Below are 72,089 nucleotides of genomic sequence, written 5' to 3'. Positions count from 1 at the left end.
ATAAGATAGAATATAAAAAGATGAGATGCTTGTTTTTGTTTTTTGTTTTTAAGAAAACAAGCAGTTAGTAAATTAATAGAGTGCAAGAATAAAATATTTTTATTTTAAAGAATAGAATTAGAATAGAGAGTTCTAGAGTTCGAGGGTCAAATAAAGATGGAAGAGATGTGTTTTAGCTGATTCTTGAAGATGGGTAAGGACTCCACCAGGAGGGAACAGTTAGTTTTTCTCGATTGCTAACACACTATAACTGATTAATTTGGCCCAATTTTCCAAACTATTCATACAGTTCTCGAAACAAAGACATGTTTTCCAAAACTTTGAACACATTTCACCTGTTTTCACACACGCTCCAATTTGCTCAGTGTTCTGCAAAACTCTACACAAGAACGGCATCATTTTGCACAGGTTTAGCCATGTTCTCATTCAGAAAACATAAGTACACTATATAATTAACTCAAGCATCACAAAATGAACTCAAACAGTGCCCATTTATCCATATGTGAACTAGGGGTTGAACGACTTGATTTTTTTAAAGTCGACTTTTATATGATTAAAGTCGTGTCGAAGTCGACTAGTCGCTGATGACGTCATTAATGAACAAATAAGCCTGAACCTGGAGCTGTGACTCAAACACCTTGTGCACAGCTATGGCATATGACACCGCTGCCCACATGGCTAATGCTCCTATAACAGCTCATTTTTATCAGTTCTTTTGTCCTGTTTGGAAACGAAGTGTAAATGTGGAAGTCCTTCTAAGATTTTCTTATCCTGTTGCACCCTCTATAGGACCAGCGACTAGTCGACGTCAAGCTTAAAGTGTCATGACAGAGCATTGAAGTTGACTAGTCGATTAGTCGGGGCAACCCCTAGTGTGAACAATAAGTAGCACAATTGATGACACACAGGTCAGAATCTCAGGATGATATTCACAGGAGTACAAGTGATTATGTGTTTTGGGAAATTAATCCTGGTAGTGGGAAACAGAGGAATAGGAGGAGAAAATAAAAATGAAGGGGATGAGGTCAAAGGTCATTTGTTCCTGATGAAATACAAAGCACTATAGTTGACGATGTGCTTCTGCATGCACTGACCATGAGGGAAGTTGGCCTACAGGCTCATCTACAGGGTTTCGATACTACTTATACAATATAATTACAGTACATAGCAGCAGTACTTCAGATGAGACAACTTTCATTATTCTATGTACAGTAAATACTGTAGCACATGTTGTACACCCTCAAACTCATTACTGTTGAACTGATTTGTAGCCAAGTAGTACTTACATGTACTCTATTTGTGAAGAAATGAGAGACGACTGTCTAGGCAAGGAAGAGAAGTCTTTTGTCAGAAGACTAAGAAACTACTATAACAAATAAAGATACTAACCAATACTATAATGCAAATTGGCAGAGGATGAATAAATGAATTTATTTATTTATTTACAGTACCTGAGCGTATATTCTTATGTGCATTTACTGTTTATTCATTTGTTTGGTCTTTTGAACTTTTCTCTTGTAGTGCATTTCATCTACTGTAAGATCTAAGAGCAATAGGCCAGCCTGGACAGAACAAGAGCTTGAACAAGGAGTTGTGAAGCATGTTCCGAAAGAAAGGGCCTGATGATCTTGATGTTGAATAAAGAAAATCTGCAAGACCGGACAGTTTTAGCAATGTGGTCTGAGAAAGTCGGCTGATCCTTCATCCAGCATGAAATGTCTGTTAGACAAGCTGAGATGCGAGTAGTCGGATCATCAGGATGGAATGAGAGGTAGAGTTGAGTGTCATCAGCATAGCAGTGATATGAAAAGCCATGTTTCTGCATGACAGAACCTAGTGATGCCATGTAGGCAGAGAAGAAAAGTGGTCCAAGAACTGAGCCCTGAGGCACCCCAGTAGTTAGATGTTGCAACTTGGACACCTCACCTCTCCAAGATACCTTGAAGGACCTATCAGAGAGGTAGGACTCAAACCACTGGAGTACGGTTCCTGAGATGCCCTTTACCGATAGGGTTCACAGGAGGATCTGGTGGTTGACTGTATCAAAAGCAGTGGACAGATCCAGCAAGATAAGTATTGAAGACTTGGAATCCGCTTTTGCCAGTCTTAGGGCTTCAGCAACTGAGAGCAAGGCAGTCTCGGTTGAATGTCCACTTCTGAAACCGGACTGGCTGCTGTCCAGGAGGTTGTTCTGTGTGAGAAAGACAGAGATTTAGTTGAACGCAGCTCGTTCAAGTGTTTTAGCAATGAAAGGAAGACTGGAAACCGGTCTGTAGTTCTCTAAAAGAGATGAGTTAGGAGTTAGTGTAGTGGGGTTATACGAGCCTGTCTAAATGCTGAGGGAAAAACTCCAGTGTGAAGGGATGTGTTAACGATGTGAGTGAATGGAGAAATGGCTTGAAGGAGATGAGATGGAATAGGATCAAGCGGACAAGTAGTAGGATGATTAGAAAGGATGAGTTTGGAGACTTCTGCCTCAGAGAGTGAAGAGAAGGATGTGAACGAGACTGTATGTTTCCTTCTAAGATGTGTGTATCACACACACACACATTCACACACAACTGTGTTTACTGTCTTAATTCATGTGAGCGATTCATCTCACTCTGAGGAAATGATTGTTGGTTTTGATAATCTTTCATCATAATATGATAACTTCAGATGGGCAACTGCACAAATACTACACAAATAGACAGTGTGTGTGTGGTCAAATGACTGAATAGAATATGAAACAAGAAGCTGAGGAATCTGTTTCCTGCTGTGCCACAGGAGCTCCTGGTGAAGGCAGAACAGGAAGTACAGGTCCATCTGGTCGCCCCGGTAACCCCGGCAGTCCCGGCAGACCCGGGATTCCAGGACCAGTTGGTCCGCCCGGCCCACCTGGATACTGCGACCAGAACGCCTGCCTCGGGTACAACGTGGGAGGTGAGTGTGTGTGTGTGCGCGTGTGTGTGTGTGTGTACTAACCCTCACTGCTGTCCTTAATGCGCTTCATAAGGCTCGTAATGTTATGCTCGTGATGATGATGTCTCTGTGCATGTGCTGCATGAGACAACATGAACTCTCACCCTAGATGTTCAGACTGGAATTACATGCATAAGACTGCATGACTGAAATAAAACTGATTATTAAACTGACTGTGACACGAACTTACGAGAACTGCTGTTTCTGACACTCATAGTGAAACAGGCTGAACATCTAACGCGTGATTGGTGATGTGTGTCTGTGGGGGCGGGGCAGTGGGTGTGGCCTGGGCATCAGCGAATGCTGTTGTTTGGGCTGGGCGATATGGAAAAAAATAAAATCTCTTTTTTTTTTTTTTTTTACATTTGACCGATTCTCGATTTTTATACGATATCTAACTAGTCAACTTGAAAATGTAACTACAACATGATTCAAGTAACTTTTTCTTTATTAATCCTCTAGCTAAAGAAAATTATATTCCAAGTGTTCCACACATGAAGTGTAAATGTTAAACAAATCACTTGTTAAATATTTTTACAGAAAAGATGCATGAACTACAACTAATCTTGTGCATCTTGTACAAACTTGCCTTATAATATTATATGTTCGGAAATAGTACAAGGAAAATGCTTTAAAAAAATTCTCAAAAACCAAAAGTAATTCAAAATGACTGAAAGTTAACTATTATTAACAATAAATATTCTGTAAAAATATTTAACAGCAGCTTTCAGTCTGTCACCATGAAGCAACCATGAAATATCAGGCTTTTTATTCGCTTGCACTGCTTTTCTATGTAAACATGGATGCGTTTGACTGCTGCGCTCACGTCTCTTGCAGCGTCTCATGCACGAAAAGGCATTCTAAAAACACGGCGCTCAGGTTCACGCCCATCTTCTTGCATGTTTGACCTATTCCACTGCTGCGTCGCATCTTTATCAACACAAAAGCTCATTCTGTGTGAATGGTGCCTTGCGATATGAGCGCGTCACATGTGAGCGGTTAATCACATGCAACGGAATGCGGTTGGATCATTCTTTTCTTTTTAGGCTACTGTTGTCGCTGGCATATTGTCAGTGTCTAATCCTAACGTTTGGTAATATTTCTAATCAAAATCGTGATTCCTTGATTTATAAAAAAATAAAATCATGGCAAAACATTAAATTTGAATGAATTGCTAAAATCTTTGGGGGTGGGGCAGTGGGTGTGTCCTGGGCATCAGTGAATGGTGTTGTATATTTTGGGGCGGGGGCATGGGTGTGGCCTATGCATCAGTGAATGGTGCTGTATCTTTGGGGGCGGGGCAGTGGGTGTGTTCAGGGCGTCAATGAATGGTGTTGTATCTTTGGGGGCGGGGCAGTGTGTGTGGCCTATGCATCAGTAAATAGGTGTGTTCGATTCGAAGCGGCGCTGAGCAGAATGATCAGTGTATGACATCAAAGTACAGCGAGAGTGATTCGAAAGCATAAGGATCCATCTGCTCTCCTCTCGCTCTCGCGGTACTTTGATGTTATACATTGATCATTCTGCGCAGCGCCGCTTTAAGTCGAACACTCCTAATGTATCTTTGGGGGCGGGGCAGTGGGTGTGGCCTGGGCTGCTTGTGCATCAGTAACCTGTGTCTCTCTCGTGCTGCTTGTGCGCTGTGTTTGCGGCTCAGAGCCGGGCGTCGATGCTGACCTCACTGACACAGATGTTCCTGTAGTTCAACTGCCGCCCAGCTCCTACCAGCCATACGGCCCCGAGGCCGAGGCCGAGGACGACGACCCCTACGGCTCCTACACCTCCTACTACCAGCCCAACTACCCCGCGCCGCGGCCCGTGCAGCCCGACGACCCCGTCATAGAGGAGGAAGTGGAGGAGCTGCGCTCGCCTGGCATGCAGCGGCACACGCGCAGACGCTAAACGCTCCAAACGCATCGCTGCTGACGGCACAGAGAAACTCAGAAGACAAGTGTGATAGTGAGATATAAACTCAGAATGGCCAGGATTGTGAGATGAAAGTCGTTTTTATTCTGTACCGGGAATAAACTCCCATAGAAATCCATTGGTTTAAACACTAAGTGTGTGCGAGTTATTATAGGACAGCGATGATTATGATTGGACTCTGCTTATTCGTGCTTATACGTGCAATTAAAGATGATTTCTAATTGTTGACCAGATTAAATTAATCTTATTTACATGCATATCAAATACATTTCATAACAAAAGCATTTGACATTTTAAAAGGCTGTCCTGTTTATGCTGTTCAGCACAGTGTTTGTCTGCGACCGTTAGATCTGACTCTGTGTCTGACTGAATTAATGTTCATTTCTGTTTGTTTTTTAGGAGATATTCAATATTTGAGATGCATTCACAGTGAGGAATATGTGCTTTGTTGTAGTTATTTAGGTGATTTAAGTTTCTAAAGAAAGCAGCTGCAGGTGAGTTTTGTCTGAATGATGAACAGATTCGTTCTGATTGAATCAGTTCATTTACTTGAATCGTTTCTTTCCATCAGTCTGATTCAGATGCAGATCCAGCGGTGTGTTTGCGTCGCTCACTGCATGGGGTTTGATGCTTGAAATATAGCTGTTATTGGTATGATTACATATAAATCAATAAGATTGAGTGTCATTCTTATTTAGAGAAAAGCAGTCAGTGGAAAATATGCCAAGATTTTTCTTTTATTGTACTTTTTTTACACATTTGAATACATTACAGAGAGTTAAGCTTAGGAAAACAGTTTTAGGTTATTTCAGCACTCAAGTACTAAGGAGAATATTTCATATTAAACAGTTATTGTCAGTATATAAATATATTTTGATCTGTATGGAAGCTGCTCTTTCTGTTCTGAATCTGCCTGTATAAACGACTGACGGTCTAACTGTGAGATCAGATGTTCATAAGCTCTGATTCTCTGATCTGTTCAGCTCAAAGTGCCTCTTTATGTTGGCTGATTTTGTAGGAATATATATATATATATGTGCTGCTTGTCTGTAATAAGACTAGTCCAGGCTTTCAATCATGTGTTTCTTCTGCAGTTCTCTGCTGTTCCTCATCTGTATCTCACTTTCTCAAGCCGTTGTTGTTTTATCTTCAAAGTTATTTATTTTATCAAGTATTTCTGTATTTTCTTCAGTATTCAGCATGTTTTGATCTATCTTGTTAAACCATTGTTTACAGTCATTTCATATGTGACGTGTTTCTAGGTTTGATGTAATGCTATATTGTGACGATCAGATGAATTATCATGCAGTATTTGTGTGGTTGTGAGAATGTCAGCCTTGCTGTCAAAGGATTTAATAAAAAATATATTTAAAAAAACAACTGAAATGTGTTTGCTGAAAACTGTGTGTGTGTGTGTGAGAGAGAGAGAGATTGTGTGCGTGTGTGCATGAGAGATTGTCAAGTGAAGTCACGTTTATTTATATATATATTTATATAGCGCTTTTAATAATACAGATTGTATCAAAGCACTTAACAGTATCAAGCTGGAGGATAGAGTGTCAGTAATGAATAATAATAAGATTAAACACTTAATTTTCAGTTAAAGGCATTTCATTATTGAGTTCAGAGATGTCATTGTCTAGCTCAGTTTAGTTTAAATAGTATCTGTGAAATCAAATTGACCATAATCGCTAGAAATTAAGTGTCCCCAACTGAGCAAGCCAGAGGCGACAGCGGCAAGGAACCAGAACTCCATCGGTGACAGATTGTGTGTATATATGTGTGTGTGTGTGTGAGAGAGAGAGAGAGATTGTGTGTGTGTGTGCAGAGCCGGTCCTCCCTATAAGCCAACTAAGCGGCGGCTTAGGGCCCTGCCCCCACTAGTGGTCCCGAGTCATTACGTTACAAAGAGCACTCCTGTCACTAGCCAAGTTTCCATTAAGTTTTTGAGCTTGTTTTTGAGCTTGTTATCAACAAAAAGAATATGCGTAAAAAACTGTGAAATTTGCTGTTTTCCTTTATTTTACTTTAATAACTTTATTGTGAGTGTACACACATTAAAATAAACAAACATTTAGAATAGTTTTGAATATGGTCTTGCACAGTGGCGGCTGGTGAAAAATATTTTAGGTGGGGCTGTTTGTGCGGGGGGGGGGGGTCTGGGGGCTCCTCCCCCCGAAAAATGTTAATTTCATAGATGTGATTTCCTGCATTCTGGTGCATTTTAGGCCACCCATGTCCCTTGCTTATACCAATAAAATAACTCAAACCAGTCAATACCAATGGTCTAAAAAGACAATATTATTTGAACTGCCATGTAGAAATCAACAGTTTCACAGGTAATGATAATGAACAAGTTGCATGTTTATTATGCTCCGTGTCCAGATAGAAAAAGTGCAAACGCATAACGATAAATTATTATAGGAAATACAACAATCTATTTCTTTAATCAATCCCCAGCTGTAGACTACATATCTTTAAAGTTCACTGTAGACAAATTGGATAATGGATAACAGTCTGTGTTGATACTAGAGAAAGAGAGAAGGCTCTCAAAGAAAGGCTGGGACAACATTCCTGAAGAACACCAAGTATGAGAAGAAAAATTATTTTAACATTTTAACTAGTATGAAACACAGTAATCCAGCTCAGAACTTCGAAACAAAAAAAGCAAAGCAAACACAGTTACAGTCCTATTGAGATCACTATTTTAATGGCAAATGTGTGTGAACCGTGGTGTGACTGTGAGTGAGAGAGAGAGACTGAGTGAGTAAGAGACTGACGGCATAAAAATGAATACGCTATATTCACTCAAAATTGTGGCAACAGATTACAAGCAATATTATTAAATACATTTAACAAATTAGAATTGAGTAATCATTAATCTAATTAATTCCTTAAAAGTTAACCATTTAAAATCAGTAAAATTTACAAAAAATGTTTTTAAACAAAAATATCTGAATTAAGAATTCTTTCTTTTTTTTTTATTTACATTAATGCTACTGGACGTCGCCGGCGCTTCCATACTGCACTCGCACTCCTCTGAGGTAAATGTCCCGCAGCAGGTGCACTGCTCTAATCTTGGTACTAGGGGCGATATTTTCAGAGCCCCCAAACCATACAATTCGACGACGATGATTGGCAAAATATAAACTTTTTTGCATAGCAACAGGGGAACCATTGGCTTAAATTCCAGCACTGTAGGGCTGAGCGAACTGGCGCCCAGGGAAGACAGCCTATTGGCTACTACTACACCAACATGAAGTGAATGCAAATATCATTCTGGAGAGTTCTAAACACAATTCTAAAGTAAAACCATTAATAGCATGTCATTAACACAGATCATTTTTCAAAATGAGAGATTATTAAAAACTTCTTATTATTAAATAAAAAAATAAATAAAAATAAAAAACTGGCAAGGAGGTCGGCGCCCCAGCGCCCTCTATGGGCGAGCCGCTGCTGGTCTTGCACTTATATGACCTCAAATGAAGGAGTAGGCCATTGCAAGTTGTTTCCACTTTTATAAGGGGGGGGGGGTCAAGTGATCACGGTGCCTCCTGCAGTTAAGCATTACTAACTCGACAATGCAGCTTGTTCATTGTCATAATTATATACAGTTCAGAGGTCGCGTTAATCGAAAATTCTCGGAAATAGACAGATTTTTTTTTTTAGCAGTGACGGAAAAATCTGAAGGCCGTCCGTCACTTTGGCAGATTACACTGAGGGTGATCTATTGTAATTTATAACTGTAATTCCTAGGCCTGTCCAGTTGGTGGCGAGTGTGCTCCAGTGAGGCAGCAGAGTGCGCGATTGTCTCCAGAACAAAAATAAAAGTCTTTTGCTATGCCTTTGACTACGCACAGGCGAATATTAGTAAAGCGAATCGCTTGATCTGAGGTGTCTACAGCGATCTATCATGCCACATTAAAGAGCACCAAAATGGTATTTATTGCTTGAATTTCCTAATAAAATGGACAGAATTTGAAATCTGAGACTGCATTTCATATCAAAAGTAACAACGCACAAAGCTTAACCTATTGCCTACTGTGCATTCATCAAATGAAAACAGCATCGATTGATTGATTGGGAGTTAAGAAACGATATTGGTTCATAAAAATAAGAACAGATTAATCGTTTTTTTTTTACCAAGCGCTAGCATTTGTTCTTTTTAGTGTCCTCCGCTGTCACTGCGGTGTTGAACATGAAAAGTGACGTAGTCTCTGTTCATCTGTTCTCTTCATAAATAAAACGTGAACAAAAATAAAGCAATTAAATGGGTTATTATAATTAAAATATGAAAATTAAAATGACGGGTAATAATAGATTATGACAGAATTTTTACGACCCTGTCCGTCAAAATTAAAGTCTAACGCAACCTCTGATACAGTCAGCCAAACATATTGGAAAAACATGCTATTTTATTTCCCCTTATTTCAGAACAAATCCTTTAAATTTAACGGTAGAACAGTAGGCTACTCAGAACACAACAAGAATAAAAATATAAGAAGCCACTAACAAGCCAAAATTAATTCATTTAAAATGTTGTAGGCTACTTATCATTCCAATATCCACGTAAAACAAGATCTTCAGAACAAATTGAATAAATTTTAACTTGCAACATAGCCTACTAAAGGAACATCAAATTAAGTTATGTATTTTTGAGAGGTAACTTGTCAATTTAATAATATGAATATGATTTATGCGCTTTTGAACTGGGAAACAGTGCTTTAACATGAGCAACATGAATGAACAAGGATGCTGCCTATAGGCTTATTCTGTCAACACATTTTAATGAGCTCATTTCAAATTTGATGCCTGCTGCAGGTCTCAAAATAGTTGGGACGGGGGCATGTTTACCATGATGTAGAATCTCCTCTTCTTTTCAAAACAGTTTGAAGACCATCGAGGTTATGAGTTTCTGGAGTTTTGGTGTTGTAATATTGTCCCATTCTTGCCTGATATAGGTTTCCAGCTGCTGAAGAGTTTGTGGTCATCTTTTACGTATTTTTTGTTTAATGATGCACCAAATGTTCTCTAAAGGTAAAAGATCTGGACTGCAGGCAGACCAATTCAGCACCCGGACTCTTCTACTACGAAGCCATGCTGTTGTAATAGCTGCAGTATGTAGTTTTGCATTGACCTGCTGAAATAGACGTCATCTGGAACCTTTATATACCTTTCAGCATTCATAGTGCCTTCCAAAACATGCAAGCTGCCTATACCGTATGCACTTATGCACCCCCATACCATCAGAGATGCTGGCTTTTGAACTGAATGCTGATAACACGCTAGAAGGTCTCCCTCCTCTTTAGCCCAGAGGACACGGTGTCCATGATTTCCAACAAGAATGTCAAATTTGGACTCGTCTGACCATTGAACACTTTTCCACTTTGAAACAGTCCATTTGAAATGAGCCTTGGCCCACAGGACACGATGGCGCTTCTGGACCATGTTCACATATGGCTTCATTTTTGCATGATAGAGCTTTAGTTGGCATCTGCAGATGGCACGGCGGATTGTGTTTACAGACAGTGGTTTCTGGAAGTATTCCTGGGCCCATTTAGTAATGTCAATGACAGAATCATGCCGATGAGTGATGCAGTGTCGTCTTCGGTCTTTGGCATTGTCCCTTATGCACAGAGATTTCTCCAGTTTCTCTGAATCTTTTTATGATGTTATGCACTTTAGATTGAGATTTGCAAAGCCTTTGATATTTGATATATCTTTTTACACACTCTTTCACAGATTGGAGAGCCTCTCCCCATCTTTACTTCTAAGAGACTCTGCCTCTCTAAGACATCCCTTTTATAGCTAATCATGTTACAGACCTGATGTCAATTAACTTAATTAGTTGCTAGATGTTCTCCCAGCTGAATACTTTCAAAATTTCTTGCTTTTTCAGCTCTTCGTTGCCCCCGTGCCAACTTATTTGAGACCTGTAGCAGGCATCAAATTTGAAATGAGCTCATTTAGTGGATAAAAGTGTAAAATTTTTCCGTTTAAACATTTGTTACGTTCTCTATGTTCTACTGTGAATAAAATATTGGTTTGAAAATATGTGATTTGAAAGTCTTTTAGTTTTCATTTTATTCAAATTTTAAAAAATGTCCCAACATTTCCGGAATTCGAGTTGTAGAATTTATGAGCTAAAGTTAAACGGAAAAAGATTGTGTTGACACATGAAAAATTTTATCGATAAATGGGATTTCCATCAGCTATATCATCTATATACAAATTTTGAAGCGCTATATTTTTTTCCGCCAAAAAATCCATGGATGGAAATCTGGCTACTGTTATACAGTACATGGCCTTTGCCTCAATGCCTGCCTGGTTGCCCCCACCTGCCCCTTCCCTGGACTTTGATTTATTTTGGAAATTGGACCTCGAAAATGAAATGACTCTATCCTTCAGGCACAGAAAACCTGACCTGCTCATTAGAGTTAGATGAGGGCGAGGGATTTTCTGCAGAGGACATTTTTTGAACTCCGCAGAACCGCTGGTTTGTCTCTCTGTGCCACCAAGGAGACCGCCCGTGCCATTGGGTGGTCTATGGCAGCCCTGGTGGCGGCGGAGAGGCATCTTTGGTTGAACCTGTCGGATATTAAAGACCGTGACAGGGTCTTCCTTTTGGACGCCCCGCTGTCGCCTTCCGGCCTCTTCGGTGATGCTGTTGACTCCGTTGTCGACGGACACCGGGAGGCAGGCGGCAGCGTTCCAGCGGTTTTCTCCGTCGCCGCTCTCTAGCTCACAGGGCTGCTGGGCGAGAGCAGCCCTTGCCACGTGAGGCGCAGTAAGAGAGCGTTGCCGCCCATGCACCTCCGCGCAAGCGGGGTGGTAAGAGGGGTGCGCGGTCGAAGACCTCCCAGCCTAAGCAGAATCTGCGGACCATGCTTCAGGCGAAGAGGTCTTCGGCCAAGAAGCCCTGATGGTGATCGACGATTGAATGAATGAATGAATGAATGAATGATGCATTTATATAGCGCTTTTATTGTGTATTGCTGTACACCCAAAGCGATTGGTTGATTTTCGCTCAATCAGAGCAGAGGGCGGCTCAACATCGAGATGTTGTTCTCGCCCATATGAAAGTGCTGGGGTTAAGACTGAACGCCAAGAAAAGTGTTCTTTCTCCATTACAGAGAACCACTTATCTTGGTGTGGTGTGGGATTCGACCACGATGCAGGCACGTATGTCCCCTGCTTGGATCGAGTCGATCCTCACGGAGGTCGGGAGAGTACAAGAAGGCCAGTCACTCACTGTAAAGCAGTTTCAGAGACTGCTGGGTCTGATGGCAGCTGCGTCCAACGTGTTACCTATTGGCCTGCTGTACATGAGACCCCTACAGTGGTGGCTCAAGACCAAGGGGTTCTCCCCCAGGGGAAACCTGCTTCGCATGATCAAGGTCACGTGGCCGTGCTTACGTGCCTTGGACACATGGAGACAACCTTGGTTCTTGTTCCAGGGCCCGGTGCTGGGAGCTCCGTGTCGCCGCATAACGCTAGCAACGGACACATCCCTCACCGGTTGGGGAGCGGTCATGAGTGGCCGCCCTGCCCACGGTCTGTGGAGAGGTCATCATCTCGCCTGGCACATCAACAGGCTCGAGATGCTGGCTGTGTTTCAGGCTCTGAAATACTTTCTCCCAGACCTAAGAGGTTGCCATGTGTTAGTTCGCACCGACAACACATCGGTGGTCTCTTATATCAACCACCAAGGAGGTCTGCGGTCGCGCCCCCTGTACAGGCTGGCGCACCAGATCCTTGTGTGGGCTATGAGGCCGAGCTCTCCTTGTTGGTCGAGCTGGCATTGCTCCCCTCAAACTTTGAGGGTCACCTTTGAGCATGCCGCTCCCTTCTGAGCGTCTGAGTTCCCTCTCATGCTGAGAGTTAAGTTCTCCGCTCTCCAGAGCCATCCTCCAATCCAGAGCTCCCTCTACGAGGAGACTGTATCCCTCTACGAGGAGACACTTCACTTCATGGTGCGGAGATCGCCAGCTCGACCCAGTTAACTGCCCGGTTGGTATAGTGCTTGACTTCCTGCAGGCTCGACTCTCCGCAGAGTGAACCCACTCCACATTGAAGGTTTATGTGGCGCGATCTCGGCCTACCACACCCCTCTTGGTGGGCAGTTAGTGGGCAGACACCCCCTAGTTACACGTTTCCTCCGTGGTGCACTGAGGCTAAGGCCTCCAGCACACCACAGCCTGTCGTGCTGCAGACATTTAGTCCTCCTCCCTTTCGGGAGCCTGACCAGCAAAAGCTAAATCGTATGTGTCCAGTGCAAGCATTGGACGCATGCGTCCGCTGAGCTGCCATGTGGAGAAGGGCGGACCAGTTGCTTGTCTGCTACGGTCCCCCTAAGAGAGGTCTTCCTGCTTCCAAGCAGACCCTCAGTCGGTGGATTGTCGATGCCATTGAGATGGCCTATGAGTCTTCTGACCTCCCCTCGCCGATGGGAGTCAAGGCTCATTCCACGAGGAGTGTGGCGGCCTCTAAGGCCTTTCTCGCAGTTGTCCCTATCCAGGACATCTGCAACGCTGCGGGATGGTCTACACTCCTGACCTTTGTCAGGTTTTATGGCCTGGACATGCGAGCCACTCCAGGCTCTTCCATTCTCTCGCCCTAGCTGTGCTCCGTATGGATACATGCAGGGCAGGGACTTGGAAGTCTGGTGCCGTGGGTGTCTCTTTCCCCAAAGTGTCTCCTGACGCAGCTCGAGTTCCTGAAGAGGATTGTCTTAGGTTACGTGTGTAACCCCAGTTCCTCGAAGGAACGAGACGCTGCGTCGCGAGGCCACAATTCCAGCATCCCTGCCAGCGCTTGCTTCATTCTAGAAGCTGACGCCGGTTTCACCGCACGTGCTTTTATACCAGCTGGTCATTACGTCACCTCGCCCGTGACGTCCCTCCCATCCATTGGACAGATTTCATTGGTATTCAGAGCCGGTCACGCTGAAGGCGTTCCCCAAAGCGTCTCCTGACGCAGCGTCTCGTTCCTTCGAGGAATTGGGGTTACATACATTACGTTCTCCTGTAGAAATAAAATACACAGTTTGTTTCGCAGTTTCATACACAGTCCATGTTTCTTTTTTAAATAATGATTGCTAAACATTTTTGAATTGTTGACGAACCCAATAAATTAGGCGATTTCCACTGAAAAACTGTCTGAAAATATACATGGTTTACTGGATAAGGTTTTGAAAAGACTATTTTTAGTCTACATATCGGTATCATACTCAAAAAAAAATTAAGCAGGATACAGAAAAAGAGAACAGAGTCAAAGGCATTTTGCAAATATTATATAAATTTTTATTTAAGCTTTGACAAAAGACCCATAAAATCTGAAGCTCCTACCTTTACACAAATGTCTTCTACAAATGTCCTCTGGTGTTTTCATGGGAGCGAGCAAATAAAACACAGTATCTGATAACAAACGTGGTTTTGGTCCCACAGAGTTGTACAGGTTTATGGTCAGAATACAAAAGCACAGCAGCTCAGCACAAGAGAAGGCAACTGAGTTTCTTCAAGCCAGTTTCAATGTAAATGAAGACCTACATCTTCTGACTCCAAAGTGCAACTGAGCATACGAAGAGGAACCTGCGGGAAAAACACTTTAATCAGCATAAAAAATACAGTCCTTATTAATAAAATCAAATCTAGTCCTTTATTATTTCTAAATGATATTACAGAAGACAGCAAGTGCTTGTCATTCATTGTCATTCAGAAAGATTTACATGCTTTCAGCTGTTTGATAGGTATAATATATATATATATATATATATATATAGATCCAGTATATTTAATAGTTTGATCAGTTATAGCATCTCTACTCAGTTCTCCAGCCCTGCTCGTGTGTAAATATGAAAGCTGCACATGCGCAGATCCTCCAGCAGAAGGCAGCAGCTCAGGCAGGGTTTCTATATAATACAGATTCGAAGCAGCTTCACGGTCATAAACAGGGTTACAACAGTGTTAATGCTGTACAATTCATCAGATATGCAGCAGTCATTATTCAGATCAAGTTTTGCTCTCATCTGTTGGTGTCAGCGGAGTTGTATCTGAATGTATATTTTTAGTCCATTTGATTTCTCAGTATATTGACCTTCATTAGGTGAAGGTAATCTAGCTCACCGTTAAACCTGATGTTGTGTCTTCCTCAGGCATTCATGTAGGTCAATTAAGCTTAGAATATTTTGACCCTCTAAATCAATGAAAGTGAAGGGGTTCTCTTGCAGGAGTTCTGAAGGTTCTGTTGTTCCAGTGATTCCTGATCAATCCTCCTCTCCTCCTTCAGATGAATCTGACCAAACTACAACACCAGCCAAACGTTTCTGAACTGGAAGATTGTTTAGGTTTTTGAAAGAAGTCTCTTCTGCTCACCAACCCTGCATTTATTTAATCCAAAATACAACAAAAACTGTAAGATTGTGAAATATTTTTTATTTAAAACAGCTGTTTTCTATGTGAATATCTGTTAAACTGTAATGTATTTCTGTGATCTGCAGCTGTATTTTCAGCATCATTACTCCAGTCTTCAGTGTCACATGATCTTCAGAAATCATAATAATATACTGATTTACTGCTCATGAAACGTATTGTTGAAAACATTATAAATGTCTTTAACATCACTTTTGATCAATTTAAAGCATCCTTGTTATATAGAAGTGTTAACCCATTTAATCCCACTGCAGTGACCATAAAAAAGGTTTTCATTTATAAAGCTCTTATATCTTTGAGCGACATCTCTGTTTGTGGCACTCTAATTAACACTCTTCACACAGAGCACAGACAGAGCCCATGTATTATTAACCGTGTGTGTGTGTGTGAGTGAGTGAGTGTGTGAGAGAGAGGGAGTCTGTGTGTGTTTATGAGAGAGAGCGAGAAAGTTTGTGTGAGTGAGAGTGTGTGTGTGCGTGTGCGCGTGTGCGTGCGTGTGTGTGTGTGCGCGCGCGCGCGCTGGAGAGTATTTATAGCTCGCGTTCATTGACGCATAAACTCTGAATGAAAGCGCCGCGCGTCTCTGACGTACCGGATCATGTGTCGGTTACCGTAGATTTCCCGTGCTCGACTTTTTCCTCCGTTCTGGTCTTCGCTCCGGTGTTGATCCGAGCGCCGCTGTGTCTTCAGAAGGTGAGGTCTTGCGTTTTAACCCGTTATTACTGCGAATGACCGAAAAAAAGTTTGTGGTGGAAGCGGAGCGCGGAACTCGTGCTTCTCGCGCCGTTAGCCGCGCTCTCCGTGCGTTCCCTGCCGGGCCTGGACTCGACCCACACCGGCGGCGGAGAGCGGATGTGTCCCGGTGTCCCGCTCCGCTCTGTTTGATCGCTCCGGGTGTGTTTAGACTGTGTTTGACAGGAAAGAGCGTTCGTGATGAAGCTGTGTTCAGAAAACACCCGACTGAGTGAATGACCTCATCATCATCATCATCATCATCATCTCGAGTATATTACTGTAAGGTGATGTTCAGCTCGTCTCAACACAAAACGTTTTAAAACTTTTCACAGCCTCGTATTTTGGTTGCAATACGTTTTAAAAACGTTTCAGAAACCGCACATGGGAAAAAAATGCAAATAAAAACATTAGAAACGTTGTGAAAATGCCGTCTTGCTAATTAATAGTTGAAGTAATGTAAATATCACGTTTGTTTACTATGAAAACATCCAGATCAAACTGCAACTTTTGCGAAACGTTTTATTTAGATGTTAAGCTAACATAATATGCATATTAGATTAAGACGTTATGTTTATCAGGTAAATAGGACACTTCTTTGGCATTAATGTCCTACTGTGTGTGTGTGTGTGTGTGTGTGTGTGTGTGTGTCTGCAGCACAAAAGCAGTCATCAGTAGCACAGGTATATTTATAGCAATAGCCAAAATATAACCTCAAAATTATATATATTTGTACATTTCCTACCATAAATATATCAAAACTTCATTTTTGATTAGTAATATGCATTGCTAAGAACTTCATTTGAACAACTTTAAAGGAGATTTTCTCAATATTTAGATTTTTTTGCTCCCTCAGATTCCAGATTTTCTAATAGTTGTATCTCAGACAAATATTGTCCTATCATAACAAACCATACATCAATGGAGATTGAGAAAATGGACCCTTATGCCTGGTTTTGTGGTCCAGGGTCACATATATTGATAGATGAGTGTGGAAAGAGGCTGGATCAGCTGTTGTTGTGTATATAATACACCTGCACACACTTGTTTATTGTGCACCTGTGCTGTTAAAGATTCGTGATTCACCGCGTCTCTGTTTCTGTCGTGATGCTGAGTAAATCTCATTCTGCCCGATCACGGGTTTCCAAGGTAACCGCTGTTTCACTTCTGTAGATCACATGATCAGGTGCTGAGGACTTCAGCACACACATCACACAAACATGAGAAAAATTAATAAATGATGTCTAAGAGAAAATCAAGCCTATTTAGGAGTACCATGATTTTTTTCATGTCCCAACAAATATAACCATTACATACAAATACAATGTAACTGACTAGCATCTTGTTTTATTTACAGTGAGTTTGAGTTTAGGTTCCAATAGATCTTCTTTATGCATAAAGATTTGTGAGATGTGTTCCTCTCGTCTGTCTCCACAGGAATCTGCTGAGACGATGCTGAGACGCTCTCCGTCGGTGAGGTTCGTCCTGTCCGGGAAGTTCACAAACCCCCGGTAGGCCTGCTCTCACTGCTTTATTTTGATTGGATGATGCCTGGGAAATGATAATGCAATCAAAGCTGCAGTGCTGGACCAGAATCAAGAACCAGCATGAATCTGAAGGAAAAAATTATAGTTTTCATAAAGAAAATGCAGCCCGTTTTAGGAGCAATAAGATATTTTTCTGTTTTCATGACCCCAAATTAAATATATATTCTGAATTTACTGTATCTGACTTCTGCATTCATGTTCTCATGTGATTGTAATTTTACAGTGTTTTCAGAATAAAAATCTGACCAAGTCAAGAAATTACAAAAAATATAAATTCATAATTAGTTTGTGAGGCAGAAATGAGTGAACGTGTGGGACTTCAGATTCATTACAGGTACATAGCAAGTTTATTGAAATAGCACATTTCAGACACAAAGGTAATTCAAAGTGCTGATTAAAAATTGTATTACACTAATGAAAAACTAATGAGAAGGAGAAATTATAGTTGCGATAATTAGGGAAAAATTCACAAAGCATTGCAGAAAGAAAAGCTTCTTTATGCAAAATACTTTATTATTTGATTTTGAGATGAAATCCGATTCACCCATGTGTATTTATAGTTTAATTATTGTTATTGTGCTTAGTGGAGATGCACATAAATCAAATTATTTCTATAAAAACATGAGCAGTATAGAACAGTAGAAGATAAGCGTGTGCTTTCGTCTCTCCGCATCTCTTTATTCTTCGAGGAGGCGTTTGAAGGCGAGTCAATATTGAGTTTGGCTGTGGACAGAATTCCTGAGCTGGAGTCAATCTGATTGGATGAGCAGGTGGGGGCGGGGCTCGGCGCTGCCCTCCTATTGGCTGTGTCTGGTGACTGTCACCTTTACACTTGCTCCTCGCAGCGAGACAGAAACTGTGTGTGTGTGTGTGTGTGTGTGTGTGAGTGAGTGTGTGTGTGTGTGTGTGTGTGTGTGTGTGTGAGACTGTAGAGAAAGACAATCGACTGGCTGAGATTTTTCTGATGCAGGATGGAGGAATTTCAATTAAACATCCGTCTCTCAGAAAGATAGCGTTTTATTCAGAAATCTGACTTTAAGATGATTTATCATTGCTAGTTTTGCAGGAACAGGAAGAATCCTTCCTCTCAAAAGATGAAAAGTCACTGAAAAGCCTCTCACTTTATAAATCTAACACACATTACCCTTCATTCAAACTCTCATGTATCTGTTAAACACAGAGCGATGCGATGATTTACAAACGAGCTTTACCTGTACATTTGTGCGTTTAGCAGACGCTTTTATTCAAAGCAGCTGAGGGATGCAACAAAGCGCTTCATCCTCAGGAGACCGAAACATGAGAAGCCATGAAATACAAAGTTCCCAAATTAGAGGAACAGGAGAGAGCTGTCCGTGCCTCAAACAGCAGCTTTCAGGACGCTCTGTCATTGATTCTCATCTCTGCAGATGAAAAGCACCCCAAATCAAGAGACGCAACAAAACCAACTCATTATCTGATAGGCCCAGTCCTTAAAGGGGTCGTGACACAGATTGTTTTTATTATTATTTTAATATGTTCCTTGAGGTTTACTTATATCAATAAAGTTTTTTGCACAAATAAATATGTGGAAAAAGTATTATTTTCAACCCTCATTCTGAGCCCATGTCTAAAAGGAGCCGTTTTCTGAGCTTGATTAAATAAATGCTTTGTTTGTAATGAGAAGGATGTTAAACTGAAACTTGCAGGATGTTTTAATGGTACAAAGACCTCGTATATGCCAAAAGATCAAGGCAAATTTGATGTCATGACCCTTTTAATTTAATGTGAAATAATTTCCAATCAGTCATTTCTAAATGTTTGCATTGCATATTTCAGTCTCATTCCCACTGCATTTCAATATGTTCGACAGAATATATCAAGATTTCACATTTGGTTGGTGCAGTGATATTTGGTGATTATTTTCTCACTGATCTTCATCTCCAAACATTCTGATTGTGTTGAATAGTCAGTGCACATTAATATGTAGTGTTTCGAATGCATCTGTAACATCATTTTGAGTCTGAAGCAGTTTTTCTTGAGAACGAACGGCACGTTTCCCTCCTCACACTCGTTTCTGTTCTTTCTTTTGTTATCTTGCTCCAGCTTTTGTCTGGACTCAGAGGACACTGAGTGAAAGCGGATCCGGGCTCAGAACGGCCCAGAATACAAGCTTTGGGATGATATTAATCATCGTTTCAGATAAAAGCGTTGGCTTAATGTAAAGCTTACGGTTGGTCATGTGATCAGAGCTCATTAAACAATCTTAACATTTAATTTGTGCCAGATGGTTTATCACATTATATCACTGGGCAGTAGAAGTCTGGAGGAAGTATGTTTACACACACAAGGAATGTGACTTGAGCTTCCAGTGCAGAAGAAAGTACAGACATACTGCAGACATACATACAATTACACAGTAGAGATGGAATATAATGCTAATATAAGAAAAACTGAAAATTAAATAATGCATTATACAGTGAGGGAAAAAATTATTTGATCCCCTGCTGATGTACATTTGCCCGCTGACAAAGAAATGATCAGTCTATAATTTTAATGGTAGGTTTATTTGAACAGCATGGCTTAAAGTTCTCCGGCACCGTGCCGGGTCTCCGGCGTTTCGCTGCGAAAAAAAAAAAATCCTGCATTTAAAAAAAAAAAACTTGTGTATCACTTTCGAGTTCATGAGTTCACATACCAATGGTGTGAGAGGAGCACAGCCTTCACTCTCAACCAAACTAACATTACTAGCCAATCAGAATGTTTTGCTCTTATGAACACGAGATGAGCATAATAGTATCCATTAGCAGAGTCGCAGCCCTGATGAATGGAGAAGCCAAAGATTCAAATTTAATGGATTTAAACGTAGTTTAATCATGCTGTAAAGTGAAACATCATCCGGCTGTTGGCGCCCTCTGCAGGTATTTGTTATAATACATAATTTACTTAAAGGGGTCATCGGAAACAAAATTCACTTTTCAAGTTGTTTGAACATAAATGTGTGTTGGAAGTGTGTGTACACAACCACCCTATAATGATAAATCCACCCAGTGTTTTTTTTAAATCCCTATTTTAAAATCCTCTTTCTGAAATCGGGCTGTTCTGAGATTCCTGTCAGAATGACGTAGTTCTGTACAGGCCCCTCCCACGATAGTTGATTGACAGGACCTTACCTTAGACCCGCCCTGAGTGAACTGAGAGTCTCCGATTAAGTGATTGAGGTGTTTTGTTGTTGGATGTAATAATGAACATAGCAGTCGTCATTTACTCCCAACATCTGAGCCGCTGAAGACGCAGAGGATTAACGTTACTTTCGCTTTGAAGTGAATGCGCCAAACCCCGATCTACATAAATGCATCTATGTTTGCTGGAATCATTCGTGATCCAGCTTCATCTACAGAAGAAGTGAGTATAAAGGTCTTTTCACACCGAGCGTGACGCGAAATAAGCGAGGACAATCACCCGCGAATCACCCTGCTTTCACACCGAGCGCAAAACGAATGTTCGCCTTAAGTAAACAGTACTGCTTGTCACTCCACGGAAGAGAAGGGCGGGGTCAGCAGAGCTCATTAGCATTTAAAGCAACATGGACTAGAACAGCGTGCTGAAAACAGAGCTGATTTTGACAGGGTAAAGAAGGGCGTTTTTTTTTTTACACTACCTTTGAGAAATTTTAACCAAAGTATGTTATAGACTTTTCATTAAGACCCTAAAGAATCATATCAACTTGTGGAAAATGGGCATCCGATGACCCCTTGAAGTTGGTTAAGTTCATATTATGTATAGGCATATTACATTACGTATGTGTTTTAACTGCATGTGTGTGTGTGTATATATATATATATATATATATATATATATATATATACATACATACATACAGTGGGTACGGAAAGTATTCAGACCCCCTTACATTTTTCACTCTTTGTTATATTGCAGCCATTTGCTAAAATCATTTAAGTTAATTTTGTTTCCTCATTAATGTACACACAGCACCCCATATTGACAGAAAAACACAGAATTGTTGACATTTTTGCAGATTTATTAAAAAAGAAAAACTGAAATATCACATGGTCCTAAGTATTCAGACCCTTTGCTCAGTATTTAGTAGAAGCACCCTTTTGATCTAATACAGCCATGAGTCTTTTTGGGAAAGATGCATCAAGTTTTTCACACCTGGATTTGGGGATCCTCTGCCATTCCTCCTTGCAGATCCTCTCCAGTTCTGTCAGGTTGGATGGTAAACGTTGGTGGACAGCCATTTTTAGGTTTCTCCAGAGATGCTCAATTGGGTTTAAGTCAGGGCTCTGGCTGGGCCATTCAAGAACAGTCACAGAGTTGTTGTGAAGCCACTCCATTATTTTAGCTGTGTGCTTAGGGTCATTGTCTTGTTGGAAGGTAAACCTTCGGCCCAGTCTGAGGTCCTGAGCACTCTGGAGAAGGTTTTCCCTGTATTTGGCCGCATTCATATTTCCCTCGATTGCAACCAGTCGTCCTGTCCCTGCAGCTGAAAAACACCCCCACAGCATGATGCTGCCACCACCATGCTTCACTGTTGGGACTGTATTGGACAGGTGATGAGCAGTGCCTGGTTTTCTCCACACATACCGCTTAGAATTAAGGCCAAAAAGTTCTATCTTGGTCTCATCAGACCAGAGAATCTTATTTCTCACCGTCTTGTGGTCCTTCAGGTGTTTTTTTGTGTCTTGCACTGAGGACAGGCTTCTGTCGGGCCACTCTGCCATAAAGCCCCGACTGGTGGAGGGCTGCAGTGATGGTTGACTTTCTACAACTCTCTCCCATCTCCCGACTGCATCTCTGGAGGTCAGCCACAGTGATCTTTGGGTTCTTCTTTACCTCTCTCACCAAGGCTCTTCTCCCCCGATAGCTCAGTTTGGCTGGACGGCCAGCTCTAGGAAGGGTTCTGGTCGTCCCAAACGTCTTCTATTTAAGGATTATGGAGGCCACTGTGCTCTTAGGAACCTTAAGTACAGCAGAAATTTTTTTGTAACCTTGGCCAGATCTGTGCCTTGCCACAATTGTGTCTCTGAGCTCTTCAGGCAGTTCCTTTGACCTCATGATTCTCATTTGCTCTGACATGCACTGTGAGCTGTAAGGTCTTATATAGACAGGTGTGTGGCTTTCCTAATCAAGTCCAGTCAGTATAATCAAACACAGCTGGACTCAAATGAAGGCGTAGAACCATCTCAAGGATGATCCGAAGAAATGGACAGCACCTGAGCTAAATATATGAGTGTCACAGCAAAGGGTCTGAATACTTAGGACCATGTGATATTTCAGTTTTTGTTTTTTAATAAATCTGCAAAAATGTCAACAATTCTGTGTTTTTCTGTCAATATGGGGTGCTGTGTGTACATTAATGAGGAGAAAAATGAACTTAAATGATTTTAGCAAATGGCTGCAATATAACAAAGAGTGAAAAATGTAAGGGGGTCTGAATACTTTCCGTACCCACTGTGTATATATATATATATATATATATATATATATATATATATATATATATATATATATATATATATATATATATATACAGATTACTCAATTGTCAAACTAATCAGTAGATTACTTGATTACCAAAATAATCATTAGTCACAGCCCTCAATTAGTTCAAATATTTCTAAATACAACTGCATTGTTTTACTTTTTGTAATTAAAAGACAAATATTTTGTCATTGAAAATTTCTTAAAAATAGTGTTAAAATATTGTCTCGTTCTAGTGAACCAAGTATCTGTATTTTGTCTCATCTCATGAGCTAAGTGTATTGTCACACCCCTAGTGTCGATAAGCAGTGGTATAGCTCATAATTTTCCAAGCTTTCATTCTTCAGGTCATCCATATATTCAAGAGAGAAAAAAATCAGTTTGAATAAGGAAAGCAATAACTTTGCCATAGTATCCTTTCAAATGTTAAAGTTACCACAGTTATTGCATGCTTTGCATGTGCTGCCCCCCCAACCAGAAAATGATTTTTTTTTTTTTTTTTTTTTGCTTTAACCCCTGAAACAGTGAGAGTCAGAATAACAACAACAACAACAACAACAAAAATCCAGAAAAACACATTTCAAAAAAAGTTATAAATTGAAATAAGTATTTGACCCCTCGTAAAACATGACTTAGTACTTGGTGGCAAAACCCTTGTTGGCAATCACAGAGGTCAGATGTTTCTTGTAGTTGGCCTGCAGGTTTGCACACATCTCAGGAGAGATTTTGTCCCACTCCTCTTTGCAGATCCTCTCCAAGTCATTAAGGTTTCGAGGCTGACGTTTGGCAACTCGAACCTTCAGCTCCCTCCACAGATTTTCTATGGGATGAAGGTCTGGAAACTGGCTAGGCCACTCCAGGACCTTAATGTGCTTCTTCTTGAGCCACTCCTTTGTTGCCTTGGCCGTGTGTTTTGGGTCATTCTGGCTGGCTTCAATGCCCTGGCCCTGAAGGTACATGGCCCCGTCCTTCGTCCCTTTGATGCAGTGTAGTTGTCCTGTCCCCTTAGCAGAAAAACACCCCCAAAGCATAATGTTTCCACCTCCATGTTTGACGGTGGGGATGGTGTTCTTGGGGTCAGGCAGCATTCCTCCTCCTCCAAACACGGCGAGTTGAGTTGATGCCAAAGAGCTGGATTTTGGTCTCAACTGACGACAACACTTTCACCCAGTTCTCCTCTGAATCATTGGCTAGCTTCAGACGGGCTGTACATGTGCTTTCTTGAGCAGGGGGAGCTTGCGGATTTCAGTGCTTCATGGCATAGTGTGTTGCCAATTGTTTTCTTGGTGACTATGGTCCCAGCTGCCTTGAGATCATTGACAAGATCCTCCCGTGTAGTTCTGGGCTGATTCCTCAGCGTTCTCATGATCATTGAAACTCCATGAAGTGAGATCTTGCATGGAGGCCCAGACCGACGGAGATTGACAGTTATTTTGTGTTTCTTCCATTTGTGAATATTCTCAACAACTGTTGTCACCTTCTCACCAAGCTGCTTGACGATGGTCTTGTAGCCCATTCCAGGCTTGTGTAGGTTTACAGTCTTGTCCCTGACATCCTTGGACAGCTCTTTGGTCTTGGCCATGGTGGAGAGTTTGGAATCTGATTGATTGATTGCTTCTGTGGACAGGTGTCTTTTATACAGGTAACAAGCTGAGACTCCCTTTAAGAAAATAATCTCAGCTCCTTATCTGTAGAAAAGACACCTGGGAGACAGAAATAATTTCTGTGCCAGTGGGCAAATGTACAAAATCAGCAGGGGATCAAATAATTTTTTCCCCCACTGTATACAGGAGTGAAAATATAAAAAAAAATTAAATTGCTTAAATGAATGTAGAGATACGTTATTTACAATTGTGAAGTTTGCAAATGTACCCATCTATCTATCTATCTATGAATGAGGCCTAAAGTATATTTTGATGAAAATAAGCATGCTAAATTTCTCAATTCTGATGCTGCAAGAGAAGCAAACTAATACTAGAAAAGATCACAAACAAGAGGACAAATACAAAGTCAATCTTAGTATTCAGCTAATAATCTGCTGCAGAAAGTGAATAAAGTAATTAAATGTTCAACAGTTATTACATTTAAAGCAGGATTATTATGGTTAAATAAACCTAACAAAAAAAAAAAGATTTTCATTAAAATATAAAATCGAATCTAATTTCAAGTATGACTGAAATCAGGAGACTTTTCAGGACATTGACCCATGCCCCCACTTTTCAAAACGCTTATAAATCACACTGAGTGAGGTTTTTGGGGGAAAGTAGAAATGCACAGTTTCCTGTGAGGGGTAAGTTTAGGTGTAGGGTAGGTGTAGGGCAGTGGGCATTTCTTTAAGACTGCAAGAGAAGCTCCGCTTCCCCTATAATGTCTAAAAATTAATGGTCAAATATGTACTATTGTATTAATATTTTATTGACTAAAAATGCGTTAGAACACGTTCATCTCGAAGACGAATTCGTTCAGAATCAGCTACATATAGTAGGTGACTCGATTTCCTTCTCATATATTCCCGTAGCATCAGTGTATTTCTGTTGAAGACTAGCGTTCATTGACTTCAGTCGAGCTGCTTTGAACAGTTTTTATCAGTGCCTCGAAACTAGACGGTCATTGGATAAATGCTGCGATTGTGTCCCGCCCCCGGACGCTCAGCGTCTCTGGAGGTGAATGGAGGAGTGGGCGGGGCTGGACGCCAGGCTTCTGTGTGATGATTGGAGGATCTGTCGAAAGACTGCATCTCCTTTTGATTGACAGTGATTTTGTACAATAAGAAGTCGCTGATGCTATTCGAGCTCAGTCCCATCGCGGATTTTGCAAGTGTAGTTGAAAGACAAAATGCTGCAACCTATTTCTTGGTATTTGCTTGGCGAAATGGCCAGTTTTGATCATAACAGGAGAAATCTGGGTGATTGTTTGGTGTTCCTGAACACACCGGTGCTGTCTTGTATTTCTTTATGACGCCAAACGAACTAAAAATACTCCACAAGCTTTGATCGTACAGATAAGAGTAAGGTATCATTTGAAACTGCAAAGGATCTACTTTTATTTGTATATAGTCATAATAACAACAAAACAATGTGCTTTTAAAAAATAGAGAAAATAAACAGGGTGCTCAGTCTCTGTCACCTCTCTTCATAGACACGTAAATAAAACAACATGAATCTCTGCGAATACTTGCCTCAAAGACTTCAGAAATATATGAATAGAAAGCTTGAAATGTCTACTTTTAAAAGAAGTCACGCCCAAAACCAATATTCTCTGTTAAAGTAATCCGTATGAAATCTGGATACTTTCTGTTTCTGGAAGAACATCTGCTGAGAGAAATAACCCACAACTTCACAATGTGTTGTTGTTGTTGTTTTCTTTAGAGCACATAAACTATATACACTATGAAAATGCCAGGTTCAAAAGCTTGGAGTCAGTATATATAGAAATTAAAACTTATTTAGCATGATTTAGAAGTGGTGATAAAGACATGCATCATGTTACAAACGATGCTGTTCTTCTGAACTTTCTATTCATCAAAAAAATAAAAAATTCTTCTTAGCTCTTTTCAACATAGTAATAAATGTTGTTTTTGCAACAAATCAGAATATTAGAATGATTTCTGAAGGATCATGTGACTGGAATAATGATGCTAAAAAGTCAGCTTTGAAAGACAGTTTTGATTGTTCCTAATAAAATGTTTAACTGCACTCACAAGAGTATCTCAAGTTATTTTGTGTGATAGCTAAATATATTCTTAATAAACTACAAAAAACATTTACATTTGTTTTGTCCTCATATTCTTGTAACTCTTCCCTCTCAGTCACATACTTGACTAAATGGCTCATTATGAAGCTCATTATCTTCTCAGGTGTGAATGTGAAGGTTGACACATTCTCGCATAGACCCTTTTTACTCAAAAAGTGACTTAGAAAATTTTAACCCAGAGGGTTAAAGACATGGTGTTGGACAGTGCAATGCCTCAGGTTTTCAAACTGTTCTCATTAGTGGCAGCAATTGGAGCTACATCTGCAGGTGTAGAAAGGAGCTTCTCCTGTTTAAAGCGGCTCAAGTCCTACACCCGTAACACAATGGGCCAAGGCCGTTTAAGCAGCCTAGCTCTGCTGGCCATTGAGAGGACACTGGTCAAGTCACTGGACAGTTTGTACAGTATAAAAACCATTACGCCTATGGAATGAACCCACTTTTCACAAAAACAAATGTGTGTGTGTGTTTGTTTTTGTGTGTGTGTGTGTGTGTGTGTGTGTGTGTGTGTGTGTGTGAGTGAGTGAGTGTGTGTATACTCTAGCATCTGGTGTCACGCATGGCTTTGCTCGTGGTTTCCATGGTAATAGTGCATGTGTGTTTGCATGGATCAGACCTGTGTGAGTCTAAGCCGCGTGTGTTTGGGTCTCCTGTGATTGTTGGACTAAATGCTGTGAGGGAGGGTTACTCTAATATCATGGGTCTGATTCTGGGACACGGGTGGATGCGAGTGTGACTGTGATTGAGTCCTCGAGTCCTTCACTCACTTATTAGACGATATCGTGTGCGTGATCGCCGCAGATGCCGACAGAGTCTCATGCAAGTTTTATAATGACAGTCCAGTGCTGGTGATGTGTGCGGGTCATTACTCACATACACACGAGTGTGTGTCGCCTGTCCAATCACACACACACACACACACACACACACGTGTCCCCGCGGTGCTACTCGCTGTCAGGCTGCTGTAATTAAAGAACACACAGCGTCACTGGCCTGTCAAACTCTCGCTGTTGCCATAACAACAACATGGAAATGAAGCTCGCCTTAATATTTTTACATTTCTAATCTGGAGAGAGAGAAAACCAATTTCTTTCCTCCAGCAGTGATGTGCCATATTAGCACTCCTCATCACGGACTTCGGTTGAGAAAAAAAACACTGGTTTTCATGCATTTTTCAATTTTGAGATTTTGCCCTTTTTGGCTTTACATAAATTTTTGAAAGAAAACATCCAAAATACACATTTAAATCTTTATTTTATTAAACTTTATCTATTTGCATCTGTAGATTTCAATTCCAATCCATATCTTTAAAAGGTTTCTCCACTTCAGCAGCACTTGCATACACCAAAACGTCGGAGGACCATGGTTCCCCGAAGGGAATGAAACGCTGCGTCGAACGCTTTGGGAACCCTCTCGGCGAGACACCGTACTGAAGCATGTGTGAAATCAGTCCAATAGTGAAGCGAGACGTGATGAGCGGGGTGACGTGAGCAACCAGGAAGCATAAAGGCACATCCGGCAAGTATACATGTCAGCTTCTGCGGAAGCGAGAGCCTGCAAGAATGCAGGGAGTATGGCAAGGAGACGCAGCGTCTCGTTCCCTTCGGGGAACCATGGTTACATACGTAACCTCCGACGTTCCCCTTCAGGAACAGGAGCTGCGTCGAATGCTTTGGGAACGAGAATACCCACTGCGCCATACGAGGAAGTCCCTGTCTGGTGTGTATCTGACGAGCACATCAAGACGAGAGGACTTGGGACCCTGGAGTAGATGTCAGGTTCAGACTGTAGAATCTAATAAATGTGTGTGGAGAGGACCAGCCCGCCGCAGCACAAACATCTTGAAGGGCCACGCCCAGTGATAAGGCCTTGGAGAACGCCATACTCCGGGTCGAGTGCGCTCTGACCCCCATCGGTGACGGGAGGCCAGAGGACTCATAGGCCAGTGTGATGGTCCCTACCACCCACCGACGCTTGGTCGCTGGAACCCCTTTCTTAGGTGGACCAAAGCAAACGAACAACTGATCTGCTCTACATCACTGGGCAGCTCTGTGAATGTAAGTGGATTGAACATCACAGCAGATTGAGCCTTTCAAGGCCTGTAGTACGATAGGACCTGGCAAGGAGGTCGGCACTTTAGGAACATACCCGGGTCTCGGGTAAAGGAATGCCTTAGCCATGCCTGGGGCAAACTCCAGAAGAACCAGAGCAGACAGTGTGTCATTTCCTGCGACGCAAATATATCCACTTCCGCCTGGCCAAACTCTTCCCAAAGGAGCTCCACCACCTCGGGGTGGAGTCTCCACTCCCCGGGCCTCAGCCCCTGTCTCGACAGGATGTCTGCTCCCTGATGGAGGTGCCCAGGGATATACACTACTCTGAGAGAGGAGGTTTCCCTGAACCCACAGGAGGATCTGGTGTGCCAATCTGTAAAGGGGGCGCGAGTGCAGACCCCCCTGCCGATTTATGTAGGAGACCACCGGTGTGTTGTCTGTACCGATAAGCACGTGGTGCTCCCTTAGGTCTGGAAGGAAATGTTTTAGAGCTCGAAACACGGCCAACATATCCAGCAGTCGAGGTGCCACAGAAGATGATGGCCTTCCCACAGACTTCGGGCAGAGCAGCCACTCATGACCACCCCCCAACCCGTGAGGGAGGCATTCATCGTTAGTGAGACTGGCCTCTGGCGTTACTAGAGGAGCTACTTTGATGCCCTGAAGCGGTTGACCGGCAGGGAACGACCAACCTGACTGCTCTAGCGCCCTCTTCTGAGGGGACGAGCTTTCCCGTGCCGTACCGTAAGCGGACGGCAGCTGAGAAATGCGTTCGTCAGAGTTCAATGAGCCCTGAAGCACCGAGGGTGGCAGGGGTCAGTGCAGCCCCTTGAGGGCACTGAGGAGGATCGGGCACCGTATACCCTCCCAAGGGTGGGCTACCCTCAGGGTCCTGGCGGTGGTATTGTCAGGACCGCTTGCCTGAGGACCTCTTAGACAGAATAAGGGTCCACAGATCCGTTTTCTGCTTCGAGGAGTTGCGACGCTCTCTTTCTGGGTCTGGCGGTATGAGGAGCTGGACGGCTGGGACTGCTCCCGCTCAACAGTCCCAAAAACCTGGGAACGGCGAGGGAGGAAGCACTGGAATGCCGCCACCTGCTTCTTTGCCTCCTGAAACCTCGCAATGACAGTATCTACTGCGCCGCAGAAGAGGCCAGAGCGCGATAGCAGGGCATCCAGCAGGAAGAATCTGTCGTTATCTTGTAATTCAGACAGATTCAACCACAGGTGTTACTCCGCTGTGTAAGCTTTCCCAACCAGGTTAGATGTCAGTTTAACCAGCCTGGTGGGAAGCTTCGGGGCCTTCAGCGACGATGCTGAAGACGGTGAGAGATAGCTCACAAGCGTCTGCTCTACTGCTGGCATTGTCCCATATCCCTTCTCATTCAACCCCGAAATGTTAGCGTAGTTCGACACAGTGGGGCTGAAGAGTCGAGACGAATATGGCTTCTCCCACGATCTCGTAACCTCGGTATGGAGATCGGGGGAAAAAAGGAATGCCCCGTCTTGAATGTTGTGATCTTGATTTCAGAAAATGCTTGTCTAATTTGCTTTTAGGACGAGCGTCCTGTTTCTCGGCTGGCCACTTGTTTAATTTGGTTACAGCACAAGTCACAACCTCCACAAGCTCCTAATACGCGAGGGACTGTGGTGGCGAATCCACAGTCTCTTCCGTGTCAACACTCATCACATCAGCCTCCTCAGAGGAAGATAGATTAAATGCCTGGCCCTCTCTCTGGGGGGAAGGAACCGCAGCGCGGGCTTCCGATCCCTGAGAGGGAGCCGTGAATCTAGCGGGTGAAGACCGAGATAAGGACGATCCCTCCGCTAAATCCACTTGCGACCCCCACTATAACAGCTGCCGCTGTGCCTCAGTGGAACCCAGCAGGATCCAATGGAACCCAGCAGGATCGCAAGCCTGACCGCTTTCATCGAAGACAGCCAGGCGGGAGCGGAGCACACGGAGTGGGAGAAGTTCACAATCATGACAGGCAGCCCCCTCGAAAGCTGCCCGAGCATGCTCCGCTCCCAAACAGACAACACACAAATTGTGTGTATCTCCACCAGAAAGATAATGTGAGCAGGGTGGAACACACGACCTGAAACTACATCCACTCGCCACATTCTTTGATTACACTTTGGCATTTGCTCGCTTACTAACAGAGTTGTTCTGACTGACCGAGTGCTTTGCAAACATTCTCACACACACACCACAGACACGCTCGCTGAAGAGCAGAAGCTAACATGTGCACTTGCTGGATGTGCCTTTGTGCTTCCTGGTTGCTCACATCACCCTGCTCGTGACGTCTCGCTTCACTATTGGACTGATTTCACACATGCTTCAGTACGGTGTCTCACCGAGGGCGCTCCCAAAGTGTTCGACGCAGCTAGAGTTCCTGAAGGGGAGCTTAGTTTTATTTCTCTCTATATTCTGAAGGTTTCTTCATATTTCACTCACACTGATTTATACAACATTTTACTTCTAAAAACATGGTGAAAATTTGTTTTTTTTCTGTCTGCTGACAGTATTTTCTGATTTATGTTGTGATGAAAAGAGAAATCTAGAATCCTCTCTGGAAAAACTTTTAACTCTGACAACAAAATCAGACAAGAATTATGAACCAATGTTCAGATTTTTGTTCTGGAAATGTATGCATATTTCATTACATAATATTAAATTTGCATATTTAAATGTAACACATCAGAAAACATATCATACAAAAAAGTTTCTTAATTGAAGTTCAAAGAAGAACTTTTTAACTCTCTTCACCTGTAGTGTCCGGCCTAAAACTATAAGTCTGCTTGTGTTGTAGTGTAGGGACGTGTTTCTGTAAAAGGGTCCATCAGAATCTGCTCTGATCAAGATCAGACACTTGATTATTTACACCGTGACCGTGAAGGAAATAAAGAGCCAAAGTCGGTCATTACTCAGCAACGGATTGACAGCTTGCTTACATTCATTGATTTTCATATGTTTTATATTCATATCTTTTGAAATGTTGATCTTATTGAACCGATTTGTGTCATTTGATCAAACAGGGTTTAATATTTCAGAGGGACACAAAAAACAAAATACACCACAAAACATACCAGAACTCATTAGATCCAATGATAATATACTTATAGAGGCTTGTGCCACTGTTACCCTCCAAAATTATGTCACTTCCTTTAGGATGAAGTCATTAAGAACTGGCTTTTGTTAGTTAAAGGGATTCTGCATCTCTGTTTGGAAGAGGACAAGGCATGGAAAAAAATTTGTATCGGTAGCAAAGTTTAAGACTTTGTCAAATGAAATACTGCATAGGATTTGTACAACCAAACAAAAGACTTGAACTGAACATTTTATGAGTTGGTTGGATTACAAATTTGTTTTACTGTTGTTTTTACACATCATTGGTTTGTAAGGATTTGGAAACCTACATTGAGAGAACATTTGCTTCTGTAAACAAACTTTTGCATCTTTCTTCAGTGTTATGTAAAATTATTTTTTCAGACATTAATTTGCCTATAAACAAATACTTGTTTTGAATGTTCTTATCATATTGAATGAAAAAGGATGCAGGAAACTGATTAACATCTGCATTTATCCACAATCTTATGACAGACATGATGGGCACATGAAACCGCTTGTGTGTGTATGTATGTGTGTGTGTGTTTGGAGTACAGTGCATCCTCTGTTTGTGTTTCTGCTGCTGTGATGAATGTATTCATGTGAATTGTCCTGCGGCTCTGTGTGTGTTTGGATTCTCAGTCGAATCTCCTCCGTGTGCCAGAATCGTCTCGTTGACCTGCGGCCTTGAGTGCCACCTCCAAACGTTTGGGATTAGTTACAAATGAATACAAACCTGTTTCACGTTTCTCTGCCAACTAGAAACTTTCTTTTCTCTTTCTCCTCTCGGTCTGTGATTCTAGCTAAAGCTGCTGGTAAGTCTTCTGTCTTAGCTGAGCTGTTGGCTTTGCTTCTGGAATGCTTGAACTCATGAACCTTCTGTGCAAACGCATAGTCTCTCCTCAGTCTCTCTGTTGAAAGTGAGTCTTTTTGTTCATCAGAGGTGTTTATTGTTTAATTGTAACACTGCAGTTGCAGATACTGCTGCTTAGACACTGTTTTCATATGCATAATTATTGAGTTTCAGCAGCACTAACATATGACAAAATTTCCCATCTATATTCTAAAGGTTTTTACTGAGGGGTTTGTTCAAATATAATTCACACTGATTTATACAACCTTTTACCCCCCACCCCCCCCCCCCCCCCCAAAAAAAAACAAGATGGTGAAAATGCATATCTTTTAAAGGTTGTAAGCTTGTTTCTCCCCTTACACACACCAAAACTAATATTTTACTCCTAAAAACATGGTGAAAATGTGTTTGTTTTCTGTCTGTTGACAGTATTTTCTGATTTATCGGAGTGATAAAAAGAGAGACACAAAATCCCCTCTGGAAAAACTTTTAACTCTATTACGCCAACAAAATCAAACAAATTTTGAACCTGACTTTATCCAGTGTTCAGAATTTTGCTCTGGAAAATCTATATTTGTGACCCTGGAGCACAATACCAGTCTTAAGTCGCTGGGGTATATTTGTAGCAATAGCCAACAATACATTATATGGGTCAAAATTATTGATTTTTCTGCAAACAATCATTAGGACATTAAATAAAGATCATGTTCCATGAAGATATTTAGTAAATTTCCTACTGTAAATATATCAACACTTAATTTTTGATTAGTAATATGCATTGCTAAGAACTTCATTTGAACAACTTTAAAGGTGATTTTCTCAATATTTAGATTTTTTTGCTCCCTCAGATTCCAGATTTTCAAATAGTTGTATCTCAGACAAATATTGTCCGATCCTAACAAACCATACATCAGTGGAAAGATTATTTATTTAGCTTTTAGATGATGTACAAATCTCAATTTCGAAAAATTGACCCTTATGACTGGTTTTGTGCTCCATGGTCACATTTAGAAAATCTTTAGACAGACTTTAAAATCAGGACTCTTTAAGGACTATTTTATTCCCTGAAGTCCACTTGTAATGTATATAATTAAATTCAGATAACGTGTATATATAATTAAATTCAGCTATACATTGTATAGCGCTTTTCACAATTCAATTGAAAAGTGCAGTTAGTTATGTAGTTAATGACATGTAAGCAAATGGACAGTGAACACCATCAACAGCAATGAATATATGTTGCGATCAAAGTTATAGCCAAATTTGGTAGTTTTGTATTAGGGGTGTAACGATTCGTTTTAACAACGATTCGATTCGTATCACGATTCGTCGTTGTCGATACGATACAAGGACGATATTGGTTCATTTAGAACGATACAATCCGAAACGATTCAGTAACTTGAAATCGATTCAGTAACTTTTTAGCCAAAAATTCAACCAGTGTGACTGAAATAAATACCTGAATACTGGACAGTGCTGGTGAAGTTTCCTAGATTCCTGTTGTTTCTTGTAAGGGAATCAGGTATCAATTAATTATGGATATAAACAAACAAGTAAACAACAATTAATGGCAAATGCATTCATATTTTATTTGAATAAAGTGCAACAAACACTTTAGGTTGAATTAACAGGAAGTTAACCTTTTCTGCTCTCATTTTCAATATTCAATACATTTTCAATAAAAGTACAATAAGTGCAACCAACATTTCAACAGTAAGTTTACCTGCTACTTCTGCTGTAGTTTTTCAGCATAAAAATAATACAAATACAGTATTAATATAAAAAATAAAGTGCAATCTCCGTCTTTGCAAAAGCCAAAGTGTTTCCACACACTGGACCGCAATGGTGGCTTGATAATTTCGCGCTCGTTGACTTCTCCTCTGCCATCTGCCATGCTATGTTTTGTTGTCTTTGTGCTGCTGCTGGCGCATGACGATGACGTCACAGATAGGTAGACTGAATATTAGCCCTGGTATTACTTGTGCTGTGCTCTACCAGTTACAGGATCTGTCTGGTGTCACCGACCACTGTTAAAGTCTAATAAAGTCTTTCTGTATCTGTGCAGGTGAGGTCTGTGTGACGACCGTCCATGAAACCTCGTTTCACCGCTGAAGCTCCCTGTCCCTGAGGGAGCGTCTCATACCACCTGCCCAAATGCTGGGTCTTCACTCCTATCCCCCCATTCCCCATTAAACTCCCTCACCAGACCTTCCCTGCCACCGTCACCATACTCATCATGTCAAGCCGAAGGAAGTCATCCAATCCCTGTGTGCTCCGTGCAACCAGTTTCACTGCGGAAGACTTTGTGGAAACGCATGTTTCAGCGAAGTCCGTGTTGGACAGATATTCACCTCTCACAGCAGACAAAAACTGCACATCACTGAATGATAAGGAAGAGGAGCAGTCCGAGGGGGGTTCTGCATCAGAGCAGAACTGTAGAGAGCATGAGGATATCCCTAAGTCTGAAGGTCCAGTCAGTACACTCTACCTTTGTACCATCTGCAATTTCAGTACCAACAAGTCTGACTCCCTCTCATGTCACAATAAAGTTCAACACCCCGGTGAGAGCCGTTTTAAGGTCAGGCATATCAAACTGGACAGCCAAAGTATCCTGGAGCAAACCATTGAGAGCGAGAATGAAGGATCCCTTCCAGACACCACATTTGACTCGGGACTGTTTGGAGACTCCAGCAATCCAGAAGGTGAAGAAACTGGAAAGACACCAATGGAAAACAGCAGCATTTTGGATGTGGAGAAGAAGCTGGACAGTCCAGTGCTGAAGGATGAGATCAGAGCTGTGAGTGTAAATGGTACAATCTTTATTCCAGAGCCTACGAGTCACGTAACGCCTCTGCTTCAGAGACCCCCCAATCTCAGCACCTCTCCAGCGATCGCCGTTCCTCTTCACAGCACCAAGTACAACCCCATATTGGACAGCAATGTCACCCTGATCACATCGTTTAACAGATTCCCATATCCGACCCACGCAGAGCTCTCCTGTCTCACTGCTGCTTCCAAACACACTGCGGAGCAGATCAAGGTATGGTTCACCACCCAGCGTCTGAAGCAGGGCATCACCTGGTCCCCTGAAGAAGTGGAAGAAGCCCGTAAGAAGATGTTCAATGGCAGCATAGCACCTGCACACCAGATCTATAAAATCTGGCCTGCACAATTTGGAGAACCACTCAACCCTTTTCAAGCTACTTGTCATGGATTTGGGCAGACCAACTTTGCATCAAACATCACAACTGATAGATCACCCACTACTTGTACGCCTGGCATTGCTACAGCAGTCCGTCAGAAGCTTAAACGCACTTTAGGAACTCCACTCTTGGCTTCAGAGGTCAAACGCCCGACCGGAGACCCTAAAGAGAGTCTGCGCATGCCCCCTCCACCAGCTCCACCTCCAGAAAGACTCTCTATCGCTTCTTCTCCTGGGCTTTCAAAGACTACAACATCTAGCTCTGGTTCTCTAGTGTCCTCAGACATGAAGAGACCTGTTGCTGCACATTTTGTCCCACCTAAAGGGAAACCCCCAATGGCTCAATCTAAAGAGAAGATACCTGTGGCATTTCCTTCAGAGTTGCCCAAAGAAAGACTCCCTTTGTCACCCATAGTGTCCACCAATCTCAAAAGATCTGTAATTGATCAGCAAATGAGCAATCATACTCCAGCCTCCTCATTTGTTGCCAAAAACAAGTTTGGGAATGGTGTAATCATGCCCTTGGCACCAGCTGTGGAGACCCCACAAGAGAGTAAGCCAATGATCATGCAGACTCCATCGTCCGTGCCTCTGTCCTCGTCCCTGACACCATTCCTTCAGTGTAAGTCTATAGAGCCATCAGCTGTTCCAGCATTCCCAGGTTTCACTAGTCAGAATGGCAAAGAAGTGCCCCATGGGGATGCTAAGCACTGGTTTTTTGATCAAACTACAAATTCCCAGAATGATTCCCTGAACTCGTGTGTTGGATTTGCTTGTCCAGTTCCCACTCAGTTTCCTCTGCTAGAGAGAGTGAAGGACAAGAGTCCTGGGCAAATGAAGCTTTTAGAGGAGAGTTTTCAGAGGAAAAGTTTCCCGTCCTATAATGAGGTCGAACACCTCGTGATCACCACTAGACTGTCCAGAGAGGAAATCGAAAGCTGGTTCTTGGAGCGACGAGCTCTTCGGGATGATTTGGAACAAGCCCTGCTGAACTCCATGGGCTCTAAACGGGAGTCCCAGCAGACTCTCCTTAATGGGGCTCAAAGACGTCCTGGCAGCCTTTCCTTTAGCCCCGTGCCTCCAGTCAGCAAGTCTGCGAACCTTGTCAAAAATGTCTTTGTCCAGAACCGATGGCCTTCGCCCGTAGAATTCAGCCATCTGGAGATGCAGGCGCGGTTGGCTCGCACAGAACTTGTCCGCTGGTTTAGAGATAGTCGGCTAGCTCAGCAGAGCCGCATCCTAGACTGGAAGGAGATGTTTGGAGAGCGGAACGTCGCAACAAAACGACCACTGAGAGAAGAGAACACCAAACCCAGCAGCCCAGAGATCGAATACTGGTTCAGCAACACTGGGAGCAATGGGGAGCCGATTGGTGAGGACAGAGAGGACTGTGGAGGGAACACATGTGAGCTGTTCTCAGACGCAGATTAGAAGACGGAAGGTATGTTTAAGGATGAACAGAATGGGGTTGCACATGCTGTTATCGCAAAAACTCTGAAACCTCGGTCGTGCTAAAATACGATTGAGGTTTTAGAGTTTTAAACTAGTGTGCCTTGCACATCATGAAAAGTCAAGCCAAAACATTTAAATCGCCATCTGGTGGCTGGCTCTAGTATAGGTCATAAATCCTGCGCTCTCCATAAACGAATAGGAACTAAAAAATCTAATTACACTTCAAACAAATTTTTCCTAAAGATGGTTTTCATAATTTTAGGTAGTTTTTATCACACTGATGTATGTTCAAGAGTTGTTTTTTCTAATAAAGTTGATTTTTCTAGTAAGTTTATAATTGGTGCAGATATAGACGTTGAACGTATTTCGGGTTAGGTTATGGATCTGTACATTTGTCTTAAAGTGACAGCACTTTTTTTTTAAATGTTAATCAAACCACAAAAACAAGGAAATCACTCACAGCTCGTTTGTAGCTTTTGCAACTTTAATAAGGATTCATATTTAATTTAAACATTCAAATATGCAATGTTATTTTACATTTGATTTACTTTCTTCAATTTCTGTACCTAAAAACCTGTTAGATCTACCTAAAAAAACAGAAAAGCACTGTTTATTTTATTTGTATCTTTGCTCTATTGTATCTATTTATGCTGTTTTTTGTAATTAGATTATTTGTTCTTATTTTCTTTATTTTTATTTGAAAATATAGTGAAATATTTTCCCCCTAAAAATAGCACATACCGAACTGTAACTTGAACCAAATGATGGCATGCCACACTGGGATGTTTCGGCTTCACTTTTCTATAGTGGAAGGCAGTTCTCCATCTTGTCCACTATTTTAAGTCTATGGTTTCAAAATCAAAGCACTTGAAAGAAGTACATGCACCAGCATTCCCTTACTGAAATTATTTAGAACAAAAAAAGTTAATTATTGCAGCTGTTGTAAAAAATAGTCAAGGACTACTGTTCTAGGTAGATGAACTTCTACTTAAAGTGATTGTTCACTCAAAAAATGTACTGCATGACTGACTGACTTCTGTGAAACACAAAAGAAGATAGTTTGAGAAATGTCTCAGTTTTTGGTCCATAGTGAAAGTCAATGTTGTTTGGTTCCCAATGTTCTTTTTCGTTCCACCGAAGAAAGTCGTACAGATTTGGTACGACATGTACACAAGAGTTACTGCCAAGATCATACTAGAGTTTTACCTGTTACTGTGCATGACACATTCTAGAAGAGCAAAGGATTTTATATAGTGCTTCAGTCTTATTAGGCTATATTTTAGAAATGGTGTTTAAATTATTTTCAGTGGTAGTCAACATTATTTCCCAAATGAGGCGGATGGGGCTTTACTTGCACTGAACCTGTAACATTCTTCTGAATAAAACGATGATGATGATAATAATGGAAAACAATGACCGGAGGTCAGTCTTCAGTGGGAGATTTAATTATGCTATTTGAATTTCATGTAATATTTGAATGAATTTTAAAGCATGAATCACTTTCAGATTAAATGTGTGTGTGACAGCTGATATTAAATGTACACATATTCCAATGATATGTCGTCTGACCTGTTTGTGAATTTGTATTTATTTTTTTTCCCCCCCTCAGGTGAGAAGTCGTCCATCGAACCACTGATGTCTTCTGTCACGTCAGACTGGAGCATTGTGGGAATGTTGTTGTAATGTTGTGTGTATGTTTTGGAACGCACTGAGGAACGTGTGTGCTGGAGTACCTGCAAACATACCTTTACTGCAGATATCTGTACATTTTTATTGCTTATTTTGTTACATTTTATAATGGGAACAAGTTTTGGCTGTTTTTTAGTGGACATTTCCTAATCGTCTGTGGAAGATGCCATGAAGCTTCTCTGGACACATGACCTGCGACAGCCCATGATTCTTCTACTACAGACAGGACTTTTTATTGACAGAACACACTGTTATTATTCTCACTCTTCTGCTGGTGAACACACACACACACAAACGCTCACTCGATGAACTGTAGTGTATCTGCATCTGTTTGAAACGCTAATGCTCTCTTCACACACAGACCGCCGCTGGAATCCAATAAAATGCAGCCATGTTTATGCTGTTTGTTTGAGATGCCATTGCTGTATGATGGGCCATATGAAGCTTGTTTCGTTCCATAGATTCACTTCAGTCTCATAATAGCAGATCCTCATGAATCTGAGCGACGGAAATGTCTCGCAGACGTCTAAAACACCCAACACACGAGCAGACTCTGTGATATTTCTGTCGGATGTGTTTGCGTTGAAAACAAACTCAACTCATTACTGTGTGCTGTGGCTTAAACATTCCCCACGTTTAATCCTTCCTGCTGATTGTTTTTGCTTTTAGGCAGCTTTGGGTCACGACGGCGACGTAGCTGAGATTTCACACGTTACATCACAAATACAGAGGATTATGTAATATGTGTTTCATAATGTTGGACAAATGTATGATCTGTTCTTTAGAGAGGTCAGGTTCTGCAGGGGCTGGAGGATTGTGGGTAATGTAGTACTTCAGCTCAGTTTGGTTTAATGTGAAAATCAACTTCTCTATGGTGAGAATCACTGGTATTTTGAGCTGTTCTGCTTCGCTCAGAGAGAAACTGAACACAGAACCGAGGATGAGGAACGCTGGAAGGTGAGCTTGTTTTCATGTTCATAAGGAGAGGATTTTCTTTTTCCTGATAATGCTAGGTAATGTCATCATATTGGACTAAAACTTGCTGACTTTGCTCACACAGGGTCTAACAACTTCCCCAAAATTTGTGATCATTTTTATACCTTTTTGGGGGTTTTGCCACCTTGTTATACTTGCGGTGTTCTCAGTCAGAAATGACCGGCCTACGGAAAATCACTTGTACATTTCTCATTATGCCGTATTATTACTTAATATTGCATTTAATCTCTTCATCAACTTTCTTATTCTCAAATAATAGCATAATGAGAGATTTACAAGCAATGTTTAAAAAACTGAATTAGATGAAGGATTCACAGCGTAAGGGTTAATCAGTGAAGTTGTACTGGCCTTGTGATGCTGCCTCGGAAAATATGATTCTTGATGTTTCATCAGTTACTTTCATATAAAATACTAAAAATCAGTCATATATCACTGCACTGGTGCAAATATGCAGACAATGATGCTGATGCAGAGCCTCATCTAATGTATGTTTCTGTGACCTTTTTCTCTCTCTCTCTCTGTGTGTGTGTGAGAGCGAGAGAGTGTGTGAAATCCAGGTCAGACGCTGTTGTTCTGCTGTGTCCCCTATATACAGTCGGTGTGTGTGAAAGCAGGTCAGACGCTGCAGTTGTTCTGGATTCTTTCCTCTGATGACTCTGAGCTGTGGGGGGGTGTCATTGGTGAGGTATGGATTGGTTGTTTATCTGCAGGAATCAGGCGTCTGTGATGCTGAAGGAGTGTGTTGTTGTGCGCGGATCATTATGAATGTGTTCAGGTGAGAAGCGCTCAGGTAAATACCCCAGACGGCTTGCGGACACAGACTGATTCCAGACCTTTCACCTGCAGACACTGATCATCTTTCTATTAACACTTTTTGAGAATTGCTTACACTCGCTACGACTTTCAAAACTGACCAATATTTAAAGGGGTCATCGGATGCAAAATTCACTTTTCAAGTTGTTTGAACATAAATGTGTGTTTGAAGTGTGTGTACACATCCATCCTATAATGATAAAAATCCACCCAGTGTTTTTTTTTTTTTTTTTAATCTCCATTTCAATCTCTATGCATTATGTGCTAATGGTGACTGTTCAGAAACAGGAAAAATGCTCTTTTCAAGTTTGTTTCTGAAGTTTGCATGGCTATAACTCAAGAAGTATTAAAGATATCTTAATGCCCTTTTAGATTTGGCTCTTAAAGTTTTCTTTTGGTATCTTCATTTTTAGAGGCCTGTGTGATTCATATATGATTCATTCTGAGAGATACGGGGATCTAAATATGGCTCCATGAGTCAGTTGTTAAATTGGGTCATGTTATGGCATTTTAAATCCATTTTACAAATTAGTGGATTACTCCGTAAATATACATCCATGATATTTAATATTTTGGTGTGTGTGTTCGGTGAGCACAGGCTTTGAGCAGCACATGAATGTGACTATTGTCTCGTCAGATTGTGTGTGTGTTTAGTTATAGTTATAAAATTGTCTCCAGAAGTGACCTAAATCTGACAGAGCTCCTCAAGGAATGTCCTCGTTTCAGAAATGATTCAGAAAGTAAAGATGTTTCTTGAGTTTGGGTTCATCTGCAGTCCGTGTATGATTACATGAACCTGGTTGGCAGTTTGACCGTCTGATCAGAGTTTGTGTGTGTGTGTGTGTGTGTGTGTGTGGTTTTGATGGCCATAGTAACAACCTGATCTGGCATTGTTTGTCATGTTGAAGCACAGAGTGATTAAATGTTGTGACAGATCTGAATGTTTCATGAGAAACACACGAGTGAAAGTTCTTCCAATGCTCCACATCTCTCAAGAGTTCTTCAGATTGATAGCAAACAGTCATTTTTTAAAAATATGATATGAAGTGGATGATGATCTTTCTGCTGCTCAACATCTTGATGAATCTGTTTGCAGGAACATCACTTCTGTTTGAGACGAGATGAAGATCAGATTCACACACACACACACACACACACAAACTCTTAAAAACCTTTTTTCTCCAAAAAACCCTCATTAATTTTTTTTTCTCCAAATTGTTTTCTCACCAAAATAATTTTCCCTTCAAAAATGTTTTTCTCTTAAAATCTTTTCCCTCTCAAAAAAACTTTCTCTCTTAAAAATGTGTTTTTCTCTTTAGAAAAAATTCTATCAAAAACTTTTCTCTTAAAAAAAAAAAAAAAAAAACTATTTTCCACTCATCAGAATATTTGTTTCTCAAGCTTTTTTCTCTCATAAACTTTCTGCCACAGCTGAGTAAAATATGATTATGTAAATCATCTTCCGTAAACTTTCTAGTAATAATGACATAGTTTCTCATAATAATGACTTGGGTACAGAAGTTGTAAGTGTAAATCTTAATTTTCTCATGATCTCAACATAAAAGTTGTTTTCTCGCGATCGTGTCATCCAGTCTTTTATATTGTCTATGCATTCCGTTCGTTTTTCAAATTGTACGTTTTGCTGAAAAGAAATATAGAGCTGGGTATCATCAGCATAACAGTGAAAGCTAACACCATGTCTCCTGATAATATCTCCCAAGGATAACATGTAAAGCGTGAACAGTAACGGTCCTAGTACTGAGCCTTGAGGTACTCCGTACTGCACTTGTGGTCGATATGATACCTCTTCATTCACTGCTACGAACTGATGGCGTTCAGATAAGTACGATTTGAACCATGCTAATGCACTTCCACTAATGTTGTGGTCGATAGTGTCGAACGCAGCGCTAAGATCCAGTAGAAGTAATAAAGAGATACAACCACGATCAGATGATAGAAGCAGGTCATTTGTAACTCTAATGAGAGCAGTCTCAGTACTATGATACGGTCTAAATCCTGACTGGAATTCCTCACAGATACCATTTTTCTCTAAAAAGGAACATAGTTGTGATGATACTACCTTTTCTAGTATCTTTGACAGAAAAGGGAGACACATCCTAATGACAATGACAAATTATATTGTATATCCACTATACTGCATGCATTTGGGACACGGGACCTTCTTTGTGATCGCTATAATTTGTGCAGTTCATTACTGACATTTAATTAACTTATAAATGTTAAATGCTTGAATAAATATGATCATTTTGCTTGAAACTGTATCTGTTATCTTACGTTATTCCTGCTGCACGACTCATCCACAGTTTCTCATTTACAATGACACTATTTGTAATGTGCATCTTTATAATATACAATTATTAATAATGATTGTACAGTATTATTAATAATTGTATATTAATAATAAATGTGATTTACATGGGTATAATCTAGTTCAGTGATGTTATACAGTGTTTTAGCCTAATCTTTTGTTTTTTACATTTCTTTGTAAACCACACACACACAGCATCCACGCTTGTAAGCACATGATATCACAGCCTATCCTACATGACTAACAAAAATCACAAACAAATTATTATAATATATTATTATATATAATTTTATTTCAAAAGAACGAGGAAAATAAAGTGAGTTGAATCCAAGCAGCTTATGATTGTTAGAATAGTCTAGTTGTTCTCTGTATTCTGCTGCGCTTGCGGTGTTGAATGCTTTGATTTTAGACCATTTGAACATGTTAATTACACTAAATGTTTAGCGCAGCCTCACTCTAGACAAAATCAGCAGTGTTTGATTAGCCTATATTTATTTGATTTATTCTATGGGTAAAATGCGTTAAACGCATTGCGTTCTTATTATGGGCTCATCTTCTTGTCTGTACATACTGTAGTATGAATTACTAATAATGTGTATACTGAGTTTGGTCTTTTGCAAACACTCTCAATTAAGGGGTTTAATTTATTAAAGGGTTAGTTCACCCAAAAATGAAAAATCACATGGACTGCTTTACCAATGTCCTTGCTATGTTTGCTGTTTATGGAGGGTCAGAGAGCTCTCAGATTTGATCAAAAATATCTTGGAACGAAATGAGGGCGAGTAATTAATGATAGAATTTTCATTTTGGGGTGAACTATGCCTTTAAGCCAGGTTAAGTATTTTAGAATGTCCTGTCAAGGTAACGTTCGTTACTGTAGCAACAGTAGACTAATTTATTTTGTTAAAAGAACCACTTTTGTTATGCTGAAATCTCAAGAAAATTAAGTTGTGATAACGAGAAATCTAATTTTATGTCAAGAAAATTGTCATGATCACAAGAAATCAAGAAAAAAATTATAATAATGCATGGCCGCTTAGAACTTCTGTATTTTTCTCTCCAAAAATGTTTTTTCTTTCGTCAGAAAATTTCCTCAAAAATGTTTTCTACTAAAAGTCTTTTCTCTATGGAAGCCCGTTTCCGCCAATGAATAAAAAATAAAACAAGGTAATTGCGACTTTTTATCTCACAATTCGGACTTTTTTTCTCGCAATTCTGACTTTATAACTCGCAATTCTGACTTTATAACTCGCAATTCTGAGATATAAACTCGCAATTCTGACTTTATAACTCGCAATTCTGACTTTATAACTCGCAATTCTGAGATATAAACTCGCAATTCTGACTTTATAACTCGCAATTCTGACTTTATAACTCGCAATTCTGACTTTATAACTCGCAATTCGGAGATATAAACTCGCAATTCTGACTTTATAACTCGCAATTCGGAGATATAAACTCGCAATTCTGACTTTATAACTCGCAATTCTGAGATATAAACTCGCAATTCTGACTTTACAACTCGCAATTCTGAGATATAAACTCGCAATTCTGACTTTATAACTCGCAATTCTGACATATAAACTCGCAATTCTGACTTTATAACTCGCAATTCGGAGATATAAACTCGCAATTCTGACTTTATAACTCGCAATTCTGACATATAAACTCGCAATTCTGACTTTATAACTCGCAATTCGGAGATATAAACTCGCAATTCTGACTTTATAACTCGCAATTCTGACTTTATAACTCGCAATTCTGACTTTATAACTCGCAATTCTGACTTTATAACTCGCAATTCTGAGATATAAACTCGCAATTCTGACTTTATAACTCGCAATTCTGACTTTATAACTCGCAATTCTGACTTTATAACTCGCAATTCTGACTTTATAACTCGCAATTCTGAGATATAAACTCGCAATTCTGACTTTATAACTCGCAATTCTGACTTTATAACTCGCAATTCTGACATATAAACTCGCAATTCTGACTTTATAACTCGCAATTCGGAGATATGAACTCGCAATTCTGACTTTATAACTCGCAATTCTGACTTTATAACTCGCAATTCGGAGATATGAACTCGCAATTCGGAGATATGAACTCGCAATTCTGACTTTATAACTCGCAATTCTGACTTTATAACTCGCAATTCTGACTTTATAACTCGCAATTCTGACTTTATAACTCGCAATTCTGACATATGAACTCGCAATTCTGACTTTATAACTCGCAATTCTGACTTTATAACTCGCAATTCTGACTTTATAACTCGCAATTCTGACTTTATAACTCGCAATTCTGACATATAAACTCGCAATTCTGACTTTATAACTCGCAATTCGGAGATATAAACTCGCAATTCTGACTTTATAACTCGCAATTCTGACATATAAACTCGCAATTCTGACTTTATAACTCGCAATTCGGAGATATAAACTCGCAATTCTGACTTTATAACTCGCAATTCGGAGATATAAACTCGCAATTCTGACTTTATAACTCGCAATTCTGACATATAAACTCGCAATTCTGACTTTATAACTCGCAATTCTGACTTTATAACTCGCAATTCGGAGATATAAACTCGCAATTCTGACTTTATAACTCGCAATTCTGACATATAAACTCGCAATTCTGACTTTATAACTCGCAATTTGGAGATATAAACTCGCAATTCTGACTTTATAACTCGCAATTCTGACTTTATAACTCGCAATTCTGAGATATAAACTCGCAATTCTGACTTTATAACTCGCAATTCTGAGATATAAACTCGCAATTCTGACTTTATAACTCGCAATTCTGAGATATAAACTCGCAATTCTGACTTTATAACTCGCAATTCTGACATATAAACTCGCAATTCTGACTTTATAACTCGCAATTCGGAGATATAAACTCGCAATTCTGACTTTATAACTCGCAATTCTGACTTTATAACTCGCAATTCTGAGATATAAACTCGCAATTCTGACTTTATAACTCGCAATTCGGAGATATAAACTCGCAATTCTGACTTTATAACTCGCAATTCGGAGATATAAACTCGCAATTCTGACTTTATAACTCGCAATTCTGACTTTATAACTCGCAATTCTGACTTTATAACTCGCAATTCTGAGATATAAACTCGCAATTCTGACTTTATAACTCGCAATTCGGAGATATAAACTCGCAATTCTGACTTTATAACTCGCAATTCGGAGATATAAACTCGCAATTCTGACTTTATAACTCGCAATTCGGAGATATAAACTCGCAATTCTGACTTTATAACTCGCAATTCTGACATATAAACTCGCAATTCTGACTTTATAACTCGCAATTCTGACTTTATAACTCGCAATTCGGAGATATAAACTCGCAATTCTGACTTTATAACTCGCAATTCGGAGATATAAACTCGCAATTCTGACTTTATAACTCGCAATTCTGACATATAAACTCGCAATTCTGACTTTATAACTCGCAATTCTGACATATAAACTCGCAATTCTGACTTTATAACTCGCAATTCTGAGATATAAACTCGCAATTCTGACTTTATAACTCGCAATTCTGAGATATAAACTCGCAATTCTGACTTTATAACTCGCAATTCTGAGATATAAACTCGCAATTCTGACTTTATAACTCGCAATTCTGAGATATAAACTCGCAATTCTGACTTTATAACTCGCAATTCTGACTTTATAACTCGCAATTCTGAGATATAAACTCGCAATTCTGACTTTATAACTCGCAATTCTGACTTTATAACTCGCAATTCGGAGATATAAACTCGCAATTCTGACTTTATAACTCGCAATTCTGACTTTATAACTCGCAATTCTGACTTTATAACTCGCAATTCTGAGATATAAACTCGCAATTCTGACTTTATAACTCGCAATTCGGAGATATAAACTCGCAATTCTGACTTTATAACTCGCAATTCGGAGATATAAACTCGCAATTCTGACTTTATAACTCGCAATTCGGAGATATAAACTCGCAATTCTGACTTTATAACTCGCAATTCTGACATATAAACTCGCAATTCTGACTTTATAACTCGCAATTCTGACTTTATAACTCGCAATTCGGAGATATAAACTCGCAATTCTGACTTTATAACTCGCAATTCGGAGATATAAACTCGCAATTCTGACTTTATAACTCGCAATTCTGACATATAAACTCGCAATTCTGACTTTATAACTCGCAATTCTGACATATAAACTCGCAATTCTGACTTTATAACTCGCAATTCTGAGATATAAACTCGCAATTCTGACTTTATAACTCGCAATTCTGAGATATAAACTCGCAATTCTGACTTTATAACTCGCAATTCTGAGATATAAACTCGCAATTCTGACTTTATAACTCGCAATTCTGAGATATAAACTCGCAATTCTGACTTTATAACTCGCAATTCTGACTTTATAACTCGCAATTCGGAGATATAAACTCGCAATTCTGAGATATAAACTCGCAATTCTGACTTTATAACTCGCAATTCTGACTTTATAACTCGCAATTCGGAGATATAAACTCGCAATTCTGACATATAAACTCGCAATTCTGACTTTATAACTCGCAATTCTGACATATAAACTCGCAATTCTGACTTTATAACTCGCAATTCTGAGATATAAACTCGCAATTCTGACTTTATAACTCGCAATTCTGAGATATAAACTCGCAATTCTGACTTTATAACTCGCAATTCTGACTTTATAACTCGCAATTCGGAGATATAAACTCGCAATTCTGAGATATAAACTCGCAATTCTGACTTTTTTTCTCACAATTGCGAGTTTATATCTCACAACTCTGACTTTCTCGCACCATAGCAAACCACTCTCAGTGTAAGGCTTTTGGACGCGGTTTGGACAGTACCATTACCGCCGGGCTTTCAGACACAACATTCTTCATTTCTTTATAGTTCTGAGTTTGAGGCAGCTTCTATCGCGTTATTTTAATAACAGCTGTCAAGTAAAGCGCGTATTATTGTAACACGAGAGTGGATATATATGAATGCACGCAGGTGGATTTCCTTCACTCTCCATAAAGCCCGCTTTCATCTCTATGTTCTTGCTATAGAATTATCTTATCTCCTGTATTTAATGTTGTAAGATATCGACCAAGCAAGACATCCCCAATGAAAATTATAAATAAATTATAAATAAATGAAAATTATTTAGTCAATTATATATGAAGATATATATATAATCAATTTTCTTCTAAAATTAGTATTTTTCGTTTATATTCAGTTATTTTACTTTAATGACAATGAAAAGAACCTGTTCCTGAGAAAAATGCTCATTTTAGAGTAACATTTCAGATGGCACTTATGGCTTTTGCATCAGAACTCTTCATTGACTAAATAATAATAATAAAATTAATGAATCCTTTATTTATAATTTTCATTGGGGATGTCTTGCTTGGTCGATATCTTACAACATTAAATACAGGAGATAAGATAATTCTATAGCAAGAACATAGAGATGAAAGCGCGCTTTATGCGAGAGTGAAGGAAATCCACCTGCGTGCATTCATATATATCCACTCTCGTGTTACAATAATACGCGCTTTACTTGACAGCTGTTATTAAAATAACGCGATAGAAGCTGCCTCAAACTCAGAACTATAAAGAAATGAAGAATGTTTTTCTGAAAGCCCGGCGGTAATGGTACTGTCCAACCGCGAGCGCAAAACACAGAAATAAAGAAGAATGAGTAATTTTTATGTTTGTTCAAAAATCATATTCGGACGCAACATTCATCTAGTTCAATATATAGTTCAGCTAATTGAACAAAGTACTGCAAAGCCTTACACGGAGAGTGGTTTGCTATAGTGCGAGAAAGTCAGAGTTGTGAGATATAAACTCGCAATTGCGAGAAAAAAAGTCAGAATTCTGAGAAAAAAAGTCAGAATTGCGAGTTTATATCTCCGAATTGCGAGTTATAAAGTCAGAATTGCGAGTTTATATCTCAGAATTGCGAGTTATAAAGTCAGAATTGCGAGTTATAAAGTCAGAATTGCGAGTTATAAAGTCAGAATTGCGAGTTATAAAGTCAGAATTGCGAGTTATAAAGTCAGAATTGCGAGTTATAAAGTCAGAATTGCGAGTTATAAAGTCAGAATTGCGAGTTTATATCTCAGAATTGCGAGTTATAAAGTCAGAATTGCGAGTTATAAAGTCAGAATTGCGAGTTATAAAGTCCGAATTGCGAGTTTATATCTCCGAATTGCGAGTTATAAAGTCAGAATTGCGAGTTTATATCTCCGAATTGCGAGTTTATATCTCCGAATTGCGAGTTATAAAGTCAGAATTGCGAGTTATAAAGTCAGAATTGCGAGTTTATATCTCAGAATTGCGAGTTATAAAGTCAGAATTGCGAGTTATAAAGTCAGAATTGCGAGTTATAAAGTCAGAATTGCGAGTTTATATCTCCGAATTGCGAGTTATAAAGTCAGAATTGCGAGTTTATATCTCCGAATTGCGAGTTTATATCTCCGAATTGCGAGTTATAAAGTCAGAATTGCGAGTTATAAAGTCAGAATTGCGAGTTTATATCTCAGAATTGCGAGTTATAAAGTCAGAATTGCGAGTTATAAAGTCAGAATTGCGAGTTATAAAGTCAGAATTGCGAGTTATAAAGTCAGAATTGCGAGTTATAAAGTCAGAATTGCGAGTTATAAAGTCAGAATTGCGAGTTATAAAGTCAGAATTGCGAGTTATAAAGTCAGAATTGCGAGTTATAAAGTCAGAATTGCGAGTTATAAAGTCAGAATTGCGAGTTATAAAGTCAGAATTGCGAGTTATAAAGTCAGAATTGCGAGTTATAAAGTCCGAATTGCGAGTTTATATCTCCGAATTGCGAGTTATAAAGTCAGAATTGCGAGTTTATATCTCCGAATTGCGAGTTTATATCTCCGAATTGCGAGTTATAAAGTCAGAATTGCGAGTTATAAAGTCAGAATTGCGAGTTTATATCTCAGAATTGCGAGTTATAAAGTCAGAATTGCGAGTTATAAAGTCAGAATTGCGAGTTATAAAGTCAGAATTGCGAGTTATAAAGTCAGAATTGCGAGTTATAAAGTCAGAATTGCGAGTTATAAAGTCAGAATTGCGAGTTATAAAGTCAGAATTGCGAGTTATAAAGTCAGAATTGCGAGTTATAAAGTCCGAATTGCGAGTTATAAAGTCAGAATTGCGAGTTATAAAGTCAGAATTGCGAGTTATAAAGTCAGAATTGCGAGTTATAAAGTCCGAATTGCGAGTTTATATCTCCGAATTGCGAGTTATAAAGTCAGAATTGCGAGTTATAAAGTCAGAATTGCGAGTTATAAAGTCAGAATTGCGAGTTATAAAGTCAGAATTGATATCTCCGAATTGCGAGTTATAAAGTCAGAATTGCGAGTTTATATCTCCGAATTGCGAGTTATAAAGTCAGAATTGCGAGTTATAAAGTCAGAATTGCGAGTTTATATCTCCGAATTGCGAGTTTATATCTCCGAATTGCGAGTTATAAAGTCAGAATTGCGAGTTTATATCTCCGAATTGCGAGTTTATATCTCCGAATTGCGAGTTATAAAGTCAGAATTGCGAGTTATAAAGTCAGAATTGCGAGTTTATATCTCAAATCTCCGAATTGCGAGTTTATATCTCCGAATTGCGAGTTATAAAGTCAGAATTGCGAGTTATAAAGTCAGAATTGCGAGTTTATATCTCAGAATTGCGAGTTATAAAGTCAGAATTGCGAGTTATAAAGTCCGAATTGCGAGTTTATATCTCCGAATTGCGAGTTATAAAGTCAGAATTGCGAGTTTATATCTCCGAATTGCGAGTTTATATCTCCGAATTGCGAGTTTATATCTCCGAATTGCGAGTTTATATCTCCGAATTGCGAGTTTATATCTCCGAATTGCGAGTTTATAAAGTCAGAATTGCGAGTTATAAAGTCGCAATTACCTTGTTTTATTTTTTATTCATTGGCGGAAACGGGCTTCCATATTTCTCTCATCAGAATTGTTCTATTCATGTTTTTTCTTTGTCATTTTCTTTGTCAAAAAATATATTTAAATTTTTTTTTGTGTAAAAATGTGTGTACAGTTGTGTAAAAAAAAATTCTTCAAATTTATTTCTCTCCAAAAACATTGTTCTTTCATCAGAAAATGTTGTTCCATTTAATGTTCCTCAAATTTTATCAGAATTGTTTTCTTAAAACAACATTTTTCTCTTTCGAAAAGCATTTTTCTCTCATCAGAATGTTTCTCTTGAAAAAAAAAAAATCACCTAAAAACCTTTTCTCTCTCTCCTCAGATTTTTACATTTATATCAGAACATTTACATTTATTCATTTAGCAGATGCTTTTCTCTTCAAAAATGTCTTAAATCTATTTTTTCTCTCTCAAAATCCTTTTATTATATATATATAAAAAAATTTCATCAGATTTTTTTCTTCAAAAATGTCTCATTAGAAAACTCTCATCAAAACTTTCCTCAAGAGGCAACACGAGAGAGAGAAAAATGTATTTAATGTTAATGGTAACAGAAGACCGACCCTGCTGCGTCTCTGTTCCTCCGCTGGAATGAGCTTCTCGTGATCTTCTGAGACCTTCAGCTCAAGACGCTCCTCTACTGCTCTAGTTTATATTGCCACTGTGTAAAAATCACTTTGAATAAACGTGTGTGAATATGACACTGGTTACCTGCGAGAAAAATTGCGAGTTATAAAGTCAGAATTGCGAGTTATAAAGTCAGAATTGCGAGTTATAAAGTCAGAATTGCGAGTTATAAAGTCAGAATTGCGAGTTATAAAGTCAGAATTGCGAGTTATAAAGTCAGAATTGCGAGTTATAAAGTCAGAATTGCGAGTTATAAAGTCAGAATTGCGAGTTATAAAGTCCGAATTGCGAGTTTATATCTCCGAATTGCGAGTTATAAAGTCAGAATTGCGAGTTTATATCTCCGAATTGCGAGTTTATATCTCCGAATTGCGAGTTATAAAGTCAGAATTGCGAGTTATAAAGTCAGAATTGCGAGTTTATATCTCAGAATTGCGAGTTATAAAGTCAGAATTGCGAGTTATAAAGTCAGAATTGCGAGTTATAAAGTCAGAATTGCGAGTTATAAAGTCAGAATTGCGAGTTATAAAGTCAGAATTGCGAGTTATAAAGTCAGAATTGCGAGTTATAAAGTCAGAATTGCGAGTTATAAAGTCAGAATTGCGAGTTATAAAGTCAGAATTGCGAGTTATAAAGTCCGAATTGCGAGTTATAAAGTCAGAATTGCGAGTTATAAAGTCAGAATTGCGAGTTATAAAGTCAGAATTGCGAGTTATAAAGTCCGAATTGCGAGTTTATATCTCCGAATTGCGAGTTATAAAGTCAGAATTGCGAGTTATAAAGTCAGAATTGCGAGTTATAAAGTCAGAATTGCGAGTTATAAAGTCAGAATTGATATCTCCGAATTGCGAGTTATAAAGTCAGAATTGCGAGTTTATATCTCCGAATTGCGAGTTATAAAGTCAGAATTGCGAGTTATAAAGTCAGAATTGCGAGTTTATATCTCCGAATTGCGAGTTTATATCTCCGAATTGCGAGTTATAAAGTCAGAATTGCGAGTTTATATCTCCGAATTGCGAGTTTATATCTCCGAATTGCGAGTTATAAAGTCAGAATTGCGAGTTATAAAGTCAGAATTGCGAGTTTATATCTCAAATCTCCGAATTGCGAGTTTATATCTCCGAATTGCGAGTTATAAAGTCAGAATTGCGAGTTATAAAGTCAGAATTGCGAGTTTATATCTCAGAATTGCGAGTTATAAAGTCAGAATTGCGAGTTATAAAGTCAGAATTGCGAGTTATAAAGTCAGAATTGCGAGTTATAAAGTCAGAATTGCGAGTTATAAAGTCAGAATTGCGAGTTATAAAGTCCGAATTGCGAGTTATAAAGTCAGAATTGCGAGTTATAAAGTCAGAATTGCGAGTTATAAAGTCAGAATTGCGAGTTATAAAGTCCGAATTGCGAGTTATAAAGTCAGAATTGCGAGTTATAAAGTCCGAATTGCGAGTTATAAAGTCAGAATTGCGAGTTATAAAGTCAGAATTGCGAGTTATAAAGTCAGAATTGCGAGTTATAAAGTCCGAATTGCGAGTTATAAAGTCCGAATTGCGAGTTATAAAGTCCGAATTGCGAGTTTATATCTCCGAATTGCGAGTTATAAAGTCAGAATTGCGAGTTTATATCTCCGAATTGCGAGTTTATATCTCCGAATTGCGAGTTATAAAGTCAGAATTGCGAGTTATAAAGTCAGAATTGCGAGTTATAAAGTCAGAATTGCGAGTTATAAAGTCAGAATTGCGAGTTATAAAGTCAGAATTGCGAGTTATAAAGTCAGAATTGCGAGTTATAAAGTCCGAATTGCGAGTTATAAAGTCCGAATTGCGAGTTATAAAGTCCGAATTGCGAGTTATAAAGTCAGAATTGCGAGTTATAAAGTCAGAATTGCGAGTTATAAAGTCAGAATTGCGAGTTATAAAGTCCGAATTGCGAGTTTATATCTCCGAATTGCGAGTTATAAAGTCAGAATTGCGAGTTTATATCTCCGAATTGCGAGTTTATATCTCCGAATTGCGAGTTTATATCTCCGAATTGCGAGTTTATATCTCCGAATTGCGAGTTTATATCTCCGAATTGCGAGTTTATAAAGTCAGAATTGCGAGTTATAAAGTCGCAATTACCTTGTTTTATTTTTTATTCATTGGCGGAAACGGGCTTCCATATTTCTCTCATCAGAATTGTTCTATTCATGTTTTTTCTTTGTCATTTTCTTTGTCAAAAAATATATTTAAATTTTTTTTTGTGTAAAAATGTGTGTACAGTTGTGTAAAAAAAAATTCTTCAAATTTATTTCTCTCCAAAAACATTGTTCTTTCATCAGAAAATGTTGTTCCATTTAATGTTCCTCAAATTTTATCAGAATTGTTTTCTTAAAACAACATTTTTCTCTTTCGAAAAGCATTTTTCTCTCATCAGAATGTTTCTCTTGAAAAAAAAAAAATCACCTAAAAACCTTTTCTCTCTCTCCTCAGATTTTTACATTTATATCAGAACATTTACATTTATTCATTTAGCAGATGCTTTTCTCTTCAAAAATGTCTTAAATCTATTTTTTCTCTCTCAAAATCCTTTTATTATATATATATAAAAAAATTTCATCAGATTTTTTTCTTCAAAAATGTCTCATTAGAAAACTCTCATCAAAACTTTCCTCAAGAGGCAACACGAGAGAGAGAAAAATGTATTTAATGTTAATGGTAACAGAAGACCGACCCTGCTGCGTCTCTGTTCCTCCGCTGGAATGAGCTTCTCGTGATCTTCTGAGACCTTCAGCTCAAGACGCTCCTCTACTGCTCTAGTTTATATTGCCACTGTGTAAAAATCACTTTGAATAAACGTGTGTGAATATGACACTGGTTACCTGCGAGTATAAATCAAGTCCTTAAAAACTCTTATATTTATAAAAGCTCATTTATGTTGATTGAGCTCAGTATTTAAAGTAGTGTTAATATGTGATTTCTGCACCATAGAGCTCATAAAAACAGAGCATTTGAGGATGAAGGAGGGAGGAATCCTCTCTCAATCCAACATCTGTGTGCCTCTGGAGACATCAGCAGAAACAATGGCATCTTTGTCTTGATGAAGTGATTGTGTATGGTGAGGGTAATTAGTCCCAGACCCTCATCAGTGATTCAGAGATCGATTCACAGCGACACCTGCAGGACCACATTAATATCACACTCTTGATTTGCTGACAGCTGGGCTTGTGTTTGGTGCTTTTAAGATTATTTCCCAGATATTTGTTCATACTGTACAACACTGATCGTCTCATTTTTGTTCCAGTATAATCGTGAAATACAGTCTGTGACCTGCTGTCCATCACCACAAAAATAATTATTTTATTTTAAAAATGTAGTTATTAACCTCTCCCCAAAATATATAACTTAGAAGTCAAGTCAAAGTCACCTTTATTTTTATAGTGCTTTTACCAATACAGATTGTCAAAGCAAGTTTACAGTTTTAAATAGGAAAATAGTGTTAATAACGCAAAAACACGGGCTATTACAGGTAACTAAAACTATAGCAAAAAGAAATCATAACTTTATATAAATATAAAAAATCATAACTTTATGTATACTTTATTTATTTTTCATATTTTATAGTTTTAGATTTACATTTTGAAGACTGAAATTGTATACTGTGTGAATATAATATACATATATGCATATCAGAATCAGAATGAGCTTTATTGGTATGTTTACAGGGATGTTTACATACGAGGAATGTGTTGTAGTGTCAGAAGCTCCAGATCAACAGAGAGACAGCAACAGGACAGGACACAGGTAATAAAGAATAATATACAAATAGGCAATGTACAAAAAAAGCAGAAACACAATATATAATATGTGTGACAACTATGTGCGTACAGTTATATGTGCAAATTTGAAATGAAAAAATAAGTATGTGTGATGAATAAGTGTATAAATAGTGTGTGTTTTACGTTTATTTATTGAGTGTTCATGAGATGGATTGCCTGAGGGAAGAAACTGTTCCTGTGTCTGGTCGTTCTGGTGCTCAGAGCTCTGTAGCGTCGACCAGACGGTAACAGTTCAAAGAGGGAGTGTGCTGGAAGTGAGGGGGTCTCTCCTGAAGTCCACGATCATCTCCACAGTTTTGAGCGTGTTGAGCTCCAGGTTGTTGAGACTGCACCAGACAGGAGGTTAAGGAGCTGGCTGTCTGGTGCAGACTCGTCACCATCCTAGATGAAGCCGATCAGTGTGGTGCCGTCTGCAAACTCCAGGGGCCTCATTTATACAATGTTGCACAGAAACCAGTGTGTAGTCTGCTCAGACCCTGACGTGATGCTAAGCACTTTTCCACGTCAAAGACCGTCTTTATAAATGAGCGCTGGCGTGGATTTAAGCGTTCGCACGCTCTACGATCAATGCTTTATAAATGAGGCCCCTGTAGGAATGCACATATCCTCACAGAAACTGATATTAGATGTTACAGTCCAAGGTTATTATACTTTTGAATTTTTACATTTGTTTTATTTTAATATCGTTTTCAGATTTGCTACGAAATTCAGTTTAGTTTTTATTAGTTGCATTAACATTTTTGTCAGTTTTAGTTTTTTTGTGAAAACATTTTTATTTTGTTTTTATATAGCTTAGTTTCAGTTTTAATGAAAGTTTAGCAGAATCAACAGATCACTTCCAGAGCGAAGGCCAAAGAAAGACTTAATTTAACCTTAGTGAGGCAAACGTTTAGCGGCTAAATGAACCCGTGCTGAGATTGATTAGATGGTAAAAGTATACAAATATACACCAAAGGAAGCAAGCCTTTTTACTACATAATCTACACAAGTTGCGCTTAATGTCATCTAATGGTGTGTTGAGATATTTAATATGAAACTAAACGTAGCCTAATTTAGTTATGTCTTTTTTCTTATTTAACCATAATCATGATATTGTAACTGCCGTGTCTTTCGCTCTTTTCCGTGAACATCTGCGCATAAATCATTACTTTCTCTAAAATAGTCACATATTTATAAGAAATTGCTTAAATTATACATATTAGGTCTACTTTATCACTTAGAGATAATTGACATTAAAAATATTTAGTTTTTTTACACACCTTTTTATTGATACAGGCGTTCAGTTTTATCATGTCCTCAGTGCAAAGTCATCAACTTCCACTAGAACTATAAACCATGAAATGATTAAAAAACTAAATATGTTTAAATTATGTTATGGACTAGGCTAAACTTCATCTAATCATACATATAAATCATCTGAAACTATATATATATATTTTTTTTTTACAATTTTCTTCATTTACCGTGTCCCTAAAGTCATCTTCCAGCCTGTTAGTATGTACTCCCTCGCCTTCCAAAATAGACTACAGTTCCACTGAGATTTTTCAGGTCTGTATTTGTTTTTCAGGTCTGTATCTGTTTTTCAGGTCTGTATCTGTTTTTCAGGTCTGTATCTGTTTTTCAGGTCTGCATCTGTTTTTCAGGTCTGTATCTGTTTTTCAGGTCTGTATCTGTTTTTCAGGTCTGTATCTGTTTTTCAGGTCTGTATCTGTTTTTCAGGTCTGCATCTGTTTTTCAGATCTGTATCTGTTTTTCAGATCTGTATCTGTTTTTCAGATCTGTATCTGTTTTTCAGGTCTGTATCTGTTTTTCAGGTCTGTATCTGTTTTTCAGATCTGTATCTGTTTTTCAGATCTGTATCTGTTTTTCAGGTCTGTATCTGTTTTTCAGGTCTGTATAGTTTTTCAGGTCTGTATCTGTTTTTCAGGTCTGTATCTGTTTTTCAGGTCTGTATCTGTTTTTCAGGTCTGTATCTGTTTTTCAGGTCTGTATCTGTTTTTCAGGTCTGTATCTGTTTTTCAGGTCTGTATAGTTTTTCAGGTCTGTATCTGTTTTTCAGGTCTGTATCTGTTTTTCAGGTCTGTATCTGTTTTTCAGGTCTGTATAGTTTTTCAGATCTGTATCTGTTTTTCAGATCTGTATCTGTTTTTCAGGTCTGTATCTGTTTTTCAGGTCTGTATCTGTTTTTCAGATCTGTATCTGTTTTTCAGGTCTGTATCTGTTTTTCAGGTCTGTATCTGTTTTTCAGGTCTGTATCTGTTTTTCAGGTCTGTATCTGTTTTTCAGGTCTGTATAGTTTTTCAGGTCTGTATCTGTTTTTCAGGTCTGTATCTGTTTTTCAGGTCTGTATCTGTTTTTCAGGTCTGTATAGTTTTTCAGGTCTGCATCTGTTTTTCAGGTCTGTATCTGTTTTTCAGGTCTGTATCTGTTTTTCAGGTCTGCATCTGTTTTTCAGGTCTGCATCTGTTTTTCAGGTCTGTATCTGTTTTTCAGGTCTGCATCTGTTTTTCAGATCTGTATCTGTTTTTCAGGTCTGTATCTGTTTTTCAGGTCTGTATCTGTTTTTGTATCTGTTTTTCAGGTCTGTATCTGTTTTTGTATCTGTTTTTCAGGTCTGTATCTGTTTTTGTATCTGTTTTTCAGATCTGTATCTGTTTTTCAGGTCTGTATCTGTTTTTCAGATCTGTATCTGTTTTTCAGGTCTGTATCTGTTTTTCAGGTCTGCATCTGTTTTTCAGATCTGTATCTGTTTTTCAGGTCTGTATCTGTTTTTCAGGTCTGCATCTGTTTTTCAGATCTGTATCTGTTTTTCAGATCTGTATAGTTTTTCAGGTCTGCATCTGTTTTTCAGATCTGTATCTGTTTTTCAGGTCTGTATCTGTTTTTCAGGTCTGTATCTGTTTTTCAGATCTGTATCTGTTTTTCAGGTCTGTATCTGTTTTTCAGGTCTGCATCTGTTTTTCAGATCTGTATCTGTTTTTCAGGTCTGTATCTGTTTTTCAGGTCTGTATAGTTTTTCAGGTCTGTATCTGTTTTTCAGGTCTGTATCTGTTTTTCAGGTCTGTATCTGTTTTTCAGGTCTGTATCTGTTTTTCAGATCTGTATCTGTTTTTCAGGTCTGTATCTGTTTTTCAGGTCTGTATAGTTTTTCAGGTCTGTATCTGTTTTTCAGGTCTGTATCTGTTTTTCAGGTCTGTATAGTTTTTCAGGTCTGTATCTGTTTTTCAGGTCTGTATCTGTTTTTCAGGTCTGTATCTGTTTTTCAGGTCTGTATAGTTTTTCAGATCTGTATCTGTTTTTCAGATCTGTATCTGTTTTTCAGGTCTGTATCTGTTTTTCAGATCTGTATCTGTTTTTCAGGTCTGTATCTGTTTTTCAGGTCTGTATCTGTTTTTCAGGTCTGTATAGTTTTTCAGGTCTGTATCTGTTTTTCAGGTCTGTATCTGTTTTTCAGGTCTGTATCTGTTTTTCAGGTCTGTATAGTTTTTCAGGTCTGCATCTGTTTTTCAGGTCTGTATCTGTTTTTCAGGTCTGTATCTGTTTTTCAGGTCTGCATCTGTTTTTCAGGTCTGTATCTGTTTTTCAGGTCTGCATCTGTTTTTCAGATCTGTATCTGTTTTTCAGGTCTGTATCTGTTTTTCAGGTCTGTATCTGTTTTTCAGGTCTGTATCTGTTTTTGTATCTGTTTTTCAGGTCTGTATCTGTTTTTGTATCTGTTTTTCAGGTCTGTATCTGTTTTTGTATCTGTTTTTCAGATCTGTATCTGTTTTTCAGGTCTGTATCTGTTTTTCAGATCTGTATCTGTTTTTCAGGTCTGTATCTGTTTTTCAGGTCTGTATAGTTTTTCAGGTCTGTATCTGTTTTTCAGGTCTGCATCTGTTTTTCAGGTCTGTATAGTTTTTCAGGTCTGTATCTGTTTTTCAGGTCTGTATAGTTTTTCAGGTCTGCATCTGTTTTTCAGGTCTGTATCTGTTTTTCAGGTCTGTATCTGTTTTTCAGGTCTGTATCTGTTTTTCAGGTCTGCATCTGTTTTTCAGGTCTGTATCTGTTTTTCAGGTCTGCATCTGTTTTTCAGGTCTGCATCTGTTTTTCAGGTCTGTATCTGTTTTTCAGGTCTGTATCTGTTTTTCAGGTCTGCATCTGTTTTTCAGGTCTGCATCTGTTTTTCAGGTCTGTATCTGTTTTTCAGGTCTGCATCTGTTTTTCAGATCTGTATCTGTTTTTCAGGTCTGTATCTGTTTTTCAGGTCTGTATCTGTTTTTGTATCTGTTTTTCAGGTCTGTATCTGTTTTTGTATCTGTTTTTCAGGTCTGTATCTGTTTTTGTATCTGTTTTTCAGATCTGTATCTGTTTTTCAGGTCTGTATCTGTTTTTCAGATCTGTATCTGTTTTTCAGGTCTGTATCTGTTTTTCAGGTCTGCATCTGTTTTTCAGATCTGTATCTGTTTTTCAGGTCTGTATCTGTTTTTCAGGTCTGCATCTGTTTTTCAGATCTGTATCTGTTTTTCAGATCTGTATAGTTTTTCAGGTCTGCATCTGTTTTTCAGATCTGTATCTGTTTTTCAGGTCTGTATCTGTTTTTCAGGTCTGTATCTGTTTTTCAGATCTGTATCTGTTTTTCAGGTCTGTATCTGTTTTTCAGGTCTGCATCTGTTTTTCAGATCTGTATCTGTTTTTCAGGTCTGTATCTGTTTTTCAGGTCTGTATAGTTTTTCAGGTCTGTATCTGTTTTTCAGGTCTGTATCTGTTTTTCAGGTCTGTATCTGTTTTTCAGGTCTGTATCTGTTTTTCAGATCTGTATCTGTTTTTCAGGTCTGTATCTGTTTTTCAGGTCTGTATAGTTTTTCAGGTCTGTATCTGTTTTTCAGGTCTGTATCTGTTTTTCAGGTCTGTATAGTTTTTCAGGTCTGTATCTGTTTTTCAGGTCTGTATCTGTTTTTCAGGTCTGTATCTGTTTTTCAGGTCTGTATAGTTTTTCAGATCTGTATCTGTTTTTCAGATCTGTATCTGTTTTTCAGGTCTGTATCTGTTTTTCAGATCTGTATCTGTTTTTCAGGTCTGTATCTGTTTTTCAGGTCTGTATCTGTTTTTCAGGTCTGTATAGTTTTTCAGGTCTGTATCTGTTTTTCAGGTCTGTATCTGTTTTTCAGGTCTGTATCTGTTTTTCAGGTCTGTATAGTTTTTCAGGTCTGCATCTGTTTTTCAGGTCTGTATCTGTTTTTCAGGTCTGTATCTGTTTTTCAGGTCTGCATCTGTTTTTCAGGTCTGTATCTGTTTTTCAGGTCTGCATCTGTTTTTCAGATCTGTATCTGTTTTTCAGGTCTGTATCTGTTTTTCAGGTCTGTATCTGTTTTTCAGGTCTGTATCTGTTTTTGTATCTGTTTTTCAGGTCTGTATCTGTTTTTGTATCTGTTTTTCAGGTCTGTATCTGTTTTTGTATCTGTTTTTCAGATCTGTATCTGTTTTTCAGGTCTGTATCTGTTTTTCAGATCTGTATCTGTTTTTCAGGTCTGTATCTGTTTTTCAGGTCTGTATAGTTTTTCAGGTCTGTATCTGTTTTTCAGGTCTGCATCTGTTTTTCAGGTCTGTATAGTTTTTCAGGTCTGTATCTGTTTTTCAGGTCTGTATAGTTTTTCAGGTCTGCATCTGTTTTTCAGGTCTGTATCTGTTTTTCAGGTCTGTATCTGTTTTTCAGGTCTGTATCTGTTTTTCAGGTCTGCATCTGTTTTTCAGGTCTGTATCTGTTTTTCAGGTCTGCATCTGTTTTTCAGGTCTGCATCTGTTTTTCAGGTCTGCATCTGTTTTTCAGGTCTGTATCTGTTTTTCAGGTCTGTATCTGTTTTTCAGGTCTGTATCTGTTTTTCAGGTCTGTATCTGTTTTTCAGATCTGCATCTGTTTTTCAGGTCTGCATCTGTTTTTCAGATCTGTATCTGTTTTTCAGGTCTGTATCTGTTTTTCAGATCTGTATAGTTTTTCAGGTCTGTATCTGTTTTTCAGGTCTGTATCTGTTTTTGTATCTGTTTTTCAGATCTGTATAGTTTTTCAGGTCTGTATCTGTTTTTCAGATCTGTATCTGTTTTTCAGGTCTGTATCTGTTTTTCAGATCTGTATAGTTTTTCAGGTCTGTATCTGTTTTTCAGATCTGTATCTGTTTTTGTATCTGTTTTTCAGGTCTGTATCTGTTTTTCAGGTCTGTATCTGTTTTTCAGGTCTGTATCTGTTTTTGTATCTGTTTTTCAGGTCTGTATCTGTTTTGGTATCTGTTTTTCAGGTCTGTATCTGTTTTTGTATCTGTTTTTCAGGTCTGTATCTGTTTTGGTATCTGTTTTTCAGGTCTGCATCTGTTTTTGTATCTGTTTTTCAGGTCTGTATCTGTTTTTCAGGTCTGTATAGTTTTTCAGGTCTGTATCTGTTTTGGTATCTGTTTTTCAGATCTGTATCTGTTTTTGTATCTGTTTTTCAGGTCTGTATCTGTTTTTCAGGTCTGTATAGTTTTTCAGGTCTGTATCTGTTTTTCAGATCTGTATCTGTTTTTCATGTCTGTATCTGTTTTTCAGGTCTGTATCTGTTTTTCAGATCTGTATCTGTTTTTCAGGTCTGTATCTGTTTTTGTATCTGTTTTTCAGGTCTGTATCTGTTTTTGTATCTGTTTTTCAGATCTGTATCTGTTTTTCAGGTCTGTATCTTTTTTTCAGGTCTGTATCTGTTTTTGTATCTGTTTTTCAGATCTGTATCTGTTTTTGTATCTGTTTTTCAGGTCTGTATCTGTTTTTGTATCTGTTTTTCAGATCTGTATCTGTTTTTCAGGTCTGTATCTGTTTTTCAGGTCTGTATCTGTTTTTCAGATCTGTATCTGTTTTTCAGGTCTGTATCTGTTTTTCAGATCTGTATCTGTTTTTGTATCTGTTTTTCAGGTCTGTATCTGTTTTTGTATCTGTTTTTCAGATCTGTATCTGTTTTTCAGGTCTGTATCTTTTTTTCAGGTCTGTATCTGTTTTTGTATCTGTTTTTCAGATCTGTATCTGTTTTTGTATCTGTTTTTCAGGTCTGTATCTGTTTTTGTATCTGTTTTTCAGATCTGTATCTGTTTTTCAGGTCTGTATCTGTTTTTGTATCTGTTTTTCAGGTCTGTATCTGTTTTTGTATCTGTTTTTCAGGTCTGTATCTGTTTTTGTATCTGTTTTTCAGATCTGTATCTGTTTTTCAGGTCTGTATCTGTTTTTGTATCTGTTTTTCAGATCTGTATCTGTTTTTCAGGTCTGTATCTGTTTTTGTATCTGTTTTTCAGATCTGTATCTGTTTTTCAGGTCTGTATCTGTTTTTGTATCTGTTTTTCAGGTCTGTATCTGTTTTTCAGATCTGTATCTGTTTTTCAGATCTGTATCTGTTTTTGTATCTGTTTTTCAGATCTGTATCTGTTTTTCAGGTCTGTATCTGTTTTTGTATCTGTTTTTCAGATCTGTATCTGTTTTTGTATCTGTTTTTCAGATCTGTATCTGTTTTTCAGGTCTGTATCTTTTTTTCAGGTCTGTATCTGTTTTTGTATCTGTTTTTCAGATCTGTATCTGTTTTTGTATCTGTTTTTCAGGTCTGTATCTGTTTTTGTATCTGTTTTTCAGATCTGTATCTGTTTTTCAGGTCTGTATCTGTTTTTGTATCTGTTTTTCAGGTCTGTATCTGTTTTTGTATCTGTTTTTCAGATCTGTATCTGTTTTTCAGGTCTGTATCTGTTTTTGTATCTGTTTTTCAGATCTGTATCTGTTTTTCAGGTCTGTATCTGTTTTTGTATCTGTTTTTCAGATCTGTATCTGTTTTTCAGGTCTGTATCTGTTTTTGTATCTGTTTTTCAGGTCTGTATCTGTTTTTCAGGTCTGTATCTGTTTTTCAGGTCTGTATCTGTTTTTCAGATCTGTATCTGTTTTTGTATCTGTTTTTCAGGTCTGTATCTGTTTTTCAGATCTGTATCTGTTTTTCAGGTCTGTATCTGTTTTTGTATCTGTTTTTCAGATCTGTATCTGTTTTTGTATCTGTTTTTCAGGTCTGTATCTGTTTTTCAGGTCTGTATCTGTTTTTCAGGTCTGCATCTGTTTTTCAGATCTGTATCTGTTTTTCAGGTCTGTATCTGTTTTTCAGGTCTGTATCTGTTTTTCAGGTCTGTATCTGTTTTTCAGGTCTGCATCTGTTTTTCAGATCTGTATCTGTTTTTCAGGTCTGTATCTGTTTTTCAGGTCTGTATCTGTTTTTGTATCTGTTTTTCAGGTCTGTATCTGTTTTTGTATCTGTTTTTCAGGTCTGTATCTGTTTTTGTATCTGTTTTTCAGATCTGTATCTGTTTTTCAGGTCTGTATCTGTTTTTCAGGTCTGTATAGTTTTTCAGGTCTGTATCTGTTTTTCAGGTCTGTATCTGTTTTTCAGGTCTGTATAGTTTTTCAGGTCTGTATCTGTTTTTCAGGTCTGTATCTGTTTTTCAGGTCTGTATAGTTTTTCAGGTCTGTATCTGTTTTTCAGGTCTGTATCTGTTTTTCAGGTCTGTATCTGTTTTTCAGGTCTGCATCTGTTTTTCAGGTCTGTATCTGTTTTTCAGGTCTGCATCTGTTTTTCAGGTCTGTATCTGTTTTTCAGATCTGTATAGTTTTTCAGGTCTGTATCTGTTTTTCAGGTCTGTATCTGTTTTTGTATCTGTTTTTCAGATCTGTATAGTTTTTCAGGTCTGTATCTGTTTTTCAGATCTGTATCTGTTTTTCAGGTCTGTATCTGTTTTTCAGATCTGTATAGTTTTTCAGGTCTGTATCTGTTTTTCAGATCTGTATCTGTTTTTCAGGTCTGTATCTGTTTTTCAGGTCTGTATCTGTTTTTGTATCTGTTTTTCAGGTCTGTATCTGTTTTGGTATCTGTTTTTCAGGTCTGTATCTGTTTTTGTATCTGTTTTTCAGGTCTGTATCTGTTTTGGTATCTGTTTTTCAGGTCTGCATCTGTTTTTGTATCTGTTTTTCAGGTCTGTATCTGTTTTTCAGGTCTGTATAGTTTTTCAGGTCTGTATCTGTTTTGGTATCTGTTTTTCAGATCTGTATCTGTTTTTGTATCTGTTTTTCAGGTCTGTATCTGTTTTTCAGGTCTGTATAGTTTTTCAGGTCTGTATCTGTTTTTCAGATCTGTATCTGTTTTTCATGTCTGTATCTGTTTTTCAGGTCTGTATCTGTTTTTCAGATCTGTATCTGTTTTTCAGGTCTGTATCTGTTTTTGTATCTGTTTTTCAGGTCTGTATCTGTTTTTGTATCTGTTTTTCAGGTCTGTATCTTTTTTTCAGGTCTGTATCTGTTTTTGTATCTGTTTTTCAGATCTGTATCTGTTTTTGTATCTGTTTTTCAGGTCTGTATCTGTTTTTGTATCTGTTTTTCAGATCTGTATCTGTTTTTCAGGTCTGTATCTGTTTTTCAGGTCTGTATCTGTTTTTCAGATCTGTATCTGTTTTTCAGGTCTGTATCTGTTTTTGTATCTGTTTTTCAGATCTGTATCTGTTTTTGTATCTGTTTTTCAGGTCTGTATCTGTTTTTGTATCTGTTTTTCAGATCTGTATCTGTTTTTCAGGTCTGTATCTGTTTTTGTATCTGTTTTTCAGGTCTGTATCTGTTTTTGTATCTGTTTTTCAGATCTGTATCTGTTTTTCAGGTCTGTATCTGTTTTTGTATCTGTTTTTCAGATCTGTATCTGTTTTTCAGGTCTGTATCTGTTTTTGTATCTGTTTTTCAGGTCTGTATCTGTTTTTCAGATCTGTATCTGTTTTTGTATCTGTTTTTCAGATCTGTATCTGTTTTTCAGGTCTGTATCTGTTTTTGTATCTGTTTTTCAGGTCTGTATCTGTTTTTCAGATCTGTATCTGTTTTTGTATCTGTTTTTCAGATCTGTATCTGTTTTTCAGGTCTGTATCTGTTTTTGTATCTGTTTTTCAGATCTGTATCTGTTTTTGTATCTGTTTTTCAGATCTGTATCTGTTTTTGTATCTGTTTTTCAGATCTGTATCTGTTTTTCAGGTCTGTATCTTTTTTTCAGGTCTGTATCTGTTTTTGTATCTGTTTTTCAGATCTGTATCTGTTTTTGTATCTGTTTTTCAGGTCTGTATCTGTTTTTGTATCTGTTTTTCAGATCTGTATCTGTTTTTCAGGTCTGTATCTGTTTTTGTATCTGTTTTTCAGGTCTGTATCTGTTTTTGTATCTGTTTTTCAGATCTGTATCTGTTTTTCAGGTCTGTATCTGTTTTTGTATCTGTTTTTCAGATCTGTATCTGTTTTTCAGGTCTGTATCTGTTTTTGTATCTGTTTTTCAGATCTGTATCTGTTTTTCAGGTCTGTATCTGTTTTTGTATCTGTTTTTCAGGTCTGTATCTGTTTTTCAGGTCTGTATCTGTTTTTCAGATCTGTATCTGTTTTTCAGGTCTGTATCTGTTTTTCAGATCTGTATCTGTTTTTGTATCTGTTTTTCAGATCTGTATCTGTTTTTGTATCTGTTTTTCAGATCTGTATCTGTTTTTCAGGTCTGTATCTGTTTTTGTATCTGTTTTTCAGGTCTGTATCTGTTTTTCAGGTCTGTATCTGTTTTTCAGATCTGTATCTGTTTTTCAGATCTGTATCTGTTTTTGTATCTGTTTTTCAGGTCTGTATCTGTTTTTCAGATCTGTATCTGTTTTTAAGGTTTTAGACCAAAAAGGATTCTGCTATTGTTTCAAGCCGAAGAACCCCAATCTGGTTTTCTTACGAGTGTACCTGCTATACAGGTAGGATGGACACATAAATATGACATTGTTATACTGGGTTTATGTGAAGATTGTTTTAAGTTCACTTAAATTAAAAGTTATTTTTAAAGCCTGATAAATGTTGAATTTGATTGTAGTTATACATGTCATTTATGTTATATGTAATTATGAATGCCTATGATTAATGATTGATTGTGATAAGGAACCACATAGTTATTTTGTGTGTTTCCTTTTCCCCCAAAGGAAACGGTGCAGTTCCACACGTTACAGATGGCAAACCATGCAGGACCATGACGGAAAGCTCATGTGCTGTTAGAAGCCGTTAACACTGCTGTTCCACCCTGTTAGGCAAGTCATTGCACATAAAAATTTAAAAGCAACATTAAATGTTTGGTATACCTTTTGTCTTATTTTGTGAGGTGAGGAGCTTTACTAGCATATATATATGTTTTTGAGCAAATTTTTTATATTATTTACCATCCTGTTGGCATAAATGGGCACAGAAAAGTACCTGTTCTTAATAATCAAGACACATTCTATTAATTAATAATTGTTTTGTTTTTGTTTCAAGAATAAAAAATACCATTATGGCATAAGGGACATATACTATCTTATTATTGCTCATTATTGTTTAACATTTACATTATTAAAATGTTGTGATAACTATGTATATGTCCCTAACAGGATGTAATACATTCACAGCCAGTGTCTGAACAATATACCCGTAATTATTATTTTTTAAGTCACTGGGCTTGACCAGTTCCTGTTCCATATAGTTAAACATGCCACTATTTTGATAGAATGCCAAAAACATGAAAAACTTTTTTTCCAAAAATTATGAAGCCAAAATGTTACCGGATACCAGGAATGACCCAGGCCTATTTAAAGGCTCACATTCTAATATATTTTCTTTATTCATGAAGAATTATAAGCGTGTATGATGTGATTTAGCCTATGCATATTTATTTGTTCTAAGGTTTGGCAGTGATCACAAGATGCTAGGGCAAGTTTTGTATTGTTTACAGACAGGTGTGCTCTCATATTTTTTTTCCTGTTAATTATCATGTTGCGTGTCTGTTTTTCTTCAAAGCACCAGCTTGCCTAATGTTGGTTTGATTGCTTGTGTTACATGAGAAAATGAATAAGTTTGCCTTCCTGATGTTGTAGATTAATGCAGGTCCGGTTCGGGTCGCGACTCTCGGTCTTTGTCAAACGGTTCTGGTCTGGTAGGCTACAGAATTAAATATATAGTGCTGCTGTGGGATAACGGGTCGGTGTTCTGTTAAGTTCCGCTGGTGCACATTTATCAAACCGAACCCGTGCAGGACTCTGCTTTAAACCGCTTTGCGTCTCTCCGTCAGAGATGTGCCATTTACAGGTACTTCCCTAAACTGCCACACGGCTCATATATTTTTCAGCCAAGGGGTGAGAACATAATGATTACGAAAACGATTATTTATTTTTGTTAATTATTTTATTTCAGTTAGTTTCTCAATAACTGTTGTTAGTTTCGTTTCGTTTTTCAAATATTTTGACATTTATTTCAGTTTAAGAAATTTTTTCATCAATCGTATTCGTTTTAGTTTTCGTTTAAATAATCTTGGTATAGTCTCTGTGAGCTCGTCCAGATCGGTGGCAGCAGCTGCAAAAACACTCCATTCAGTGCAGCCGAATCAGGCTTGTAAATCCCGTTTCATTAGTCCATCTTTTAACAGTCCTTCATACAGGTTTAGCTGATTTCAGTTTCTGCCTTTATTTTGGAAGAAGATGAACCAAACAGTGATCCTAAAGCTGCCGTGAGACCACAGAGAGCGTTCACTCACTTCTGACAGTGCATTTCTCAAAGTATCATAAGAAAGCATGCATTTCAAGTATAAACTTAAGTGGGTATCATTACCCATTTTATGCTTAGTAATTTAATAATTTAAGTTAAAAAAGTTCATTTCAGAAGTATCGGTATCAACGATACTGGCTTTTAAAAGAATCGGTATCGTATCGAAAACAAAATAAGTGGTATTTTTTTTTTTTACATACTGCCAAGTGTGGTGACCCATACTCGGAATTCGTGCTCTGCATTTAACCCATCCAACACACACACACAGCAGTGAACACACACACACACACACAGCAGTGAACACACACACACCGTGAACACACACCCGGAGCAGTGGGCAGCATTTATGCTGCGGCGCCCGGGGAGCAGTTGGGGGTTCGGTGTCTTGCTCAAGGGCACCTCAGTCGTGGTATTGAGGGTGGAGAGAGCGCTGGACATTCACTCCCCCCACCTACAATCCCTGCCGGACCTGAGACTCGAACCCGCAACCTTTGGATTACGAGTCCGACTCTCTAACCATTAGGCCACGACTTCCCAAGTATGACCCATCCCTAGGTGAAACTGATTGCAGGAATATAACTAAAAACATGACAAACTAACAAAGAGAATCAATACGGAGCATGGAGCAGCTATGTAAAGCCGAAATAACTAAATTAATAAAAAAACTTTTTTTTATATATATTTTTGGAATTTAATTTTATATTAATAAAAATTATATTAGTATCTCAATGAAACCAAAAAAAACAGATGAAGCAGCAATTTCAGATTCATCCATTTAATATTAAAATTCTTCCTCAAACAAACAGCTGAATAACATCATAACTCATAGTCAGACAAAAATAAAGATGAAACTGTACAATATAAAAACTAGAACGAAATATCTACAAACAAATGTTTATTTGCAGAAGGAAAACTGCATGAGGAATCAGAAGTGAGGAAAGGTCTCTGTTATTGGACAGAAGGACAGGCTCAGGATCTTCATCGTCTGTACAGCAGGAGCGTCTCAGGAGCGTCTCACTCGCGCTGCTCCATCTTGACTTTGGGCGGCTTGAGAAAGGTGCGGTTCTTCTCTTTCTTAGTCTTGCCTTTGGCCTGGAAGCTCCTCCAGCTGTCCACACGTCCATCACGCGTCTCCTGAGGACACACAAACACGTGATGAGACCGGAGAGTCACACACACACACACGAGGGCGTCTCACACACACGTCTGTTGAGCATCTCTCTCTCTCACCTCGAAGTTCTTCTGCCACTCTCTCTCTCTCTTGGCGCGCTCCTGTGTCTCGATCTCCTCCTCTCGCTGTCTCTTCCTGCAATCAGAGCACGCTCCGTAACGTGTGTTTCCACCTCACACCAGACCAAATGGTTCATACAGCTTTATATTTGGTATATTATAGTCATCTGTAAATATTTGTATGTTTTCAGTGATTTTTAACATTTATTTTCTCTTAGTGACTTTTGTATCTGTTTTTGTATCTGTTTTTCAGGTCTGTATCTGTTTTTCAGATCTGTATCTGTTTTTCAGGTCTGTATCTGTTTTTGTATCTGTTTTTCAGGTCTGTATCTGTTTTTGTATCTGTTTTTCAGGTCTGTATCTGTTTTTCAGATCTGTATCTGTTTTTCAGATCTGTATCTGTTTTTGTATCTGTTTTTCAGGTCTGTATCTGTTTTTCAGGTCTGTATCTGTTTTTCAGGTCTGTATCTGTTTTTCAGGTCTGTATCTGTTTTTGTATCTGTTTTTCAGGTCTGTATCTGTTTTTGTATCTGTTTTTCAGGTCTGTATCTGTTTTTGTATCTGTTTTTCAGATCTGTATCTGTTTTTCAGGTCTGTATCTGTTTTTCAGATCTGTATCTGTTTTTCAGGTCTGTATCTGTTTTTCAGGTCTGTATAGTTTTTCAGGTCTGTATCTGTTTTTCAGGTCTGTATCTGTTTTTCAGGTCTGTATAGTTTTTCAGGTCTGTATCTGTTTTTCAGGTCTGTATCTGTTTTTCAGGTCTGTATAGTTTTTCAGGTCTGTATCTGTTTTTCAGGTCTGTATCTGTTTTTCAGGTCTGCATCTGTTTTTCAGGTCTGTATCTGTTTTTCAGGTCTGTATCTGTTTTTCAGGTCTGCATCTGTTTTTCAGGTCTGTATCTGTTTTTCAGATCTGTATAGTTTTTCAGGTCTGTATCTGTTTTTCAGGTCTGTATCTGTTTTTGTATCTGTTTTTCAGATCTGTATAGTTTTTCAGGTCTGTATCTGTTTTTCAGATCTGTATCTGTTTTTCAGGTCTGTATCTGTTTTTCAGATCTGTATAGTTTTTCAGGTCTGTATCTGTTTTTCAGATCTGTATCTGTTTTTCAGGTCTGTATCTGTTTTTCAGGTCTGTATCTGTTTTTGTATCTGTTTTTCAGGTCTGTATCTGTTTTGGTATCTGTTTTTCAGGTCTGTATCTGTTTTTGTATCTGTTTTTCAGGTCTGTATCTGTTTTGGTATCTGTTTTTCAGGTCTGCATCTGTTTTTGTATCTGTTTTTCAGGTCTGTATCTGTTTTTCAGGTCTGTATAGTTTTTCAGGTCTGTATCTGTTTTTCAGATCTGTATCTGTTTTGGTATCTGTTTTTCAGATCTGTATCTGTTTTTGTATCTGTTTTTCAGGTCTGTATCTGTTTTTCAGGTCTGTATAGTTTTTCAGGTCTGTATCTGTTTTTCAGGTCTGTATCTGTTTTGGTATCTGTTTTTCAGATCTGTATCTGTTTTTGTATCTGTTTTTCAGGTCTGTATCTGTTTTTCAGGTCTGTATAGTTTTTCAGGTCTGTATCTGTTTTTCAGATCTGTATCTGTTTTTCATGTCTGTATCTGTTTTTCAGGTCTGTATCTGTTTTTCAGATCTGTATCTGTTTTTCAGGTCTGTATCTGTTTTTGTATCTGTTTTTCAGGTCTGTATCTGTTTTTGTATCTGTTTTTCAGGTCTGTATCTTTTTTTCAGGTCTGTATCTGTTTTTGTATCTGTTTTTCAGATCTGTATCTGTTTTTGTATCTGTTTTTCAGGTCTGTATCTGTTTTTGTATCTGTTTTTCAGATCTGTATCTGTTTTTCAGGTCTGTATCTGTTTTTCAGGTCTGTATCTGTTTTTCAGATCTGTATCTGTTTTTCAGGTGTGTATCTGTTTTTGTATCTGTTTTTCAGATCTGTATCTGTTTTTGTATCTGTTTTTCAGGTCTGTATCTGTTTTTGTATCTGTTTTTCAGATCTGTATCTGTTTTTCAGGTCTGTATCTGTTTTTGTATCTGTTTTTCAGGTCTGTATCTGTTTTTGTATCTGTTTTTCAGATCTGTATCTGTTTTTCAGGTCTGTATCTGTTTTTGTATCTGTTTTTCAGATCTGTATCTGTTTTTCAGGTCTGTATCTGTTTTTGTATCTGTTTTTCAGGTCTGTATCTGTTTTTCAGATCTGTATCTGTTTTTGTATCTGTTTTTCAGATCTGTATCTGTTTTTCAGGTCTGTATCTGTTTTTGTATCTGTTTTTCAGGTCTGTATCTGTTTTTCAGATCTGTATCTGTTTTTGTATCTGTTTTTCAGATCTGTATCTGTTTTTCAGGTCTGTATCTGTTTTTGTATCTGTTTTTCAGATCTGTATCTGTTTTTGTATCTGTTTTTCAGATCTGTATCTGTTTTTGTATCTGTTTTTCAGATCTGTATCTGTTTTTCAGGTCTGTATCTTTTTTTCAGGTCTGTATCTGTTTTTGTATCTGTTTTTCAGA

At 38.6% G+C, this 72,089-nt stretch overlaps 2 protein-coding genes across 4 annotated transcripts in view; both read left to right on the top strand.

Annotated features, from left to right (window-relative positions):
• LOC306884876 (collagen alpha-1(XIV) chain-like) overlaps positions 1-6,257 on the top strand; it is an 84,213-nt gene extending 77,956 nt beyond the window's left edge. Inside the window, exons 47-48 of the mRNA XM_079441104.1 lie at positions 2,767-2,922; positions 4,619-6,257. Coding sequence (XP_079297230.1) covers positions 2,767-2,922; positions 4,619-4,863 — 401 coding nt within the window. The 3' untranslated portion in view covers positions 4,864-6,257. The remainder of the gene's footprint in view (positions 1-2,766; positions 2,923-4,618) is intronic.
• A 9,434-nt stretch (positions 6,258-15,691) lies between these two features.
• On the top strand, positions 15,692-41,761 carry LOC306884825 (zinc fingers and homeoboxes protein 2-like). 3 transcript variants are annotated; one of them, XM_079441038.1, is made up of 4 exons: positions 15,692-16,010; positions 17,487-17,560; positions 34,909-37,486; positions 39,107-41,761. In XM_079441038.1, the coding sequence occupies exon 3, from the start codon at positions 35,080-35,082 to the stop codon at positions 37,474-37,476; it is 2,397 nt and encodes a 798-aa protein (XP_079297164.1). In that variant the 5' UTR covers positions 15,692-16,010; positions 17,487-17,560; positions 34,909-35,079; the 3' UTR covers positions 37,477-37,486; positions 39,107-41,761. The 3 variants fall into 3 exon arrangements, with proteins under 3 accessions (XP_079297164.1, XP_079297165.1, XP_079297166.1); XM_079441039.1 differs by having other exon boundaries at positions 15,772-16,336; XM_079441040.1 differs by having other exon boundaries at positions 15,911-16,331.
• Positions 41,762-72,089: the final 30,328 nt, after the last annotated feature.

This window comes from Barbus barbus (assembly GCF_936440315.1).
Source record: "Barbus barbus genome assembly, chromosome: 19".
Classification (NCBI taxonomy): domain Eukaryota; kingdom Metazoa; phylum Chordata; class Actinopteri; order Cypriniformes; family Cyprinidae; genus Barbus; species Barbus barbus.
The sequence above is the reverse complement of the archived record's forward strand: the minus strand, read 5'-3'. Positions and strand labels throughout refer to the sequence as shown.

Excerpts from the sequence above, each read along its gene's own strand:
- LOC306884825 (XM_079441038.1), top strand. The coding sequence starts at position 35,080 with ATGTCAAGCCGAAGGAAGTCATCCAATCCCTGTGTGCTCCGTGCAACC.